The sequence below is a fragment of the Vicugna pacos genome, unplaced genomic scaffold (genome assembly GCF_048564905.1).
Source record: "Vicugna pacos unplaced genomic scaffold, VicPac4 scaffold_113, whole genome shotgun sequence".
NCBI classification, from domain to species: Eukaryota; Metazoa; Chordata; class Mammalia; order Artiodactyla; family Camelidae; genus Vicugna; species Vicugna pacos.
In genome coordinates, this window is record NW_027328793.1 from 977,273 (window position 1) to 1,048,055 (window position 70,783).

Below are 70,783 nucleotides of genomic sequence, written 5' to 3' on the forward strand. Positions count from 1 at the left end.
CATACTAGAGGTGGGGTGCGGTCTGGGTCGGGGTCGGAGGCGGCGACCGGGGATACGGATGCCCCTGGTGAGCCAGAGGATTTTCTCACATGTCCCTAGCTGCCTTGCCTGGTGGTGGCCTCCACTCCATCAAGCTTGCAGGACTCAAGCCTTTGAAGGCAGCCTGTTCCTGGGAGCGGGCGTGGGGAGGTCGGGGGCAGACAAGAGGCGGCAAAGGAGCTAAGGGGGATGCCTCACCGACTTGCTCATTTTCCTCCCATCTGCCCCTCTCCTGACCTCAGGGCAGGATCTACGACCCCAGATGTGCGAGATTTAATTCTCCATGTCAGCCGGGTCGTGGGAGGCTGACGAGGTGAGTTCAGGGTAAACGGACGTCGTGGGGAGCAGACTGCCTTAGATGAGCCGATCAGTTTGCACCCATCTCCACAAAGGCCTGGCCTGGGGGCGGCCTCTCCTGCCCCAGGTTCACAGCATGCTTGTTCGCATGTCAGCCTGGCCCAGGAGGCGGGCGCGGTGCCGTCAAGGGCTGTGGTGAGGAGGCGAGGCTGCCCCACAGAGCCCGTGTATTTGCTCCCATCTCCCCCTTGGTCGGTCCTGCGGTCAGTCTCTGCTATGCTCGGTACAGGAGGTGCACATCTCCGGGTAGTCCTGCTCCCGGAAGGCGGGCGCCGGGTGTTCAGGGGGCGGATGCAGGGGGCGCCGGCTGCCAAGGCAAGCTTGTGGATTTCCACCCAGTGCCCCAACAGCATGCTCTGGGGGCGACCTCTGATGCCTCAGGGTGGCAATTGGCATCCCTCCAGGTCGGTTGAGTCTTGGGAGGTTTCTTCTGTTAGACAGAAAGACAGACAGACAGACAAATAAATAGACAGACAGACAGACTAGACTCTTCCTCCATTTAGAAACACCCATATATCCTAACCTCCTGCTCTTCATCCATTAGATAGGTAGACAGATACATACCTAGTCAGACACACACACAGACACACACACACACAAACACACACACACACAATCTAGCCTCCGCCTGGTCATAAATTATGCAGGTACATAGACACACTAATCTCCTCCTCCATTAGATAATACTTAGACAAACTTAATAGACTTTTTATCTTCCTCCATTAGATACATAGTCAGTGAGGTTGATGGATACACACACAAGCCTCTACCTACACTTGCTAGATTGACACACTGATAGCCAGACACATGGGCCTCCTCCTTCATCTCAATTAGGTATAAGTTCATACATGGATATCTTATATATAGACAGACACACACACACACACATACTAGCCCTCTACTCCTCCATTAGATGCATATATCGACTGATAAACATAGTAGCTTCCTCCCCCTTAACTTACAGATACAAAGATTGACAGACCCGCACGCAAACACGCACACGCACATACACTGCCCTCCCCTGCTTGCTAAAACAGGTAGATGGGTAGACCGACACACTAACCTCCTCCTTCAAAACACAAAAATATAAAAGACGCACTGTCCTACTCCGATGCCTCACCTAGATAGATAGATAGATAGATAGATAGATAGGGAGATACATAGCTAGATATGAAGGCAAGGAGATAGACATGCTAATCATCTTCTCCTCTGTTAGATAAACAGACAGACACACTCATAGACTAGCCTCTCCCATCCTCCAATAGATAGGCAGTCAGGATGCAAGTAAGACACAGACTCACTGGGGTGGGGTGCGGTCCAGGTTGGGGTCGGCAGCAGCAACAGGGAACTAGGATGTCCCTGGAGAGCCAGAGGATTTGCTCCCTTGTCCCTAGCTGCCTTGCCTGGGGGCGGCCTCAGCTCCCCCAGATTCGAGGGACTCAAGCCTTTGAAGTCGGCCTGCCCTCGGGCGAAGGCGTGGTGTGGGCCAGGGAGGATGTTGGGGGCAGAGGAGGGGCAGCACAGCAGCTAAGGGGCATTCCTCGGCGATTTGGTCATTTTCCTCCCATCTCCCCTTCTCCTAGGCTCTGGGCAGCATCTACTCACCACGTTTGCGGGAGTTTAGTGTCCTTGTCATCCAGGCCATGGGATGATGGTGAGGTGAGTTCAGGGGACAGTTACGTAAGCGGGCAGTGGACTGACAAGGATGAGCCAATCAGTTTGCTCCCATATCTACAGGGGCCTGGCCTGGGGGCGGCATCCCCTGCACCAGGTTAACAGCAGGCACGTTTCCAGGTCCACCTGCCACCCGGAGGTGGGCGTTCTGCGGTCAGAGGCTGCAGTGAGGAGGCGGGGCTGCCCCACCCAGCCCGTGTATTTGCTCCCATCTCCTCCATGGCCGGTCCTGGGGTCGGTCTCTGGTACCCTAGGTACAAGAGGTTCAGCTCTCTGTGTTGGCCTGCTACAGGGAGTCAGATGCGGTGTGGTCAGGGGGCAGGGAGTGGGCGGGACGGTGGCGGCTACAGGGAAGTCAGAAGATGGGCGCTCGTGGTGGCCAGGCAAGCCTGTGAATTTCCACCCTGTGGCCCCCTCAGCCTGCTCTGGGGCGCCCTCTGCTTCCTCAGGGTGGCAATTGGCATCCCTCCAGGTCGCTCGAGTCCTGGGAGGGTTCCCCTGTTAGACAGACAGACAGACAGACAGACACACATACAAATAAACAGACAGTCAGACAGACTAGCCTCTTCCTCCACTTAGAAACAGCCATATATCCTAACCTCTTGCTCTTCATCCATTAGATAGGTAGACAGATACATACCTAGTCAGACACACACACACACACACACACACACACACACACTCTAACCTCCACCTGTTCATAAATTACGCAGGTTCATAGACAGACTAATCTCCTCCTCCATTAGATAATACTTACACAATCTTAATAGAATTTTATCTTCCTCCATTAGATACATAGTGAGATTGATGGATACACACACAAGCCTCTACTTACACTTGCTAGATTGACACACTGATAGACAGACACACGGGCCTCCTCCTTCTTCTCGATTAGATATAAGTTCATACATGGATAGCTTATACATAGACAGACACACACACAGACATACTAGCCTTCTCCTCCTCCATTAGATGCATATATCGACTGATAGACACAGTAGCCTCCTCCCGCTTTACTTACAGATACATAGATTGACAGACCAGCATGCAAACACGCACACGCACATACTGCCCCCATCCGCTTGCTCAAATAGGTAGATAGGTAGATAGACACACTAACCTCCTCCTTCAACAGACAAAAAAATAAAAGACACACTAGCCTACTCCTATACCTCACCTTGATAGATAGATAGATCGATAGATAGATCGATAGATCGATCGATAGATAGATAGATAGATAAGTAGAGAGATACATAGATAGATATGAAGGCAAGGAGATAGACATGCTAGTCGTCTTCCCCTTTGTTTCATAAACAGACAGACACACTCGTAGACTAGCCCTTCCCATCCTCCAATGGATGGCAGTCAGGCTGGAAGTCAGACACACAGAATCACTAGGGGCTGATTGCGGTCTGAGTTGGGGTCGGCGGCGGCGACGGGGAACGAGGATGCCACTGGCCAGCAAGAGGATTTGCTCCCTTGTCCGCAGCTGCTTTTCCAGGAGGCGGCCTCCGCTTCCCCAGATTCGCAGGACTCAAGCATTTGAAGCCCGCCTGCCCCCAGGCGAAGGCTTGGTGAGGGCCAGGGAAGAGGTTGGGGGCAGAGGAGGGGCAGCACAGCAGCTCAAAGGAATGCCTCGACGACTTGGTCATTTTGCTCCCATCTCCCCTTCTCCTGGGCTCTGGGCAGCATCTACAACCCAGGTTTCCGGGATTTAAGTCTCCTTGTCAGCCATGTCTGGGATGATGTTCCGGTGATTTCAGGGAACAGTTACGTAAGCAGGCAGTGGACTGACCAGGCTGAACCGATCAGTTTGCTCCCATCTCTACAGGGGCCTGGCCTGGGGGCGGCATCTCCTGCCCCAGGTTCACAGCATGCATGTTTCCAGGTCCACCTGCTCCCCGGAAGTGGGCGTTCTGCGGTCAGAGGCTGCAGTGAGGGTGCAGGTCTGCCCCTCCCAGCCCATATATTTGCTCCCATCTCCTCCTTGGCCGGTCCTGGTGTCGGTCTCTGGTTCCCTAGGTACAAGAGGTTCAGCTCTCTGTGTTGGCCTGCTCCAGGGAGGCGGATGCGGGTTGGTCAGGGGGCGGGGAGGGGGCGGGGCGGTGGCGGCACTGTTTCCTTGGAGAGGAATGTCTGTTCTCTCGTCCCTCCAATGGATTGGCTGGGGCCTCTGCCTCGTCACGTTGTCACCAGGGCTGGCTCTCACTAGGCTAAAGACCTGCCAGTGTCATGGTTTCTAGTGCTGTCTCCACAGTGTGTCCGTCCGCCTGTGTCCTCCCCCGAGAGGTCGAGCACGTCTAACACACACTGGCCACCTGCTGTGCCTCTAGTTGGAACTGCCTGTGTGTGTTGTGTTTGTTTAGAGCACTGGGTTTCGAGAGGTTTTTAGACCCCGTGGATGTATAGCCTTTCTCCAAACTTGGGTTCTGAGGAACACTTCTTGCGGGTCGTGGAGTCTCTTTCCGGCTATATTTCTGGGCTTTTGCTGGTTTCTTGATTTGCTTGGTTTTGTTTTTGCCCCAGGAAGTGCTAAGCATCTCCCTTCTGTCTTGTGACTGTGGTGTCTCAGGGCGAAGTGCAGTGCCTCACCCGAGGTTATGCACAGAGTTACCGAAAGGGCTTAATTGTGTACATGACATCTTTAGCCCACCTGGATTTCCCTTTCAAATATTCAAAATGGTATTTCAAGTGAAAACAAAACAAAACATCACCAGCCCCCGCTAGAGCCATGTGGGCAGGCACGCAAAGCCACCTTTCCTGTGGCTTCATTGACAGGGAACAGCCAGGAGAGGTAAAGACATCCAGAGGGGAAGAGGACTCGGGGCTGTCAGGGGCTCGGTGGTGGGGTGGGGGAGGGGGGTAGTGCATGCTCTGGATCCAGGGTTTTACTTTGAAGAAAGGAATGGTGTGAGCCTGCATGGTAGTGATTGTCGCACGGCATCGTGAAGGCACCTAGTGCTCCTGAATTGCATAATTTCAGAGGGACAAAGTCTGTATTATATTAAAAGAAAGTTAAAAAGGCAAAAGAAAGGATGCCATAACCAATATGAAAAAAACAGAGGCAAGTGAAGAAAAACCAAACACAAATCACTTCAGGGGAATGGAAGTCAAGGTTGGGTGCGGGAGGGGATTCATGGTGGGATTTTGAAGAAGAAGGTGTGGGTGGGCGCAGAGGGGTCTCAGCCCCACGGGCTGGTGATGCCGGAAATGTTTCTCCGTAACCCAGTGGTCCAGCTGCAGTTGCAGCATCTTCAGGACATTCGGAAGCAGTGGGAGCTGCGGGACCTTCAGGACCAGCAGGAGCTGCGGGACCGTCAGGAGCAGCAGGAGCTGCGGGAGCGGCAGGAGCTGCAGGATCTTCAGGAGGAGCATTAGCTCAGGCCACAAGCTGGGGAGGGGATCCTGGGCCATGTGGGTCGGCTCAGTGTGACCATGTGGCCCCTTAGAAGTGGACGAGGCAGGCGGGGTGGTCAGTAAGATTCAAATCATGAGGCTGCTGTTTAAAGCTCAGAGGCCACAGCCAGTCTAATGTTAGGACGCCCCAGCCGTCAGCCTGTGAGGAAGTGATCGGCACTCCCACAACCCACTCCCATGGGCGCTGAATTCACGTCGACCTGAGTGAGATGGACCCTGGGCCTCTGGGCGAGAGTCCAGTCTGGCCGTGTCGGGACCTCAGGTCCGCAGAGCCGTGGGACCCCCTACGAGTGTTGGCAAAGCCATGGAACATGTGGCCAGCTGTCACCGCTGCCGTGGGAAGCCATCAGGGCCTCGGCTGTGCTGAGACAGTGATGTTCCCCTTTGTGAGCAGCACCTCCTCCATCATCAGCAGTTCCTAACCCTACCTGCTTCCTGCGGGCACAGGGGCCCCGTTCGGCCATAACGTTCCTTGGGGTTTCGTCAACAACTTCCTTTTTATTTGTGATTACACTGTATGATACTGCCTTAGTTATTTTTAACCTTGTACAATACTCGTGTCCAAATGTTAGCGCCTTCTTAATAGGAGTCTCTCTAAGTTATTTAGGATGCTCTGTAAATAGTGCACCGCTTGCAGGTGCTGCCTGTTTCCTTCTGACCAAAATGAAGACAGGCATGACCGCCTGTGTGGACAGCCCGCCGTAGCCGGTGTGTGAGGTTCCCAACGCATCACACCCTGCTTGGCGAGTCTGCTGCCCTTTGGAACGACCCCTTCCGTGTGTCCCCTTGAGACCCTTGCATGCCTCCTGTGCCCCAGCCTCAGTAGAGGACAGCCTCGAACTTCCAAATGCTTCCATGTACCCTGACCCTGGGCCAGTCCACTCCAGGGTCTGTGTCCTGCAGGGTGGACCCCCAGACCCAGCCACCCTGAGCCTGCCATGTTTATCTGACTCCAAAGCCACCAGGGCTTCCAATATCTTCTGTCACTTGAAGCAATATCTAATTCTAAACTGTAGAGACAGGTCTGGTCCAAAGCAGATTGGTGATTCAGAGACAAGCCATGTGTACAAGTTTCCCCAGATTGCAGGGCACCGTGGGGGCTGACACCCCCAAACCCTGGCTGATGGGTGGGCTCTGGGCTCAGGCAGGATCCGGCCAGCCTTCAGAGACGCGATGCTCTGTCTGCAGCTGATAGAAATCCTGCACCATCGTCCCAGGAGCGAGCTGGATAGAGTGCTTAGATTCCTGCTTTCACCTCTCTCTCGAGAAGGAAGGGCTGGGTTTGCCTGTCACCATGTCCAGGTTCACCCCCTGGCAGGGGGTGAACCATCTAGGTTCCAGGGTGCGCCCACCCCTCTGCATGGTGTGTTCTGTGATCGCCTGAGTTGGGATCCTGCTGGACTCCCCGCGTGGCCAGCCCTGCCCCTGACCCGCACACATGACTTGTAAGGAAACCGCTGCCTCCGTGTGTGTCGCCCGCGCAGGAAATGCAAGGTCACACTGTGCCCTGTATTGAGTAGCTCTCTTGGGAGGGGTCACAGATCTGCTGGTACACTTGTCATTCTCAGTATGCAGCCCCATTAGTTATGTGTGACTAACTCCCCAGAAACTGACTTATCCTTGGTTTTGTAATGGCTTCGGTGAAAAAAAGAGCAACAAAGCAAAAACCAAAAATCCAAACTCCGTAGAGACCATGAGTTTCAAAATACTTTGGTTTCGTGAAATAAATGAGGGGTGAGCTGTGGCCAGCTGACAGTTGGCGGCCTCAGCAGTGTCCCTGGGCCTGAACATCCCGCCTCCCCTGCTGCGGTTTGCTTTGAAAGTCGAATTTGCACTAGCAGCCTCTCATTTTCATGTAATACTCCAGGTTCCGCTGTGGATGATGGAAGACGTGACGTTTCTCCGTACGGCGCGTTGGGTTTCATCTGGCTTCACAAGTCCTTAGGCTGTGAGGCTGTGGGTGGGTCTAAATCAGGAGGTTCAAGGTCTGCTGGGAGCTGTGTCACCAGGCCCAGAGGTCAGCAGGTAGGACGGGGACCCCCACCTGGGTGTCAGGAGGGCGGTCGTGATGGGTCAGGCTTCCAAGTTGACTTTGGGGTACAGCAAAGAGATTTGAAGAGCTCCGATTCCACAGTACACATCGTCCAGTGACATATGTGGCCAGAAATATCCAGGCCAGGTGCCCAGTGGTTGGCAAAGTGGGCGGTGGGGGGAATAGTGTTGTGAGTTTTCCCAGGATGGACTCAGGAGCTCGAGTGAATCCCGTCCAAGGCAGGGGTAGCTGGCCCCAGGGAGCACTGACAGACAGTTGTCCACCACCGCCCAGTCCCTCAGTGGTGGGAGGGCACCCTTGATTCTGTGTGACCTGATGGGCAAGAGCCACAGGCAGGCCCTGTGCCTGGGAGGGATGCAGTGTGGGCGGGGCAGCTGAACATAGGGATGCATGTAGGAGCGTGGGGTGCAGGGGGCACTCGAGTGGCTGGGACTGGGGTTGGCGTGGCCAGCAGGGCGGCCAGTGAGACCAGCATGGACCATGGGACCAGCCCTAGCAACTGGAATCTGACCTAGATTTTCCCTCTCGTGGTCAGGGGCCGGCACCCCAGACGGGGAGCGCCTGGTGAACTTTCACGTCTGGGAGGCCACAGGATGCTTTGGAAAGGGTTCGGGGAGTTTCCCTTTGTCTCTCCTGTGCGCGCACACATTGTGGAGGCAGGTCCTGTGATGGTGAAGCGGAATTTGTCTCCTCCATCATCTGTTTCATAACAAACCGAATTTCGAGGGTCCTACATTGGGGCTAGACCTCCTTACACGACTTGACATTGTGTTAACGACTCAGACATTTGTATTCCTTAATTACCCTGAAAATATAATCTGTTCCATATCAAATCTGTTCTCTAAGATAAAAAGAAATTATTCTGCCAGAGGTCATGCTTAATGCAAGTGTGTGTGTGGTGTGTGTGTGAATGGCATGGCTTAGGCAAAATTAAAACCACTTATTTGTTCCTGGGATTAAGATGGATGCATATAAAGAACAAATTAATTTGGAACATGAACAAATGACGGCCACACCCAGGGCATTCCCTGACAGACATGACTTGATTTCCCCTATAAATCCTGACCCTGGGAGGAGAGGGGGCAGCAGCTCTGGGACACAGAGGTGGCCTTGACTTCCACCAAGGTCCCAGTTGTGCCTGGGCATCTGTCTCCAACATCTGCTAGAGAGGAAGAAAGTCTCTTTTATTTTTTCCTTTACTGAAGTCCCGCAGCAACAAGGCACTGAATTGGTCCCATTCTCCGTAGTTTGTCCTTTGTTTCATTTTGTTGTGTTTGGGATTTGTGTATACGTGGAGGCCTGAGGGGAGAGATACAGGTGGGTGTTGGTGCAGGGATTCTGGAGGGAAGAGTCGGTAGCCCCTGCCCACCTCCCTCACAGTTACCCAGGGAGCCACTCAAGTTCAGCATCTCTCAGCTAACAGTGACACCAGCAAAGTTGTGCTGGTGTTGTTGGAGCCCTTAGCTAAAGTGCGCACGGAGGTGGCGGTGCCTGGCCGCTGGTACGGAACAGCCAGGCAGGTCCCCAGGCATCGGGTTTGCCTCATCGCCCATCCCCGGATGTGCCCAGGCACAGAGTCACCCTCATTTAGGCCTCATGCTGTGAGATTGGAACAGCACATGGACTGTCAGCTGAGCCCTGCCTGTGCTTTAACAATGGATCTCTAGCAAAGTCATACAGCATTGGCCTGAAAACTCTCTGCCTTATTTTAGCGTACGTTCTATCCTAAAACTGTATCCGGCAGCGCCACCTGCCAGCGCGTCTTAGAAAACACAGACTCTTCCCTCAGTGAGGACACTTGTCCTGTCTCTTTCCGTAAGGCCTCTTTGACATCAGCCAGGGGGAGAACGCGGGCCCCCAGATGCCCTCATACTCCACACGCTTCTCCACTTATGTGGAGCCAACCCAGCCCCCAATGCCTGATCAGAGCCCTCCCGTGTCCCCGTCATGCTGTGCAGCGATGTAGGTGGTCACTGCTCCTTCCTGGGGATGAGAAGACATACAAGAACAGATTTCATTGAAAATGTGCGGGAGGCGAGATGGGGATCGTGATGGTTGGTGAGCAGTTGGCAGCCGCTGGAGCAAGGGTGTCCTGGGCTCCCCCAGGCACTGACTTCTGTGGTTCCAGGCAGATCAGACTTTGGATGGGTTGGATTCCAAAACAGCTGGCAGTCGTTGACTAAGAATTGGCGTTTAAACAGAGAGGAAGTCCCAGACCAACCCCCAGGAGATCTCGCCACCTCTTGGGCTTTTAAAACATGTGCAGGGCCGCCTGCAGGCACAGCCAGGTAGCGTCCAGTCCGCGGGTTCTCACTCCCCGGGGCATGTGCATTGGGCAGTGGGCCCACCAGCAGTCACAACATGTTTCTTGCCTCCCACCAGCAACTCCCACGCCCGCTGAGGCCCGGGCACAAAGCACACGTCTCAGGGGATCACCCCCACGTCCTGGGACTCCTGATGAATAGACCACGATCTCTCCTGCTGGCCTGGAGCACCGGCACTCCCCGCCCAGGCATCAGTCCCATAGAGGCCTGTAGTTCTGCCTTTGGCCCTGGCGAAACCGTGGCTGCACAAGCCCTTTGCATCCAGCATCACATGCCGTGATGTTCCTAATTGTGTGTCACTTCCTTTGGTTTCCAAGACACGCAGCATGAGCAAAGGGATAGGCCCCGGTCACCACGGGTTGTCCGCCGGCTGGCCGCAGAGCGTCCCGCCATGGCGGGTCCTGGCCCCCATGCCTCAGTGGCTCCCGCACCCCTCCTGCAGCGCCCCCACTTGGCCCCGGCACCCTCCCCATCTCTCGTGCACACTGACCGCACACCACCCTGCACACGTGGAGATGATGTAAGGTGATCATGGCCACCTCTTAGCAGCAGATTCCACTCTCATTTAAGGTAAACCCAAAGCCCAATCTTGGGTTCTCTTTACTCACTGAGAAGGGTTTTGGGAACCCTTCAGCCCTTCCGTGTCCCTTCCTGGGCACAGAGTGGCCCGGGTGACACATCCTCCCATCAGTAGAGCTCACTGAGAACACTTCTGAAGACATGGAAACGAGATGTCTGAATCAGGACAACAACTCAATATCACTGGGTAACTTTTCATGACAGATTTGTATAATCAATACGGGTCTATTTTTACGTCCACTGGACACTGTAGAGCACCTTCCAGTCTATTCCAAGATTGTTAAATTGAGACAAGTCATTGAATAATTTGTCCTATTTTTATTTAGAAACAAAGTGAATGGACTGAAATGTTAAATGTGAATGTACATTTCTTAATTGCAACTTTTCTACTGAGTGTTTGCACTATACTTTCTGGAATTGTATTTAACAAAAATAAAGGAAAAAAATTGCTTGACTAAACTCCGTGGCCAATTTAATTGAAAAACAGATCAGTGTGTGCATGTTTTAAAGACACTCCTGTGTGTTTCATGTACCCTGTCATTTTCTACAATGCAGTCACCCTGTCCTCCTTCGGGGCCCTGGCGTGGGGTCTGCTCCCCTTCTGATGAGCAGCCCCATCTCGTGACAGGTGGGAGCAGTGGATGGGCATACTTTGGTGCTCAATTTTTGCACCTAAATGTGAGATTCCAGGGAAGAAGATTTGAATTATTTGTAATTCCTCATGACTAGTCTCTCTAACCAGTGTCTTCCCGCTATTTTAATCTTTTATAAAACAATAGGAAAAAAACTTGCCTGACTGAAATGAAATATGGAAGTTAGGGTCCAGCCTCACTGTTGGTCTGTGCCCCATGCAGACCTAGGGAGTCCTGGGCCCTTTGGGCAGATGGGGATAGCCACCTCCAGGCAGAGGCCTCGGTGAAACAGCACAATCCAGGGCTGCTGGGAACAGCATTTAGTAGAGTGAGTGATGGCTGTCATTGTGATTTAGGGAAAAAAACCCATCCCAGCCCAGAGTGGAGTGTGGGCTTTCATTGTGGCAGATGCTAAATCTCCTGCATCCTCAGAGAAAGTCAGTGGGTGCCTCTGTCCCCCTTGAGAACAGGTTAAGTTGTATCCCTGCCCTGGACCTTCCAAAGCTTCCTGCCTGATGACCCTGTGGGGTGGTGTGAAGCATGGTCAGGAAAGGAGCGCGGTCACCATGGAGACCTGAGAACTGCCAGTGGGGAGCCTGGACCACTGGGAAGCCGTGGACAGAGGGAGGCGCAGGATGAGACCCCAGGAGAACGCACTGGAGGAGAGGTGGGGTGCGCGGGTTCCACGCTCTGGAAGCGCTCAGACTTTTCTCAGGTTCTGTGTCGTGCGGGCGTGTGCGGGAAACCTAGTAACTGAGGGTGTAAGCCTGGGTGTGCTTGAGCTGTGACCGCCACGCGGCAGGCTCCATGGTGCTGCTGGTGAGTAGAAAGTATTCACCGGACACTTGTTAAAAATGGTAGGAAAGAGTTTATTCAAGGCTAGTGCCAAAAGGGAGAGAGATCAGACTCCACTCCAGATACAGCAAAGACAGCTGAGGGTTCTTGGCCACCGGGCAGAGTATGCGGCTCTGTGGATGGAGAGGTACCAAGAGGAGCTTGGTCAGGTATCGAGCACCAGGATTCTTGCTTCAGGGCAGCCAAGGACTTGGACATCACGGGTGGGGGATGAGGAATTTCTAAGAAGAGCCAAGATAAAATGGAACAAGAACAAGAAGTGTACATTGCCCTCCTAGCCCTATAAGGCTTCTTATAAACTTATGGACAGTCATCTGACGGGGTAAAATTGGAGGCCGAGAAACAAACCCAAACAGGTCAATGTGTAGGGCCTTAGCACCTAGAGAGAAGGCCTTGCACATCGGGAGGAGAGGCATGGAAAACTGTCCACCTGGAGAACACTGGCTCACAGAACAAGGGAATCCCCCTGGTGTCCCTTGGACGGTGCACTGGGTCTGGTGTCCCAGCCAGCGGGGCCTTTGAGCACAGGTCGCTGGCGGGGAAGAAAAGCGGGCAGGGGGATCCAGATGAGGGGAGCTGTGTAGCAACTTGCAGCAAGGATGCAGATACCAAAGCTTGGCCTGTCCGACAGGGAGCTCAGGAGGGATTCAGCTGCTGCTCTGGGAGGTGGCAGGAGGTTGGGGGGGATACCCCGACCCTGGCTCCTGAAGCACCCCTCCCTCCCTTCCTACTTGGGTCCCACACAGCAGCCCTCACTCCATCCTGCCTTGGCCTACCTGTGCCCCACATAGACCCCGATGCTTCCCTCCCCATTGCCCAACCTCGAGCCTGCCTGCCTGCCTCCGACCATCCCCAGCATCCCCATCCTCCCTTGACCTACCTGCACCTGGGGCTCCATCCTGCTTCCCTGCTGGGGACTGGCCTTCTTGGATATGTGCATCTCCTGGCAAGCACTGGAGCCCTGAAGTACCTGAAATAATAGTAAGTTAAGGAAAAGAATAAAGTTTAATGATAAAGAAAATTTCTATACTTTTATTCATTAAATAATGTTTTTTACGTTTAGATATACAATATGCATATCTGTGTGCATATCATGAATATATTTTGGGTATTTTTGTAACAAAATTATAAACATTTTATTTCTTTAAAAAATTTAAGCATTCTGGCAAAATGTTAGCATTTAAAAATCTTTCTTTTAAGAAATCAAATAATATACAAATGCTTGAAGTTTCTTTTTCACCTTTCCTTTATCCCATTCCCTTCCTTCCATCCAAAGAGGTAACTTACCTGAAGTCAGTGTTGTTTTACTTTCCCAGCTGTTTTTTTTTTCCGCCAGTCCCGCGGCCAGGCGAGGGTGGGGCTCCAGCGAAAGCATGAGGGACGGGTTCCCCTCCCGATCTCAGAAGATCTCCCAAAACGGCAGCGGCGTGGCCAGCCTGCCCCTGCCTCAGGCGGCCCACGAAGCATTCAAAGCGCCCGCGACGGGGTACCCGGCGCTCGCGATTGGCTGAGCCGGACCAGCGCCCCTGGGCGGGGCCGGCCCCCACCCAACGGCCGCGGGTCCCGCCCCGCTGCTGAGCATGCGCGCAATCCCCACAGGAAAGAGTCTGCGCACACCGCCGCCCGAACTCCGTCTCTCGCCGCGGCTCCATCCTCTGTCCGCGAAGGCTTGTCGGCTCCGCGGGACAGCAAGAGCTGCGGCCGGCAGGGGCTGTGCGGACCCAAGGCGGCTGCGGTGGCGCCGGCCTGTGGAAAATGCCAGCAGGCTGCGCTTCTGTTCGTTGCTCCCCGCTCCCCCACCCCGGAACCCCGTGCGACCGCCGGGGAACAGCCCGCCCACGCAGGGAGTACCGCAGCGAGACGCTTCGGCGGGAACGAGGCCGACGGCCGGCTGTGCCGTTTGCGCCCTTGAGGTGAGTACGGCGACGGCGGCGGGGCACGGGGCGCTGGAAGGAGGGAGGATGCGGTGGTTGCCGCCCCGGGTCCCCGCGTACGGAGGGAGGCCCCCGGGCCTCTGCGGGGCGGGGAGGGCGGTCGCCGGCAGTCTGGGCGCCGGGGGCCACGGCTGAGGGCGCGGGGAGCACCCTGGAGCCCTTGTCGCTCCCCACCATGAGCACCCAGGAGCCCTTGTCGCTCCCCACCCTGAGCACCCCGGAGCCCTTGTCGCTCCCCACCCTGAGCACCGCGGAGCCCTTTTCGTCCCCACACTCAGCAACCCGGAGCCCTTGTCGCTCCCCACCCTGAGCACCACGGAGCCCTGGTCGGTCCCCACGCTGAGCACCCTGGAGCCCTTGTTGCTCCCTATCCCTCCCCTGGCCCCAAAGCTGTGCCCCCTCCGCTTGGGCGCTCTGCTGACGGGCGCGGAAGCCTCCGTGGAGCTCGGGCCGCCGCCAAGCCCGCCCCGCGCCTGGACTCTCAGAGTCGCCCGCGGCCTGCCTGGCCAGAGCGGGCTGGTGCCCTTGCCTCCCGCTCCTGCCCAACTGATCTGACTCCTTTATAATTTGGAAATCTTCCATTCTCACAAGGTAGGTTCTTTTTCCATTATAGGAAATTATAACTCTCCTTTGACAATTTTGTTTTCTGGTACTTTCTTTGACGTGACAAAGGGATGATTTTATCCTTTGGAAAGTCTAAGCCAACCAAATGCATAGTGACATTTAGGTCCAAGGGCAAAACAATCAGTTTCTTCCTATCACCGATTATGCTGTGGACATGAAAAGCATAAAAGTTGCAAAGAGAGGCACCCTTCATTGCAGATCTTTAGGCTGCTTAGCGGCTCGTTTGGCTAGCATAGGAGTTACAGAGAAATAGGAAAGACATCGCCTAATGTGTTCTGAAAGGTGGCTTTTTGTACAACTGTATACTCTGCCCTTCAAATTCTTTCAGGTTGCTTTTATAAAATATAAAATTGAGCATGTAAATATATATATTTATGTATAATATATATTTTGTTGCATATAAATGTGTATATGTTGAATGGAACATGTCTATTATCCATTCAATATATCATCGCAATAAATGACCAGGAGAGAATTAGTTTCTGAAATAAAGATAGCCTATGAGTAGCTTTCTTTCTGGAATAAATGAAATAAGCTTTTCATCCTCAGTATATTTGCTTTGAAAATGGGCGTGACTTCCGCTTGTTCCCAGCTTTGCTGTTCCTTCTACCCCTCTGTGTCTCTCAGCGCCTGTCTTGTCTCTCTCTCTCTTTGTTTCTCTCTCCCTCTGCCTGTCTGTGTTTCAGTCTCTCTGTCTCTTTTCCTGGATGCATGTGCGTATCTGTGTATTTACGTGTTTGTATCATTAGGGCCCAGGGCAGGTCACTTCTGAAAATGTCTTGATGACATACTGATTCTTTTCATGTTGCTGAAGTAAAACTTCTTTGCAAGTTGTGTGAGCACTTTGGTGGGGTCAGCTGTAAGGATCGGCACTACCGGGGAAGGGCTGCTGCGCCTGTGGCCCTTTGATGTGTCCTGCACACTGTTTCCCTGGAGAGGAGTGTCTGTTCTCTCGTCCCTCCGGGGGATCTGCTGGGGCCTCTGCCTCCTCACGTTGTCACCAGGGCTGGCTGTCACCAGGCTAAAGACCTGCCAGCGTCATGGTGACCAGTGCTGTCTCCACAGTGTGTCCATCTGCCTGTGTCCTCCCCCGAGAGGTCAAGCACCTCTAAGGCACACTGGCCATCTGCTGTGCCTCTCGTTGGAACTGCCCGTGTGTGTTGTGTTTGTTTAGAGCACTGGGTTTCGAGAGGTTTTTGGACCCCAGGGATGTGTAGCCTTTCTCCAACGTTGGGTTCTGAGGAACGCATCTTACGGGTCGTGGAGTGTCTTTCTGGCTATATTTCTGGGCTTTTGCTGGTTTCTTGATTTGCTAGGTTTTGTTTTTTCCCCAGGAAGAGCTAAGCATCTCCCTTCTGTCTTGTGGCTTTGGTGTGACAGGGGGAAGAGCAGTACCTCTCCTGAGGTTATGCACAGTTACTGAAAGGGCTTCATTTTGCACATGACATCTTTAGCCCACCTGGATTTCCCTTTCAAATGATCAAAATGCGATTTCAAGTGAAAACAAAAGAAAACATCTCCAGCCCCCACTTAAGCCACAAGGGCAGGCATGCAAAGCCACCTTTCCTGTGGCTTCATTGACAGGGAACACCCAGGAGAGGTAAAGACACCCAGAGGGGAAGAGGACTCTGGGCTGTCAGGGGCTGGGGTGGTGGTGGGGAGTGCGTGCTCTGGATCCAGGGTTTTGCTTTGAAGAAAGGAATGGTGTGAGCCTGCGTGGTAGTGATGGTCGCACGGCATCGTGAAGGCACCTAGTGCTCCTGAATTGCACAAGTTCAGAGGGACAAAGTCTATATTTTATTAAAAGTATCTTAAAAAGGCAAAATAAAGGATGCCATAACCGATATGAAACAAACAGAGGAAAGTGAAGAAAAACGAAACACAAATCACTCCAGGGGAATGGAAGTCTAGGTTGGGTGCTGGAGGGGATTCATAGTGGGATTTTTTAGAAGAAGGTGCAGGTGGGCACAGAGGGGGCTCAGCCCCAGTTGCATTTAAAGAGTAACCCACCTTCCTTTTTTCAGGTCTCTTAAGAAGACGTGGATCGCTTAAAAGGATTGGCAGTTACTGAAAATATGAGAGTCCCTTAGTTTTTGTAGGACCATGGTCGATGCATGGAACACTTAGAGAAGATCATGGAAGTGAATGAACTGACCGATAGGGAACTGAGAGTTCTTATATATTAACTAGCATTCTTGCAAACTTAGCAAAGCTGTACCTCCATGTGTATTAGCAGTTAGGTGCAGTTAGCACCAGCAGATTTATAAAGAAGAATGACTGTTTACATGGGTTTTGTGAAGAATGATCTGCAGTCTTCAGCTGAATACTGAGGTTACGAACAAACCTTGTACTGTTTCCCTAAAATGTTTCTTTGTCTGCAGGGAAGTTACTTGTATCTTCATCTAAATCTCAGAGTCAGATGAAAATACTGCTGATGAGTGTTTTTGATGAATATTGAGGAATATTGGTCAAACTGAGTGAGAAGCTTCTGCCTGAGCAGTCAGCACTGGTCTCAGTGCCCCTGCCTGCGCACCAAGACCAGCTGTGACTAGAGATGGAATTCCACTGTTGCTCAAACTCCAAGGTTCTATTTTATTTAATAAATAATTGTAATTGTTCTCCTTTGAAAAATTAGTTTGTGTTATGCCCCCAAAAGCTATATTTAAGATTTATTATTTCTCTTATATGTTAAGTACTGTTAAAGGGAGGGAAAAGCAATTTGTAAAGTTTTTCCTAGTTTTTTATTTTATACGTTGTTTCACCTTATCAGTTTACAGGAACTAAGTAGAGAATTCCCTTGTTTAGTCCAGTTATCCTTTCACTCTTACCCCTTCAAAATTTTAACTAAGTTTTAGGGTCTTTCCTCCCTGTTCCTTTATACAAATGTTAAGTACAAGTTTCAGGGAAGTTTTTCTACATAAATTCAAATAACTGGGGAAAAGAAAACCTACTTACCTTCTTATTAATGAGCAACAAGCAGGGGATGATTCGTGCAGGAACTGGTGCTGACTGGGTGGCATTCACAGGAAACTTGACTGTGCTCTGAGAAACAGTCTCAGGCATTGCCATTTGATCAGCCAGCCTTGTGATATTGGCTCACAGTGTTTTTACAAAATCTTCATCAAGCCAATAATAACATTTTTTGAACTCCAGAAATGTGAATTCTGCTTTGCTACATTTCTGGCTAAAAAGCTCATACACCCAGCTTTATAATTTATCAGTTTCAATATATACTTGGGCATGTATACCTGGGATCAAGTAGTTTTCAAACAACTTATTTTAATGATCAGAAAGAATACCGATGTTAACACCCCATTCAAAATTGCTGCTGTAATTTCTACCCAAAGTCTGAGAGTTTATCTTTACCTCAATTCAGGCTTAAATATGGTGCTAACGCTGATGGATGCGTACTGCAAAGCCGAGTTCATGTTCATATTAGGAAATGATTTTGGGAACTCTTACAGTAAGACTAGGCTGTGATTTTTCTCTTTCACATATCTAGAAAGGCTTGCCTCAGAAAAGACTGATACACTTCAGCAAACAGGATATACTCTAACTGGCACCTGGTGGTTCATGCACAGCTGTGCATTGGGCCTTTGGCAATAGCAGGTCAGGCCCTTTGGAGCAGGGAAGGTGCCCACACCTGTGCCATGCTGGCTGGAGTGTGGCCTGCATGTCTCTGCAGAGCTAGGGGCACAGTGCCAGACACTGGAAAACCATTCTTGTTCCCTCAACCATTATTTCCTTGTAGCAAAGTCATCCAGCTTCAGCTTCGTGTAGTGTTTTCTGACTTCACCTTTAAACTTATCAAAGGTAATTGTGAAAACGGTGTCTTATTAACATACAAACAGAATAAATAAATAAATAAATAAATAAATAAATACAAACAGAAATGGCAATATTTATCTCCTGTGACTTAAGCCCAAATGCTTATAAACAACATTTATAGGCAGTGACACTGCTCATCTTATGTTATGGTTTAAATAGAAAGGAAACTCACAGCAGCCTTAATTTCCTGTGGGTAGGATTATCTGCACTGCTCCTAGTCCCTGAATTTTCAAATGAATAGATATTCTCTGTTTATGTGATACGAAAAAGGAAAAGTTTTCTTGCCTTACTGCTTTGGTATAAAGACAAAAAGCATGAGCACTATCCAGACCAAAAAAAAAAATGACCTTAAGTCACATTGATCAAGGTATTCCTAAAGTTTGCAATGTACCAAAAATAGTCAAAGACTAGCAGAAATACTTAAAGAGCTCTAAGTTTTAAAATTTGAGATTGAAGATTTAATTAATGTTCATACTTTTTCAAGAAAGAGAATAAAGGTCAGTTTTGTTCCCCAAAATGAAAATTTTAAATAGAAAATCATAACAGCAGTGCTTAGGAAAATAGTTGGAGGTCATATTAGTTTTAATTATAATCATTAATTGCTGTAGGGTATTGATGATTGGGATCTCATGCATTTTGTCCACTGTAATTCTAACGTACAGTTGTATCACATACAAATTTTGATAAACTGGTAGGTTTTCACACCAGACAGATTCAAAGTAAAATTGTTTGCAAACATAAATCCATCGTCTTCATTTCTTTATATTTTCACCTTTGTAAGTGTTTACAGTTTGTTATCATTTGTTTTATATATCTGAGCATTTTGTGTCTAGCTGTAACAGAAATAAAGAGCCCTGAGGTTCTCAAATGAACTATGTGGACATATACGCATGCAAACTTCTGTTTTGCCAGAACAATACTTTTATCGTGGTGTTTCTGGTTTTTTATTGTGGTTATTATTGAAAAGACGATGTTTGTCTTCTAGCATTCTTATTTATAGGAGAGAGAAATATTCAACTTGCCACACTCTACCTTTCCCCTAATTAATTTAGCTTATATTCTCAAGTGGCATAGGGAAAATTCTGTCTTAATTTACTACCCTGTTTATTGAGTCAAGAGTCATGCAGAACCTCTTGAGGGCCAGGATCTGTGCTGAGTGTCAGAGGTCCTTTGATGAGGAAGACAACTGTGAGGAAGAGTGGCACAGACCCGGGTTACAGCACTGCCAGTCCCACACCCGGGAAGTGTCACCAAAAAACTGTAAACCACAGTGAATGGACCTGCTCATGTGTTTGAAGCACAGAGAGAAAGATCACTTGCAAAGTAGTGAATGTTCACAATGTTCTTTCTTTACTATATTTTGCAGGGCGCAGGTTCGGAGCCTGAGCAGCTTTAGCCCAGGGGAAGGAATAGACCGGGAACACAGTGGCTGGGGTTGTCAGAGGCCTGGAGGAAGCCGTTGAGGCTGTCAGCAAGTGCCCAAAAGAGTCAACACTTTATCTTTAATTGTCTTGGTCTTTGAATTCAAACCTTTATGGCACTTGTGAAAGCCTTGTTAGCTGGCTATGATTTCATTCATTTTTGTTCACTCTGATTCCAATGGCTGAAAGAATTAATATCTTGAAACTAATGCCACGATGTGGAATACCAACATTTGTTCACTAGCTTTAAGAATATGTGGAATTTCAAGTACTCAGAGTGAAAAGCATATGCAGAGGAAGCAACAGGGCGACCATCTGCAAGCCAGAGAGATGCCTAGAACAGATCCTCTCCCTTTAGGCCCTCAGGAAAAAAAATCAAACTTGCCAATACCTTGATTTTGAACTTCTAGCCTTCAGAACTGAAAAGAATTGTACCTAAAGAAAGAGGGCAAAGCAAGGAAATCTGATCACTAAGAAGAGACTACTGAATACTCATTTCGCCCCAGCCATCCATTTATCCTCAAAGACAACCAACTTCAGAAGTAACATCAACATGGCTGAGTAAGCCATCCCTCATTTGTGTCCCCCACCCCCAACAATTTGGCATCCACTTACAGACAAAAATGCCTTTGTGGGAGCTTTGTGAGCCAACACCATGTACCAAGCAATCTGGTAGGAATCTCATCCACCTGGGCATTGGGTAATAGACATACAGACCTAGGTCCCTGCTTGGACCCTGCAGTGGTCTGTGAACCAGCTCCAGTCCCACTCAGCTACACTCTGGAAACCCCTGGAAAGTTTTATCTTAGATAGTCACCATGGACAAGAAGGCTTTTGTGAAAGTCTGGGTTTCCAGTGGAGAATTTTCAGCGTGCCATTGAAGCAATAAAATTTAATGAGTTCAGATGCTTTGAAGAGGAGCAGTTTGATTTTACTCTCATCACCCCTCCCCTAAGGTGGCACAGTTCAGTATCAAGAGAGACCTCAACCTGTGATTTCTCCTGGAGGGGAAGGAAAGACTGAGTACCAAGCTTTTTCAACTATATTGGATGCTGCCAAAGAGACCCCTTTTTCTCATCCAGACTACTGAATCATGAGCTGCATGACCAGAGGGTGGAAGTTGCTAGAACAGCAGCAGACAGAACCTTTGGAGGGCATTGAAGGGTCACAGAGCCTACTGTTATGGTCCCATCAAGAAGCTAGCCCCACACCACTGGGGACACTTTACCGGTAGATCTCCTGACTGGCCCATGGAACCAGCAATGCCTCACCTACACAACACCCCCCCACACCCTGTGGCTGGCTCCTCTATGTGCTCCTGACAGCATCGAGAGGAAGCTTTGGCAGCTGGCTAGTGAGCATTGCAAACAAAGCCAGCCTGAATCTACAGGACAGGGAGAGACCACAGCGTAAGCTTTAGCCCCACTTTTTGGGAGGTGGAAGGGAGGGTGTCAGCACCCAGCCTTCTGCATTGCCGAATCAAGAGAAGGCATACCACAAGACAGCAAGAAGTGTGGAGCAGGCTTATCCATAACCGATCTGAGAAAGCCTCAGAATCTCTAGCCGGGCTTACTAAAATTACTTCTCTCCTGAAGCAGTTAGTAAACACTAGAGGAGGTGACTGCTACTTCAGATACAAAGACAACAAAGCAAAACATCAAGGAAATATGACCACAGGATTATGATAATCTTCTAGTAAATGATCCCAAAGTCATGGAGAGCTGTGATTTACCTGATAAAGAATTTAAATAAGTGTTTTTAACGTGTTGATCACCCACTGTGAATTGGGTGCCCCTGAGGAAACCCAACTGTCACCCAGATTTGGATGACCTGGCGATCAACGGAAACTCCGTGAGCTATAGGAATACACAAAGACAATTTGATGAAATCAGGAAAATACATGAACAAAATGAGCAGTTTAACAGAGATATTAAGGACCAGAAATTCTGAAGTAGAAAAATAAAATGAGGTGAAGAATATAATAGCATTCCTATCAGAACTGATCACACAGAATAAAGAATCTATGAGGTAGAAGATGGGAACTTTGAGATTATTCAGTCAGGAAAACAAAAAAGAATGATGAAAGCCTATAAGACCTATGGGATACAATCAAAAGAAACAACTTGCAAAGTATTAGCATTCCAGAGGGAGAAGGGGGCAGAAAGCTTATTTAAAGAAATAATGGCTGAGAAATTCCCAAATCTGAGGACAAATTTGGATATCCAAGTTCATCTATCATTCAAAGAGATCTTCTTCAAAATACGCTGTAATAAAACTATCAGAAATCAAAGACAAAGAATCTTAAAAGCAGCAAGAGAAAAGAAGTTTGTGAATTACAGGGGAACCCCTATACTGTAACTAGCAGACTCCTCAGCAGAAACTTCACAGGCCAGGAGAGAGCAGAATGGTAGTTTCAAAGTGCCGAGAGAAAATGGCCAACCAAGAACATTCTGCCTGACAAAGCTGTCCGTTAGAAATGAAGGAGAGAGAATTTCCCACACAAACAAAAGCTGAGGGAGTCCATCAGCACTAGATTTGCCTTCCAAGAAATGTTTCCAGGCACAATCCTCAAAGGGTATTTTTGGTAAGTTGATTATAGAGTTCTATTAGAAAATACACGAAAATGTTAAAAGCATATATATCCTTAACCCCACAATTGCACAGTATTTACACACATTCATCACATATACATTGTACACCTGTGCAAATATATATGTATAAGGAAATTCACTGCAGTATTGTAGTAAAAATAGAGTAGAAACAACCTTAAAATTCATTAGCAAGGACTAGTTAGATGACATTTATAAAACTAGCCTGTTTAAAAATAAAGTAGACCTGTAATTATTGATGCAGATTCTACATCACTATAGAACAATCTCCAAGATCTATTAAGTAAAAAGCATGTTTCAGGACAGTGTTTTTAGTCTTCTTTTTTTTTTTTAACAGGAATGGTATATGTTTGTACCTGTACACACATGTGTATACTCACTGAATATTTCTGGTGGGCTACACCAGACACTGGGAAGAGTGGTGACATCTGAAGGACTAGGACTCAGGAGTAAGGGACCCATTTTCACTCCATGCTCTTTTTATTTGAATGTTCTCTGCCATATACATATACTGTCTTTAAAATTTTCTTGCCTTTTTGAGTCCATGTTTATTTTAATCAGTGTGAGTGTTAGAATTCTAGGTTTACTCTTAATCATTGCATTTTGAAAATTTTTAAATTTCACATGAAAAAATAAAATGGCATAAAGTCTCCTTCCCACCCATGACTCCAATCCCTGCAGTTCTCCCCAACCAAAGACAACTGCTCTTTTCAGTTTCCTATATAACTTACCAATTTGTGCATACACAGGCAAACAAATATATATTCTCATCCATCCTTTTTCAGAAAACTAGATTGTTACATAAATCTCCATATATTGCTATTTCCACTTAGTTGCATACCTTAGAACCAAAATCACAAGCCACAAAAGGAAAAATAGACTGGGCATTTTTCAAAATTAAGTACTCTTGTTCTTCAAAGGATACCATAAAAAACAGATGACCCACAGAATGGAAGAAAATGTTTGCAAATCTTGTATCTGAAAGGGGCTTGTATATAGAATATATAAAGAACTCTGAAAATGCTATAAATAAATGCTAAAAGAATTCTTCAGGAATTTCTAAAGGAATTTCTTTCAGGAAGCTGAAATGAAAGGATGCTAGTTAGTAACAGTGATAAAAAAATAAGCATATAGCCAAATTTACAATTCTCTAATATTCTAATATGGTGGTGTGCTAATCACATAACCCTGGTGTAAAGGTAAAAGGACAAGAGCATTAAAATAACTATAGCTATACAAATTTTTTAGTGAATACACAATATTAAAAGAGGTAAATTGTGACATAAAAATGTACAAGTGGTAAGAGTTTTCATATGCCATTGAGGTTGTTATCAGCATAAATAGACTGTTACATCTACAACATGTTTTATGTGGAACTCATGATAACCACAGAGCAAAAACCTACAGTAGCTCCACAAAAGATAGAAGGGAATCAAAGCATATCACTATGGGAAATCAGCAGCACACAAAGAAAGGCAGCAAGAGAGGGAGGAAGGAGTAAGAACAACACAACAGCTAGAAGACAATAAAATTGCATTAATTCTTACCTATCAGTAATGACTCAAAATGTAAATAGATTAAGTTCTCCAAACAAAAGACATAGAGTGGCTGGATGGGGGGAAAAAAGCAAGAAAATAAACCAAAGACCCAATTATATGCTACCTATGGAGATTCTTCCAGCTTTAAAGACACACATAAGCCCATGGTGAAGATACGGAAAAAAATATTCCAGGCAAGTAGAAACCAAAGAGAGCAGAGATAACTATACTTAAATCAGACAAAATAGACTTCAAGACTTTAAGCTAAAATTGTACAAGAGACAAAGTGGGTCACATATAACGATAAAGAGGTCAATTCAAGAGAATGTAACAATCAACTGTGTAACAGCGGAGCACCCAAATATATTAAGAAAATACTAATAGATCTGGAGAGAGAAACAGACAACACTACAGTAACAGCTGAGGACTCCCACTATCCCACTTTCAACAATGGATGGGCCATCCAGACAGAAAATCAGTAGGGAAACATTTGAACTACACTTTGGACAAAATTAACCTAACAGACATATATGAAGCAGTCAATCCAACTGCAGCAGAGTACACATTCTTCTGAAGTGCGTACAGAACATCCTCCAGGATGGATCACATGATAGATCACAGAACAAGTATTAAAAACTTTAATAAGACTGAAACCATACTAAGTATCTTTTCTGACCAGAATGGCATCAACTAGAGATGAGTAGTAACAGGAGGAAAACTGGAAAGTACACAAATACGTGAAAATTAAACAACACGCTCCTGAACAACCAATGAGTCAGAAAAGAAATCAAAAGGAAATTTTTTTTTAAAAAATCTTGAAACAAAAATGGAAACACAACATTACCAAAACCATTCATGGGGTGCAGCAAAAAAGTTATGAGGTAAGTTTATAGTGATAAACATTAATAAAAAAGAAGTCTCAAATGAATAAGCTAGCTTTAAATTTTAAAGAAGTAGAAAAAAATAGACTCAGCCCAAAGTTAATAGAAGGAAAGAAATAACAAATAGCAGAGCAGAAATAGAGACCAGAAAAAGCAATACAAAAGGTCAACAAAAGAGCTGGGTTTTTTTTTTTTAAGATAAAATTGATAAACCTTAAGCTAAACTAAGAGAAGAATCAAACTCAGACATGAAAACGATGTTACAACTGGTACCACAGAAATACAAAGGATCATGAGACTACCATGAACAATTATATATACACCAACAAATTGGATAACCTTAAAGAAATGGATTAATTCCTAGAAACATGCAACCTACCAAAACTAATAAGGAAGAAATGGAGCCTCTAACAGACCAATAATGAGTTAGACTGAATCAGTAATTGAAACTCTTAACAAAATCCTAGGGCCAGATGGTTTCCCTGGAGCTTTCTACCAAACAGTTGAAGAAAAATTAATGCCACTCCTCAAACTCTTCCATAAAATTGAAGAGGGAATTTTCCTAAACTCATCCTGAGGCCAGCATTACAGAGAAAACTACAGGCCACTTCTGTGATGAATATATATGCAAAAGTTCTCAAAAAATATTAGCAAACCAATTTAATAACACATTACAAAAATCGTACACCATGAATAAGTGGGGTTTCTCCCAGGAATGCAAGGATGATTTAATATCCACTAATCAGTCAATATGAAATACCACATTAACAAATTGAAGAATGGAAATCATATGGTCATCTCAATAGATGCAGAGAAAGCTTTTGACAAAATCTAACGTCCCTTCATGATAAAAACTCTCAAGTACAGGGTATAGAAGAAAAATACTTCAACATACTAAGGCCATATATGAGAAACCCACAGCCAACATCATACTCGATGTGAAAAGCTGAAATCATTTCCTCTAAGAACAAGACAAAGATGCCCACTTTCACCACTTTTGTTCAACATAGTATTGGAAGCTCTAGCCACATTAATCAGACAAGATAATAAAGAAAATTCAAATTGAAGACGAAGAAAACTGTCACTGTAGATTGCAAATGACATGATACTATATACAGAAAATCTTAAAGATGTCACAAAAAACTTAAAGTTAACACAAAGTTTTAGAATATAAAATTAAAACACAGGAATCTATATACTATACACCAATAAACTATCAAAAAGAGAAATTAAGAAAACAATCCCATTTATAACTGCATGAAAAAGAATAAATCTAAGGATGTAAAAGATGTACTTGGAAAACTATAAGATATTGATGAAAGAAACTGAAGATAACACAACTGCATCAGAAAAATGAAATGTAAGACCCAAAGCCATAAAATTACCAGAGGAAAACATAGGCAGTATGCTCTTTGACATTGGTCTTAGAAATATGTTTTTGGATCTGTCTCCAAGAGAAAAAAAATCATTTGTTTTGTTGATAGTTTCCTTTGCTGTGTAAAAGCTTTTTAGTTTGATGTAGTACCATTTGTTTATTTTTGCTTTTTCTCTCTTTCTATGGGGACAGACGTACTAGCCTTACTGTGATTATTTCACAATGTATGCAAATGTCAAACTGCTACGTCTCACACTTGAAACAAATATTGTACATCAACTAAATTTCTTTCCCTTTTTTTAAGTGAAAGTTCAATGGCAATAATTTCATTATATATCAGAGTTCTTAAGAGCAGCAAATATGTGATGACCTAAGGAGTAAACATCTAAAATTCAGATAAACCAGATATTTGGTTTTCTTGTCTTTTAGAAATTACCTCTATCACATTTACAGTACTTTCCTAGTTAATTACTGTATTAAGTAGCTTGGATTTTACATGTAGACTGACTTTCTTGGATTTAGGGAAACAACAGCCGTCTTTCGTGTTGAAAGATCTAGTCCTGTGAGCTGTTTGAGCACCGGCAAGAATTCTTGAGTGAATTTCTGGGTGCCACTCCAAAACTGTCCACCAGAGGGACCACAGCTCTTCTTTTTCCCTTCCCTTCTAGCTCTTTTCCCTTCTAGTATTTTACTTCAGGCTGGAAGCCCTGGAGATGATTAATCGTGCTGATCGACCCTTGGAGCTACACCCAAACATATGCTCTGATTTTAAGCAGGCATAGCTTTACTAGGAACGAGTTGCCTATCACTCTAAAGAGATAAAGAGGAGGAGTTATGAAGTGTCCTGCAGGCCTGTTCCAAAATCTGTTTCCTCTTCTGTCCAATTTAAATTTCTCCTGAGCAATTTTGAAATAAAATTCCTTAAGATGGGTTGGGCTGAAAAGCAATATACATACTCTGTATAAATATAGAGAGTCTATTCTGTGCTAAAGTATGTATTATTTAGTCTTGAGAGAGATCTTCATTAACATTTTAATGTGTCTGAAACAAGCAATGTGAGATGTGAGCAATTTGAGATTCAGATGTTGTTTATCTTACCACAGCTTCCTAACATAGTTACCCAAGATGGTTCTCAGGAAAACCAGTGTTTTCCTTTTAGAGAAAAAGAGAGAAGGACACATTGAGTAAAGACACTAGATTCTTTGGCCAAAGAGATTTCCCCGCTTAGCAGCTAATAATGGTCTTCAGCCTGGGGTCTGAGCCCTAATGCTCCCCACCCGTGAGGAAACTCATTTAATTAAACGATTTATCATAATGGAGGCTGCGGGGCACTTAGGGGAGCCCATCTTCCGTCGCTGACTGTACAGACACTGTTAGGCACCCCAGAACCAAAAGCACCAAGTGAAGCTTGCCTTGTGTGGTTTGACCCCCAAGAAGCAGGAGAATGCCAGCAGGTGGGGCATCTATCTCTTCTGGGACCTTTCCTCTCCCCCCAGCTCTTCCCTCCCTCCCTCCCTCCCAGGCCACCTGGAGCACCTCCACACAAGGACAAGGCTGCACCCTCTTTCCCTGCTGCTTTCAGCCTGTGAACATCCCTGCTCTCACCAACCGGGATTTCCCATGTTACCAAGCCCAACCTGGCCTCCCAGCCACCCCCATCTGAGATGGAGAGAGTGTCCCCCTCCAGCCTCCACCCAGGGGTGAAGGGAGAAACGGAGACCCCAGGGGGACCCAGACGGCACCTCACCTCTGCCTTCGAAGCTCGTCCTTGCTGCTCTGGGCTGCACTGCACCCTGGCCCGCAGTGGCTGGGGGCCTGCCCCCCTCCCCAGCCCTCTGCTCCGTGCTTTCCTTCAGTCTGTGTGCTGCAGGAGCAACTCCCGGGTCAGCCTGGGCTACTCAGCCTCCAAGCAGTTACCAGTGAGGAGGAGGCCACCAGATATACTCCCAGGACTTCCCTTTTGCTTTAGCTCCACCTGCCACTTGTTTTCCACAGGCCTCTTTTATCTGCTTGATGTGTTTCAGGCCAACAGCACTCCTTATCACAGCAACACCTGAGTCCTTAATGCTCCCCACCCACAATGAGAATCATTTAATTGGTTAATTCATCATGGTGGAGGTGGCAGGGCACTTTTATCACTGGCTACTGTTGGGAGCTGAGCTTGGTAAGCAGACACCATTAAGTGCCTCAGAAACACAGGTGCCAGGTGAAGCCTCCTCGTGCCATTTGACCCTGAACATCAGGGTTGTCCCCCACCCCCACAGGTGGCCTCTTTTATGCCCAACAAACTCCTCCACAATACGGGTCCTCCCACTTTTGGTTTTAGGCACATGGCCTGCTTCTCAGCGGCAGTCAGGTCTCCCTGAAACCCAGCTCCCAGTCAGTCCCTAGCATCTGGCCTCATGTCCGTCTTTATAGTGTTGGTTCACCCCGTGGGGTCTCCTCATGCTTAGCTGGGGGCTGTCACCGGATCTGGGCAGAGATGTGGTCGGGGAACTCCCCAACCCTTCCCTCTCCCAGAGAGGCTTGGCCACCACAGAAGACGATGATGATGGTGCGGAGAAGGAGGATGCACCACACACATTTAATATTTCATTTCGCCTTTAGGATGCTATTACAGAGTAGGTAGACATAGCTCCACTTTTTAGATATGGAAACAGGCTCAGGGAAGGTCAAGTAACTTGCCCCAAGTCACATTAATAGTAAGTTTTAGATGGATTTAAACAGGAGCCTGGGCCTATAACACGTATTCCAGCTGAGCTCTTGGTGCCACTCAGCACCACCCTCCCTCTCATCCCACCAGCACCCTCTGCCTTGCTGGGCTCCAGCTCCTCCTGGGACCATTCCAGGGGTCTGCTCCCCAGGGCCAGACCAGTGCTGGGGGAAGAGCGCCTTGGCTCGAATGCAGATACTGCAGAGAGTGGGAGTGAGTGTGGGCTGGAGCAGGGGAGGAGAGGGGATACGCTTGAGGTGAGAAGCCAGCTTCATGGGTCACCTCCAGGGGCTTCTAGGCTCTCTGGCCTCTCCCTGCCCCTCAGGATCTGCCCTGGTGCCTCCCCTCAGCCCATCTGCTGCCGTTCTTGGCCACAGAGCCTTCCTACGAGAGGTGAGCACAACCCGTTCCACTGGACACGCAGGGCTGAGTCGTTCTCTTGTCTCACCCCACACTGCTGCTTTCTGCTCACGCCACCCCCCGCCATCCCTCCCTAAGCTTCATTTATTCGCTCACTCCTCAAATGCTGTGAGGTGCCAGGTTCTGGAGAGGCAGAGATGACTATAGTTTTTTCCTGAGGACGCTGTCACAAAGTACCACCAACTGGGTGGCCTAAGGCAACAGAAATGTATCATCTCATAGTTCTGGAGGCTAGAAGTCCCAAATCACGGAGTCATCAGGGCCGTGTGCCCTCTGAAACCTGTAAGGAGCATCCTTTCTTGCCTTGTCCTGCTTCTGCTGTTGGAATTCTTGGCTTATAGATGCATCACTCCATTCTCTGCCTCCACCATCATGTGGGTTCCTCCCTGCGTGTTTCTATCTTCTCTTCGTATAAGGACCCCAGTCATACTGGACAAAGGGCCCACTCTACTCCAGTGTGACCTCATCTTAACCAATTACCTCTGCAATGACCCTATTTCCATATTGGGTCACATTCTGAGGTAGAGGGGTTAGGACTTCAACACATTTTGGGGGGGAACATAATTCAATCCATTATACTGGGTAACAGGACCCCTGCCCTCGACAAACCATCCGAGTCATTGTGATGATCATGATCATTATCTTCAAGAGTGGGCCAGAATTCTCCAGCTTCTCTAGATGAGAACAGTCTGGCCTTGTAGTCAGGCCTGAAACCAAGGCATCCTGAGACAATGTGTGTCCTCGTGGAGGGGTGTCCTGGCCTTGATGGGAGCACAGGAGCCCAGGCATAGAAGCCTCTGGAAGGGCAGCTTTCCCTGCGCAGTTCCAATGACCTAGACCTTGTCTTACAGCCACCGGAGCTCAACTGAATCTGCCCACAGGCACTGGCTCTGCTCTGTGCCAGCACTGCTGTGCTCCAGGCTTCACATGTGGTGCCTTAAAACCCGACCTCAGTTCTGCCTCACGATATCCCTGAAATGGTGAAGTCAGCTCAAGGATTACCCCAGACAGATGTGGCTCTAGCTCCACGGAGCTCATTAGGGTCCAGCCATGTACTCCAGTGGTTGCCCTCAGCTGGTCAGGGCAAAGACAGGACTGGAACTCATGCCCTCCTACCACTTAACATTGCCCCCTAGAGCCCACCTCTGGTCCCCGCCCCTCCATGCCCACCACTGCTCCGCTCCTGGCTTCATTGCTTCCTCCAGGACCAGTGTGATGACCTGCACTTTCCTCGCCAGACTCCCTGTGCACTGCTGCTGCAGCCTCTGCTTTGCACAAATCCTGCGGAACAGCCTCCCAGCTCCTTAGCCCACTGACTTTTAAAATCTGGCCTCTGGCTCTGTTTGGTCTTCTTCTCTCAACACATCATAAACTCTTGCCAGAGTGACCTATACGGAACCCTTCCCTCCTCCGCACCCTTGCCCTCAGTACCCCCTGCCCTGAATGCCATCTCCTGCTCACCCCCTGCACCCCCAGTCCTGCCCATTCAAGATTAAGCTTAGGGACACCGCCCCCAGGAAGACCTCAGATTTGCCTCCAGGTGAAAACATACTCTCTTCCTCTAATGACACAGCGCTTTATATCTCTGCCATACAAGTTTTTCTGTGTTTGCTCTCAATTATGAACCTCTCCCCTGAAGAACTTTTAAAAGAAGGCCTTTGGAGTCGGACAGCTGAGTGTTGTAATGTCTTTTATTTATTTATTTATTTTGCTTGGGCTTTTGATTATTTATGCATTTATTTCATTGTGATTACACACAAAAGTTTCAAACACACAAAAGTAGAAAGAAGAGTAAATGGACCCCTGTGTTCCCACCACCCAGCTTCAACAACTATCCACAATTTGTAAATTTAAGTATCCTTTAGATTTTAAGCTCTACTCAATCCTCTTATATTTACTGCTCAGCGGGGAGGGGAAGAGGTAGACTATCCGATTATTCATCTTAAAGCTTCTAGAAAACTTGAGCTTTTAATTCTGTAAGTTTGATGAAAATCCTGCCTCTGGGCTAAAGGCGCACGGGCGGGTGGGGAAGCGCCTCGGAGGCGGGAGCTGGCAGCTACTTCCCTAGCCTGGCTCTTTGCTGGGGAAAGGCTCCATCACTCCGCACGGCTGGGAAGGGAGACTTTCAAAGGTTAAATGTCCCCATCGTTAGCCCAGCGGTGATGCCACGTAAGATGCTACGTCCATTCCTTCCGAGAGCCTGGAGTCCGTCTGCTACCACCTGTCAACTCAAACAAAACAAGTCCCAGGTGTCATCCCTGGGAGATGATGCACGGAGTGTGCTACCTAGTTTCTCCACCAGGGGCAGCTGCGAGGGGCAGGCAGTCTTGGACCCTGACCAAGACTTCGGGTCTTTTTCAGTGAAATGTGTCCTTGTGACAGTCTTTCCTGGGTGGTGGTCCTGATTTCCAAGGGCCCAGCTAGACCAGTGTTCAGTTGAGGATCACAGACTGTTGGGAAGCCACAAAGCTCATATTCCAGTTGAGCAGAACAGACAGAATCTAGGAATAAAATATAAACCACAATAAATCATTTAACATAATTTTAAAATTCTGCTGCTGATTGAGTTCACACCATGTGACCAGAGCTCTCCCTGGAGTTGCGCCCTATGCTCAGACAGTGCGCTAAGAACTTTATAGATGATTTTAACTATTTACAACCCTGGGGGCTTCTATCTTTATTTAACAGAGGAGAAAACTGAGACTCAGCCAGACAAGCAGAGTGTGCAGGGCCAGCTGCTCGGACATGGCAAAGCCGGGACTCAGTGGCCGGGTCCGCTGGCTCCAAACCCTGGGCTTGTGGCCACAGAGCAGTGACCTCACTCCTGGGGTCCTCGGGTGATTTGTGCCCCTACTCTGCATCTGCACTGTCTGCGTCCAGCTCAGGCTTAGCGGAAGCAGTGAGCAGACTCCAAAACCGAGCGTGGTGGCAATCGTGGGATGTGGGCACTGGATGGCCTGGCTCCCATCAGCTTTGCCACTCCTGGTTGATGGCCCTCGACTCTTACCTCCTCCGTGCCTCAGTTTCCTCATCTGTAAAAGGAATCCATGACCGATAACAGTACCAACTTTACTGGACTCTTCTGAGGAATAAAGCACTTCAAAATATAAAGTGCTTACAGGGAACTATAGCTTGTAATAACCTATACTGGAAAAGAATCTGAAAAAAATGTATATATACACATAACTGAATCACTTTGCTATACACTTGAAACTAACACAACATTGTAAATAAACTATAGTTCAAATGCAAAAAAAGTGTAAAGTGCTTAAAGGAGCTATGAAGAGAGGACAAGGATCATGTGAGAATGGGAGCCAGTGTAAGATGAGTGAGTGGTGTTGCAGCCATTAATTCCTTTGCTCCGAAAGCAAACTCCATGGTGGCCTCAGGTGAGGTGCACTTACCTCCCATCCACAGGTGGCGGGGACGTCAGCCAGGCTGGGTGACGACACAGACTCTGACAGCCCAGGTGTCTGGGCTCTCGAGTGGGACGAGGTATCTGCACTGGAGGAGAACTCCAACCATCAGGCCCAGAGAAACACAAAGAAGACAGTGACATCCCTCTGGCTTTGGCAGAACGCAGCCCTCTACCAAGGACCCCACTTGTTTTGCTCCCCCTGACATCCCCAGAGCAGCTGTGAGGGAGTCACAGCATGGACCCCGTTATTTGAGGCTCAGGAGGGCTAAGTCTGTTACAGGGCAGGGCTGGGGCAGCAGGACTGAGCTACATGGCTGCGGGCCTCTGATGGGCTCCTGCATAAAGGGCTGGGCTCTCCCATCACAGGGTCTCCTGCGGGGCAGCGCGCAGGAGACAAAGGTTCCATTGGGGCAGGGGGAAAGGGGCAGCTGGGGGCTCTCAAGGCTTCCCTAGCACTTAATTCCCCATGCCCCACCTCCTTCCAGAAACCCAGCTCAGCATCAGGGGACACGCCTTGGCTTCTCTGACAAAGTGGTTCCACAGTTGGGCCTCTTCCTGGACAATCCTGACAGCAGGAGAAGGAAGGAAAGAATGGGGAGGGGAGAATCGGAGAGAGATGCTGTATTTGGGGAGAGGAAGTGGTAGAAAACTCTGGAGAAGGGCAGGGGCTTAGAAACAATCTGAAGGCCAAGCAGAAAAATTCCATACAATGGAACATTATTCAGCAATAACAAGAAGTGAGCTCTCAGGTCCTGGAAAGACACAAAAGCAACTTAAAGGGAGGTTGTTACGTGAAAAAGCGTCTGAAAAGGCTACGTATGTATGCTTCCAACTACATGACATTCTGGAAAAGGCAAAATTAGGGAGACGTAGAAAGATCACTGGTTGCCGGGGGAGGGGGAGAGATGAACAGGTGGAACACAGGGGATTTTTAGATCAGAGAAACTATTCTGCATGCTCTGTAAGGTGGACGGATGTCAACATGCTTCTGTCAGAACCCACATGGAGTACAAAGAGCGAGCCCTCGTGTAAACTACAGGCTTCGTTAATAATATACCGATATTAATTCATCAACGGTTAACACATGTATCACATTAATGCAAGACATTAGTAATAGGGGAAACTGTACAGGGCTTGGGGGGCTACTTTCTGCTCAAGTTTTCCATAAACCTAAAACTACTCTTAAAAATAAAGTCTATTAATTAAAGACAATGACAACAAAACAAAACAAAACACAAACAAAAGATCCAAAAAGAAAACTCAAGAGGGCTGGGCCCAGAGCAAGACCAGCGGCCCCTTGTGGCCAGGCTCCCCGAGCCGGCCCTGGATGTCAGAAGCAAAGAGGCCGAGCCCACCCTGCCTGTGAGGTGTGGCCACTGTAATGCAGCTCCCCAGCCTCTGGCTCAAACCAAATGAGCCAGAGGTCATTCAACTGAATTTCTTTTACCTCTTCACAGTTGAGGAGCCTTTTCTTCCCCCAGTTTTGGGGCAGAAATCTGGCTGCAAGGACTCGAGGCAGCTGGCTGCTGAATGCAGGTGGAGGTTTTAGCTTTAGATGAGTCAGCTCAGCAGGGAAGCACCCTTTCCAACCTGCCATGACTTTTCACTCTAACTCAGCTGCTTTGGGTCAAGGCTCAGCCCTCACAGGTTCAGTGCCTCCAGGTGCCACTCACCCTCCCACTGGAGAGACACTCCCTCAGAGTGGGCGTGGCTGACACCCAGGTACACCTGGAGCCCCCAGAAAGGACTTCCTTCTTATGCCAATGACCAGTGGTGCTCCTTGGAGCCAGGTGGCCCCAAAGGTGGCCTTTGGTGGAAAACAGGCCATCACGTCCCTGGGTTCCCACAGCGTGATGCTGGTGGTCCATGCCGTGTTCAGTGCTGGAGGAGGGCTAAGCCCTCAGAGTCCGTGGTAAACTGCAAGGAGCCGGGTCACGGCTCACATGTTCACTCTCTGTGTTGATTCTCTCTGACACACTACTTCTGGCAGCACAGGGTTGACCCATAGGCATGCGCTTTGGACTGAGCGTGGATCTTGTCTATTTACTTACTAGTTGAGTGACCTTCATGTGAAGCTCCCTCAGCCTCAGTTTCCTCGGCTGTGAAATGGGCATCATCATCTTGGTCTCACAGGGACCTCAGTGAGAACCCAACGCAAGGAAGGGAAGGGTGCCTGGTGGCAGTTAACACGTGCTCCCGGCCCCCAACACCCACCGACAAAGAAGGACCCTCCCTCCCCCAGTGTTCCCAGGCTCCCTGTGGGTCCAGAATCAACAGCTATTCCTCAGAAGCAGCAGAGGGAGGCTCTGGGCTAGAGGCTGGGAGGGCGGGGACACGGAAAGGGGGTGGAGTGGGGAGGGACGGAGGGAGGGAAAGAGTAAAGGACATCGTTCTGATGGAATTGTCCCCCAGCACAAGGGAACCTGCACTGGATCTGGAGGCACAAATGTAATAACACACATAACAGACGGTCTGACCAAAAGTCAGAAGATGCGCGCTCTGGGAGGCAGGAGATGATTTGAGATTACACAGAGGTCTCAGGGGGTCTACGCGGCTGTGACAGACACCTGTGCAAGGTCTCAGGCGGGGATGAAAAGGAAGCAGGCTCCTGGGGACTGAGGTTGGGGGGTTGCACTGTGTTCGGGACCCCTCAGGCCACAGCCCACCAGGGGCATCCAAAGGGAGCACAAAACACACACGGCAGGGGAACTGTCCCCGGGCTCTCACTGCAGCCAGGCTGGTTCATCTCTGTTTATTTTTTCAAAACAAAACTAAAAGCCACCACTCAAAATGTTTGAGAAGACTGCTCAAGTTAAAAGCTTTATGTGATCTGCAGCCAGAACATCGCAGACTGGTGGGCAGAGAGGAGAGCTCCCGGCAGCCCTCGGGCAGGTCCCGGCGGCCCGGCATCTCCCACTCCCTGCTGCTCGGCCGCCGCAGCTGCTCCTCTCCGGGCTGCGGTCCAGGCAGCGGTCCAGGCAGCGGGCGTGGCCAGCCGGTGGGCTGAGATTGGCGGCAACCGCAGATGGCACACATTTCCGTTCTCTGCTGGGCTTCTGATCTGACCATCCAGCACTTCAAGGGCCCAGCGTGCTCCCGCCCCTGCCAGAGGTCCAAACACATCCGCCAAGACGGCAAGCGGGTCCAGGCCCGGGCGCGGACGTGGTCAGAATGAAGATGAAAAGACAGTTCCTGGCGCTCTGCATCTTCACCGGGGAGGGGGAGCTCCTGGCCTCCGGGGTCCAAGGGTGGAAACCCGGTTCATTGTCATCACTGCTCGTGCTTAATGTTGGCTTCACTTCGCTCCAGGGTGACCCCGCTGCTGTTCCGGGCGCCTTCCTTCCTGTTCCAGTCCTTCTCCGTGTAAAACTCCGCCAGCACGGGGCAGTGTTCGGAAGCCACTCCGCCCCAGGACCAGTCATCTGGAATCCAAGGGTTCGTGAGGCCCTCTCTCACGACAGCCCAGTGACCTGAGGCAGAGGGAAAAGAAACCAGAGGTCAGGATATAGGGGATGGGGGATGTGAGGGCGGGGTGTCGCAGGCTGGCAAGTGGCTGCACACCTGGGCTCCCTGATGAGACTCAGCCTGGCTTGTCTGTGCAAATGCGCTGTCTCAGCCCATTTGATTTTCTCAGCAAGTGAGGGTTTACCACGGTAAGCACTGAAACTACCCCTAAAAAGCTTAACAGCAAGGGGGCAGACGAAATGATTTCTAACTTCCCTACAGCCCAGTGTTCTCAGGCTCCCCAGCTCCCGTGGTGAGAGCACTGCCTTCCGCTAGCGCCTCCTTGCAGCCCCAGTCTCTGTCTTGCCAGCAGGCCATTCTTACAAACTGCATCTCACCTAGTTTGATGACTGTCACTCCTCTTGAGACCCACTTTCTTCATCCTCTGGATCCTCCCATGACACAGTCCAACAGGAAACCGGTGCCCAGGATGGGAAATTCTAGTCTTGAGGATCTAAGTCTCAGCTGCATGTCGGGGTCTCACAGTGGGACCCCAGCATTAGTACTTAAAACATTCTTAAATGTCTCGCTGAAGTATACTCTGCATCCATTGGCATTAGTGAAGCTTCCAGGCAGGACTGAGAACAACTGTTCTTGTCTTTCATCAAAAGACCCTACCATTGCGACTATATTTCTGTTTTCTGATCCAAAGTCTGCTCAGCAAGTGACTGCTATGGGGGGGGACTGCTTTTCAGCACTGAGATCACCCACCACACCCTGGTCCTGGAGGAGTCCTGTTTAAAGCACTTCTCCCATCCTGTCAACTCACCCCTAACCACTGCTCCTCAGGGCATGGACGGTGAGTCAGTAAACCTCAGGCCACAACACAGCGGCTGAACATGATAGGTCTGGAGAGGTGTTTGCTGAATGACTAAGTGTCCTTAAAATTAGGCTACATTATCAGCTCATCTTGGAATCTGGGGATGCTGCCCAGGATACACTGGCGTTGTCCCTGTGGTACATCAGTGAATGCCTTTTAATTATTTTTCACACCCCTTCACTCTTAAATGTGACTCTATTTGAATGATAATGACACAGTCACCTAAATGATAACCCAGTAAATGCCTGGGAAGGCAACTCCTGGCTCTTGCTCAAACCAAGTGATCCGGAACTGTCAGCTCAGACAGGTGCATTCTACTCCATTTCGGAGCAGGAGGAAGGACGAGTGACTTGTGTTTACCTGTGAAAACCTTCTTCAAGGTTTTACTGATCCAGATGTTGTCCAGAGTCTTTGAACCTTGAGGATTCTTGGTGCTGATGTTGGTGAAGTTGCGTGCGGGGATCAGGGGGCAGAATTCTTCTTTCCTCAGAATATCATAGTCAGTGCTGTCTGGCCCCTGGCCGAAGTCCCCTAAAACGATCACGTCTTTTTCTCCTGGAAGTGAAAGAAAGAAAATCAGGAGTTTAAGAGGAGGTGAGAAATGAACCCAACACTGACCACAGCCCATTTAAGTGGGATCGTGGCTGTCTGATTTGACTCTTAAGGTTAGGACTACAGCATGGTTCTTATTCTCCCAGTGTTTCCAAACTCCTTGTGCCAACCCCCTCCCAAACTTAAGAACAGATTAGTGACACATCTGGAAATGGGGGTCAGTGTGATGGAGAGATCACCCCTGCTCCAACCCATGGGCTCCAAATCTCACAGCACAAAAAGGCCTAAGGGTCCTGCTCAGGTATTTAACAAAAGCTCAACAAACATTTATCGAGCACAGAGGGAAGATCTTGGGAACACAGGGAGAAGACAGCCATCCACAAGGCAAGGAGAGAGGCCTCAGAAGAAACCAAATCTGCCCACACCTTGACCATGGACTTTCCGGCCTCCAGAACTGCGAGAAAGTAACCTCCTTTTGTTTAAGCCACCTGGACCGTGGTATTTTGTGACTGCAGCCTGAGCACACTAACACAGGGCCAAAGTGGAAAGCTTTTCCCTTTAAAGTATCTTCAATATTTCTCTCATAGTTTGATTTACTAGAGTGAGTGGGATAGTGATGAAGTACTTTCCAAAGTGAGCAGAGAGGACAGTGGGCCCGAGCGAGCCTCCCTGGGATTCGTATGGACGGCCTGACCGTCATGGCCTGTCTCCAAGGTCCCTTCAGGGGAGCCACGTTATCACAGGGAGCGGCATTTCTGTCTCATCTTGCAAGGGAAGCTTTAAGGAAAGCAGTTCATAAACGAAGGCCAAATGCATCTGAGACTCAGCAAATCTTTTTCCTGGACATGAACATGCTTCAGTAACAATGGCTGGAGGGAAAGAAATCTAAAGTGGAAGGACACACGCCACCAGCAGAGGGCTCTTGCTCACTGCACGTGACGCCCTCCACCGAGGGGCGGGCGGAACAGAAGGAAAGTGGAGGGAAGCCTTCCCTGCAGCCACTTGTGTGGCCCACAGAGATTTAACCCCTCATGCTAGATCCTAACAAGAGCAGGGTGAGCCCAATCACGTGGTCTTGAGAAATTGGTGCCTCCTTCCAAATAGCAAAACTAACTTGAGAATAACATTAATAACATCTCATCCGTGGCCAGTGTTAATGACCATTCACCGAGCCCTCACTGTGCACTGGACCCTCTGTGCAGGTACGAGGCTGAGGCTCCGAGAGGTGGAAAGGCTTGCCCAGGGTCACCGAGCCAGCACTCAAATCCAGGGCTCTTAGCAAAGAGCAAGGATGGAAAAGCCCCGTGTGCCTGGAACAGTGCCTGCTGCCCGGCAGATGCTTGATAGACACGTGTGGAAGAAACAGTGAACAAGGCGAGGGGGAAAAAAGTGAGGGGAAAACCTCAAAATTAGGGTGCAGTGCAATTTTGAAAGGAAAGAAGGAAAAGGTGCTGCATTTATCGACTATCAAGGAAAACTGAAGTTAAGAAAGTCTGAGGCAGGAGGTTCCCATGTGGCAGGGAGGTTTTCACTGGGGTGCAGATCTGAAGAAGTGTGAGCCATATGAGACACTTCTGAAGCCAGGGGAGATGCAGGTGTCGAGGGTCAATGAGCCGAGCTCTGTGTAACTTTAGGGATGAAAATAACAGCTCTTTTTGAACAGGCACGTCTAGGCTTTTTCTTTCGGTTAAATCAGTTGGGTGATAACATGGCGACAGTCCTTGCCTGAGAGTCCCCAGATGTGTGGAGACCGGAATTCTCCTAGAAGGCTGTCCACCGGGGTGGGTGCCTTAATCATCTTGGTTGCTGGGAGTGAGGGGAGAATGCTCGGGGCTGATTTGCTCCAAGTCTCAGGATTTATAAAATGCCAGTGAAAACAGCAGAAGCCGGTCCCCACGGGGGGAAGGAAGGTCCCCCCCAGATGTCAAGGATGACTGCACCCTGTGTCCCTTTTGCTGAGTTCACAGAGAAGGCCCCCTGGCGGGTGTGAAAGCAGAGAATTCCATCAGAGGATGGGCACACCCAAGCTGACGTCAACCTGGGTGCACATTCCAGACAAAGGCAGAAAAGCCCAGAGTTTACTAATCAAGTCGGCTCTGTTTGCTCTGATAGAAAGAAGCCCGTGGAATATAGGCTTAGTCTTTGTTTTAGCTGAAACGCCTCTGCTCATCGATGCACCCGTGTTGCCCCCCGGGCAGGCTGCAGCACTTCCTGAATCCTGGGTCTGCCGCGTCACCAGTTAACAATGAACTGGACCTTAGTTACACACAGGGGGACACAGAAACATGAGTCACTGTCCATACATGGGTGTGTCAAGGCCAAGCCAGGCTGTGGGTCGATCGATAGTCCCCTGGCAGTTTGGAACATAACCTGCCTAGGTTTGCTAACAAAAACCTTACCAGTCCCTGGATATCAGGGAGGGGAAAAAAAAAACCAAAACAGAGAGAGACTAAGGTTATCAGAGAAGCTAGAGGCTGGCATCTTTCCTTTCTGCTTCCACGAAAAGGAAAACCTTGAGACTGAAAAGAAGAGAAACATGCATGGATCTGAAAAGCTATCAAGTCAGCCTTTTTAGGCTGGAGACTGCAGGTGAACAATTCCCACATAGTTGCTCCTTGGATGAAATATCTCAGCTTAAACATCTTTCTGATACTATCTTAGCCTGAAGACTCATAATTTAAGGAGAATGCTGGTCACAGCACATCCTGGTTCAAAATGTAACTTGCATATCAATGTTTACAGCAGCCCTAAGATGGAAACAGCCCTAGTGTCCATTGACCAATAAACAGAATAGTATTTGGTCTTAAAAAGAAAGGAAATTCTGACACATAGTATGAACCATGAAGATGTAACATTAAGTGAAATAAGCCAGAAACAAAAGGACAAATTTTGTAAGATTCCGCTCACAGGAGATACCCAGAGTGGTCAAATTCATAGAAACAGCAAGTTGAATGGAGATGCTCAGGGACCCAGAGAAGGAGGTATGGGGACTTTATGTTTAATGGGTGCAGTTTCAGTTTGGGGAGACGAAAAAATTCTAGAGATGGATGGTGGTGATGGTTGTAAAACAATGTAAATATGCTTAATATAACTGACCTGAAGGCTTAAAAATGGTTAAGATGGTAAGTTTCATGTTATACGTATTTTACCACAATAAGAAGTCTTTTCAAAATGTAACTTTGTAGTCTGACTGAATTATTTTTATAGCCAAATCTTCATAAGCCCATTGTGAGGGGCCAACTTAACAAGGAAAAAAATGCTGAGCAAGCTAGAGAACACTGGTTAAGACTCTAGTTTATGGAAGAGAATTCCAGCCTCCAGCTGTGAACCCTCATCTAGAGAAGCTTTGAAAAAACCAAGCGCAGTCACACACGTCCCTATCTTTACGGCCATGTCAAGTTTTCTTTCTGGTAAACCATGCACAGAAAACCTTCTGTGTTATTGGCGGCAGAACCCAGAAAACAGACAGCCCACCTTTCTTCTAAAGTTCAGCTCTTTTCTATGTTTTCGTAAACCCATTGGCTTTTTTTTTTTTTTGAGTCAATTCATGTTAGCTGAGTGCCTACTATGTGCTGGGCACTTCCTCAGAAGGTCACCAAGCCCCCTGAGCACCCTATCAGGTCACCACTGTCCGTCCCCCGCTAGACGGAGCTTGAAGGGGTGGTAACTTTTTCTGTCCTACAGAAAGAGCTGAGGTTAAAATTCAGCTTTCCCGTCAGCTTCAAGGCTCCTTCGGTAAGGTCTGCATCCCACCGGAGAGAAAAATGCAACTCACTGCTCGACCAGACTTTCCCACCCTTGTCATCAACTTTTCCTCCTTCACAAGAAGAGCACGTGCAGATGTGCAGGCAGCGCACCCAGGGCAGTTGACCCACAGTGAGCTGTCACCGGGGAGGGTGTCATCACTGAATCCTTTCCATCAAACAGAGGCTGAAGAGCCGCAAAGCTGACACCATGGAACCCGTGTGCTAGACTCACGAAGAAAAGCTGTCAGCATGTCCAGGGCAGCTGGGCTCCCTGAGATGCAGGGAGTGTGGTGGTTTCCTGGGCTTTGCTGCCTTCTGGCCAGATGGCCAGATGAAGGGATCGGACGGAGGGGCACACAGAGGCAACCCCTTCTACAACTCCTGCCCTGCAGAAGTGGGAGCTGAGAAAGACAGCCTCCTACCTTTCAGGGTTTCCTGCAAGGTCTGCACGAAGCTGGCCTAGCGGTGGTTGTCGCTGTGATTCCTGCTCGGGTTCTCGCTCCCTGGGAACGTCAGGGCTGCCAGGTGAAGGTTCACAAGGATCAAGTCGTTACTTCCCACCTGGGCAAGAGGAAAGGACACATCAAGGACAGGCGCGATGCTCTTACTTCCCGCTTTATCTGACTCACACACAGCTTCACGCCCAGCGCTGAGCACAGAGGCTGGCGCACCCTGGGAGATGGGCACCGGAAGGGTTTTCCGACCCCCTGCAGGACAGAGACCTATCTTGTTCTATCAGTGCACCCCGACATCGTACCTGCTCCTCCTGGGCCTGGAAAATTGGGCACATCTGGAAATGGCAAATTTTTGCTTTTTGCTTTTTCTCTTCTAAGCAACTAACACGGGGGAAGTGGGGGTCTAGCGACTGGTTGTTACCAAAGACCTGGGGCTCTTAGGCAAAGGGCCAGACCTCCATCCCCTGCCAGGACCCACTGCTGGGACCCTCCTCCTTCCCCACTGCCCACCCCTACATGTTCTTCTCCCACCAGAGACCACTGTGCCCTGATGCGCGCTGTCACCCGATTTCAGACATGTCGAGAACGACAGCCGGCCGGACCCTAGCAGCGCAGGCTATGCCTGTGCCGCGTCCCCAGGGGTGGCCGTGGTGCACAGGTGCAGAAGCGCGAAGTGCGGGCGGTCCTCGAGCACCGCAGCGTTGCTCAGCTGCTCAGAGTTCAGCAACCTGCCCTTCCGTCTGTCATGGCAACAAAGAGTAAGCGCTGCCAAGCAGCAGCAGGGTGCAGGAAGTGGAGGCTGCCAGTTCTGCCTTACAGATGTGCCAGCACCACCGCCCAGCCTGGAGGGTGGAGGGCTCTCTCTGCAGCTGTGGCTCTGACCGTGGGGGAACCACCTCAAGGCTGTGGGCAGGAAAACCCAGTGTGGAGAGGTGAGCCGCATCTCTGCTCCTACCACTTGTCTGGCCCGCGACATGCCATGAAGTGCGGCAGGCTGCGCGTCTGTCGAGGCGATCGCTTCACTTGGACGCCTTGGCCAATATTTCGTGACCTGACAGCATTTTTCATTGGCCATTAAAAACAGCCTGCCTCTTAGCGTCACTGGCTGGTTCTGCCTGTTGCCTTGCTTGGCCAAAACCATTACAGCCACTTTACAGAGAAAAGGGATCCAGTGTGGAGGCAAGACTGGTATTAACGGTGACACCTGGCTGAATTCCACATCAGCACCATAAGCACAACCCACAGACACCCCAGGGGTGTGCGTGTGTGTGTGTGTGTGCACGCGCACACGGAACACCAGTGCCTCTACAGCTATGGGCCTGAGGGGGACAGTCCTGGGCTGGACCCCAACCAAAGCCATCACAGCCCCAGCACTGGCTGCCCCAGCCCGGCGCTGCCAGAAACTGTGCTGGGGTCTGCAGCAATTCGCAGGCTACGGAACCTCTCTGGAGCGTGTGGTGGGTGGGCGGGGTGGGCAGCAGGTGGCTTGCTAAGTGCTATGGCCAGGGACCGCTGCCTGATCCTGTGACTTCACAGGGATAAGGCCAACTGCTGACTTGCTGATCTGTTTTGACTGCTGGCTTCTTCTTGCTCCTGCTGCCCAGCTTCTGACTGCTTGCTGTTTATTAATATTTCCCAGGGATGTCTGGGGAAATTAGAGAGAGAGCACAGATCTGGCTGCTTGCTGCTCTGGACTCTGGTGAGACAGGGCTTGTCTGGAGGTGTCAGTCATAGGGCTTCCCTGGCTCCACTGCCCAGAAGCTCCTTCTGAGCCCCTTTCAAGCCCAAATGACCCCTTCAGAGTCCCCCCTCTCCCTGGTAAGAGAGAGGGTCCTCAGAGAAGTCCAGTTGCCCTCTAATCCAGTGAGTCCCAAATGCCCAGCCTCGTTAACCCCTGTGCAGGGAAGACTGAAGAAGCATTGAAGCTTGAAACCCAGACATTGTGTGTGTCTGGGGCAGGGTCCAGGAACCCCTGATCTTAAGAATCTCTCCGGGTGATTCCGAGGTGGGTCAGGTTTGGGCAGCAGCCCCCTGACCTTCCCGCCCGCATGTCAACGTGACCAGAGCTACAGATCCTCCAGATCCCTCTCATTCTTGCTCTGGACGTGGTCCCCAGCCAAGGGAGCCCCAGGAGGGTGTGCTGCCCCAGCCCAGAGAGAAGAAAACCAAGGCAAAAGATGAGCTTCTCCAGCTCACAGTTCAGAAAGGGCCTTTTTCCCTTTTTTCAGACGGAGTGGCTCTTCACGGCGACATGAGCGGTACCTTGAACCTCGCAAGGTACGGGCTGGGACCCACGGGCTTCCCGTGCCCGTTGCCAGGCGAGCTCTCCTGCCAGGCGGCGTCTCTCAGCTCCACCCCGGCTGCTGTGTCCCACAGGAATCCCGCAAACCCGGGCCCCTGCAGGAGAAGACGAGGGTTAGTGTGTGTAGGGGGTCTATCTGGTGGCAGGGCTCAGCCCTGAGCGGAGGAAGAGGCAGGTGAGCCCAGGAGGAGACGATGGGGAGCAGCAAGCTCTGCTCTGGGTCCTGAGATTACATGCCCAGGGGCTGCTTCCGAGACAAAAGCACACCCAAAGCCACAGCGTGTGCCTCCTTGTCCCCCCACCCAATTTCCCAGACCGGCAATTTCAGGGAGCTTCACATACTGCCAGGGGTGCCTGGGCTCTTCTCTTTTTGAGGGGATGGGGCGGGAATGGGGACCCAGATTAGGCATGGAGTTATCTTTTTAATCATCACACCCCATGAAGTAGCTGCTCACACTCCCATCTGTCAGATGAAGACAGCTGCTCAGAGAGGTTAAGTAACTTCTTTAAAACCCCATAGCTGGTAAGTGGCAATGCTGAGGATCAAATACGAGAATCCAAAGGGTGGTTTTGCTTACAACAGCTGGGATCTGGCACCTAGCAGAAATTCAATAAACATGTGCTAGATGAACAGAGGTCAGGAGTAACAGTCTCAGTGGTTTGGAACCGGTCAAGGGTCCTCTTCAGGTGGATGGGGCCCCATGTGGGGGTCTGAAGCCCCAGGGCAGTGCGCTGCGAGGGCCAGTGAGTGGGGCAGACAGACAGGGTGGTGTGAGCAGGGTCAAGGTCTCTGGCCATCAGAGGGACCACTCTGAATCTGCCTGCTTCCTGCTGCTGCCACCGGGTGCCTTGTGGAAAGAGGAAAGTCTCCCCCTACCGCCAGTCCGGCTGCTGGGGGCTCTGTGCAGGGGTCGGGTATCAGCAGTGTCACCCGGTGGGGGCAGCGATGCTCGTTGCGAAAGGAGAAGTGACTGCATATCCTGAGTGGGCTCTGGCCGAGTCGCCAGCTTCAGCTTAGTCCCGGCCGCACGTGTGTGGCAGAGGAGGGAAGGGAGGAACAGCGTTCTGCCTGCTGTGCGCCTTTCTATTTTAAAATGATCGACCTGCCCACCCACTCGTGGGGGCACTAGTTTAACAATGAGAAGACCTGGGTCTCAGAACCGCCTGAGCCACTTAGCGGTGGGATCTCTGGGGAGCTGCTGTGTTTTTCTAAACCTGTTTTCTCAGGTGTAGAGTGAAGGAAATATGATTTGCCCTGTTTGGATCAGAGGGTGATACACCCTTCCCCCCAATTTACTGTTTCCCAAGCGGTGGTGCCAGAGTAACCTTAAGTACCACTAAGGTCACCCTCTGCTGTAAAACCCAGGGGCCCTCCGGGTGGGCACCTCCCTGTTCATCACTGCCTTGCACGCCTGCTCGCCTATGTTCCCAGCATGACTGGGCCTTCCTGGCCTTGTATTGCTGCTTCTTCCACTACTGGTTCCTCACATCCTTCTGGGAGCTTTTCCCAAGCCCCCAGCTCAGGTGGGCCCTTATCCAGAAGAGCTGCCCTCAACATGGCGTGGTGGGAGGAGAGGGGGCATTAGAGTCAGAGAGCGCTAGCTGGGTCGGGGCCTGAACCCCACCTCGCATCAGCTGGATGACTTCTGGGCAAATCATTTTGTCTCACTAGACCTCAGTGTTCTCATGTGTGGACCGCCCCTCCACCAGGGGGTGAGGCTGGAGACCAAGGAGGAGGCACCTGGACGTCCCTTCAGACACTGGAGAAACGGCAGCTGCTGCCACACTCTCTCCTGCTGCTCCGCGGTCCAGGTGGCACATTTGTGACTTGCACACTGTTTGTTACATCCAGACAGTGTTTAAAATAATTTTAAAATGATCTGCCCACATTTAAAATTCAGGAAATTTCACATTAAAATCCAGATATTGGCACCTTTTGAGAAACCAGGAGATTTGTCCACTGGCCCACAACTCTCCATGGCAACCTGAGACAGGCACCCGCTCCCTGCCCAGCACCACCGGGCCTGTCTGCCACCCGTGCCTGTTAATCAAGCATTCAATGCACGTTATCTTTCTAAATCCTACAGCCATCCTGTGAGTGAAGAGAGGGCTAGTTGCTCCCGTTTTACAGATGAAGGACTTGAAGCTGCGAGGTTTAAGAGGCTTGAACTTGGGCCTCCCTGCTGTTCTCCAACAGCCCTGACACCCTACCTGGAGTCCGGTTACCCGGCCTGTCCCCACCACAGGCTCTGTCAGGCTCAGGTTCGGATCCCCGGACATGCAATGAATGAAAACAAGCTGGGCTGGGTGGCTGGGTCTGTTTTTGTCACCATATAGATCTGGCTTGTAACACAGTGCCTGGCATGCAGTCGCCTTTCTAACGATTTGTTGAATATGAATGAATAAAAAGCGTTAAATGCGCTGTTAAGAGCCTTGTGAACCTACCTATGTGTGAAGTGCTATTAAAAAAAAGGAAAGGGGCATTATTGTTATTTTCATGTGGACTGAGAAGGGACAGCTGTGGGCTTGAGTGGTAAAGACCAGATACATTCCAGTTTGACAGTATTTCCAGCCTCCTGTGAATGCACGCTGGCTCCCACCTACAGCAACCATTTACACACTCCAAAAGCCAGAGAAATAGAACATAGGTCACACTTTAAGGTGTAGCTAAAAAGAGAGCTTACTGTCAATAAATGACTGGATACTTTTAATCCAGTAAACATTTATCAGTTAAAAGCCTCAAATCTCAACATCACTCAGCTAAGCACCATTCATGTGTGTTTACCAGCATACTAGGAATACTAGAGAGAAAAAAATATAGCATCTGCATTTATAGAAAAATTATATGATGATACATTTTTTCCACTCATAATTAGCCGGGTTTTTTTTTTAAATCTACAACTCCACTGATACTGAACATTTCAAGTGAATAAAAACCGATCTTGAATATGATATGCCAGAGTGAAAATCTATATATACAGAGATTTACCCAAACCCAGATGGGTGATCCTACTGAAAGAACATGCAAAATTAAAATCGGCTGAAAATTCCCACAGACCATTTCCACGTGCACAGTTCCTCCCACTGAAAGCCAAGAGTGCACACGCAATTAAGTGGGTCTGAAGTTTTCAGTCAATGAACATGGGCTCGCCACAAACTTGGCAGCGGCTGGAACCGTGGAGAAGGGATTATGAGCACAAAGGACAGAAATACCCTACTTGTGGCCTTGGTTCCAGACAGGATTTCTCCTCTCCTCCCAACACCCAAACTCCCATTTCCGCTGGGCGGCAGTCCCTTCCCGATCCAAACAGGAAACGAGAACCAGGGCATTTTGAAATGAATGGCAAAGAGCTAAAAAGTGGGCAGAAATACAAAATCACACCAAGGATGTTGGCAAAGGAAACATTTAAATGTCTAGGGTTGGGAGGAAAAGAAAATGGGAAGAAAATCCAAGTTCTGCAGATGAGGATACCTTCTGGAGCTGAGTCGAGGGCGTCTCTGAAACAATGAACTTCCAGCATCCTCGGGGCCCCTTCTACTTGCGGATGTTGGGCAGGATTGGCTGGTTGAGCTCCGTACAGAACTGTGAAGACAGAGCACAGGTTGGTGTGTGTTCTCACAGCAGGCAGAGCCAGTAAACCTCGATCCTGACTCATCAGAGTCTCATCAGATTCCATCCCCGTGTTCTCAAAAACCAGGGTCTGCAAAGACCCAGACGACAAAACAGGTACCACAAATTAAACAAACTGTCCACCTATGAAAGACACAATTATCACCTGGGGACACTCAGTTCACAGCAATCGACTCTCTTTGCAGCATTTTACCGCAAATAGTTCAAAACAAGTTGTCAGAATCCATTTAATTCTTGTAACACTAGGGGTTTCAAGGTTCCACGAGGGTCTACATCAGTATCAGATGCAGAGGAAAAAAGATGAATACATGGTGTCTTGTCTTCCCACCATGGAGCTTAGAGGTGCAAAAACTGCCCCCAGAATTTAGTTGATAATAGTGAAATAACTTGCATGATGAAAAATGGTAACTAGACAATGTGATCATTTCATAATGTATAAAAATATCAAACCACTATGTGGTATATCTGCGACAAATACAATATTGTAAGTCAATTATGCCTCAACTGAAGAAAAACCAGCTGACCCCTAGCTTCACCATGAGCCACCATACTGTCCACCTTGGTTTTGCTCTGAGAAGAGACGCCTCCTGTCGTGATGGTTCCTACGCCCCACGTGTGTCTACAGGGTGAGATTCTTTCCGCTTGTGCGTGTGCCACCAATATGGAACCAGAAGGCGACTTTATCGTCAAGGAAAACTAAAACTGCACAGGCAAAGTAAAATGAGGAGTTGAAAAACTATGGGCTTGAAAGTGTGTGGACCAGTTCCTCTAATTCACGCCTCACATGCAACCCCGCCGCTTGGGGATGGCTACTTTGAGGGGTCCTCGAATTTTTCAGATACGGGCTCAGTTTTTGAGATGCCCTGACATCTGGTACTGCCCCTTCCCAGTGACACCCTCCTGTCCCTTTGCTTCATGCACCTCGGAGCACCCCACTCCTCTCTGTCTCTGCCCGGCACTCCAAGCGAGTCTCTTGGCTTCCTTCTGGGGCATCACTGCTCTTTCTTTAATGAGCCAGCCTTACCTAATCTTACTCAGCCCCACGGCTTCAGCTTACACCTCTACCCCAAAGGCCCTCAAATCTATACCTGCAGCTCAGATTTCCCTCATGAGTTGTGAATTGCATTTCAACTTCCTTTTTAACATTCCCATCTGGAGGTCTCTATAGAAGTGAAAACCCAGCAGCAGGTCCCAAAGGAACATGCCATTCCTCTGCCCCACCCCATGCCCATCCTGGTTCCTGGCATTTGCATCCTTCCGGCTGCTCTGACTCTTGCCTCTCCTCCTGTGTCCCATCTTGCATCCAGCCCCGCCCATCATCACGTGTGTCTGGAGCACCCTCTTTCTTCTTCCAGTCCCACTGCTGTGGCCTGTTTCAGAGCCCCATCTCCTCTCACCTGGGTCACTTTTAAGAAGTCTCCCTGCCTCTGTTACCTGGTCACCTTCCACCTGTCCGCTGGGTCAGTTGTGACGGCTGCACTGATGCCCCACCCCTCGAAGTGTGGTCCTGGGCCCAGGAGCATCAGCATCACCTGGGAACTTGTTAGAAAAGTTCTGGCCCCATCCTAGACCTACTGGATCAGAAACTCTAGGGTGAGGCCCAGTGATCTGTGTTTTAACAAGCCCTCCAGGTAATCCTGATGCCTGCTAATGTCTGAGAACCACTGTAGCTGCTACCTCCTCCCAAAGCATCTGCCCCAGATTTGGGGCAGCCCCTTCCTGGAAGGCCTCAGCTGCAGAGAGCAGCACTTGTGCCCCTCCTGAGGCGCTCACATCCAGTGGCCGAGAGATGGCAGGATCTAACGGTCTGCTCTTTGCTCTCCTGTTGCTTATGCTGTAAGAGGGAAGATGAGGCATAAGCAAGTACTCAGCCAGTCATTTCTGTGGCAACTGCTATGGAGAAAATGAGACCGGGCAAGGGTGGAGCGTGCTGGGAGGCTGCTCCAGATACACGCTGCTCTAGGAGTTAAGCTGCCTTTACAGTTAGATGTTAAGTGCCTGCCTCTCGCCAACAGTGGTTGCCATAAGGGAAGGGACTGTACCCGAGTCACCTTCATGCAGCCCACCTGGCACAGCGCATGGCGCCCAGTGACGCTCTGAAAGCATCTCCTGGTGAACCAGGAGACTCCAGGGAAGACCACCGTCCTCAAATCCACGTGTGATAAATGAGAGGAGGGACTGCTCCTTGAAGCTAATTATCTAACATTGCCTCAATTTTAACCTGACTTTGAGTTTGCCTGGGAAGTGTTCTCTCTGGGATTTGCTCATCGGTGACTGTTGTCCACTCCCCTTTCAACACTGCCCAGAGGCCGTGGACAGTGTTATTCCCGAGGGACGCTTCACCCCAGATGAACCCCCATGGCCAGATGGTCCTGGCTGGTAACTATCCCTGGGAGAGAAATGAACCACTTTGGAAAATGCAAGAGGAATTTATCAACTCTGACTTTAGGGATCCAGCGAGGAAATGTACTTACAAATGGTCCAATTTCCTGCTGGGGAATCATTTGCTCAGTAGAGTAATCATTAGAGCTGAATCCAAGAATCGTTAAAAGTGAGAGCAGCTCTCCACTGCCCATCTGGTGCCTCGCTGCTCTCCACGCAGGGGGTCCCAAGCCTGGCTGCTCGCCCGAGTCTCCTAGGATGTACCCCAGGAAGCTCTATTTTTAAACATCCCCCCCAGGTGATCAGCCAACCAGCCACATTACAGAGCCTCAGCCTCTCGGGGCCCGCTGTGCTAGGAAGAGCCATCTGCAGGCAGCCGGAAATCTCATCTCTCCTAACCCTCGCAGGACCTTCAGACATCTGGAGACAGATGAACCTCTCGTTCACGCCGCAAACCCCAGTGCAGCGTAAACATGCCCACTCCTGGCAAAGCCACTGTGATCGGCAGGGTGAGAACCGGGAAGAGGGGGCACAGGCTGGCATGTTTCCCACGTGCACCACTCCTACAGACAGGCTTTGGGGACTCACGTGGTGCTAGTCCAAGTGTGCTCATCGGTATCCCCTGGGATCTGAACATGCTATTGAATTAGAATCCCCAGCGAGGAGCCTGGAAATCTGTGCTTTAACAGCCCCTCCAGGCGACTCTGACTCGAGATGCAAGTTGGTGTTACTGATGAAGGAAAGACGTTCTCCATTTTCTTTGCTTTATACCTGAAAGACGCTCTGCACAGGGAAACTCTGGGAGATAAGGAACCATAACTCCTGAACCCTGAGGTATGTAAGGTATTTTGTAAGGTCCTTGATGACCTCTCTGGGCCCACAGAGTAGATCGTCCCTTTCCCTGCCCTCTTCTTCAGTATTTCTCATGTTATTGGGGACAATTAACAATATAAGGGACCAGGGAGAAGACTGCTGATGGCCGAAAGCCCCCTATGCCTAAACTTTCATGATCGGCGTCAGGTAAGGGGCAGGTATTCTCTTCTATTTCTAGGGCTGAAAAAAGACTTGCCAGCTTGTTGACATAGCTGTCTGTTTGTACCTACAGTTCGCAGCAAACCTAAGGATGGGAGCATCTTTTGGGTCCTTGCTACTCAGAGTGTGGGCCGTGGACCAGTATGTTAGAAGTGCAAGCTCTCAGGCCCAGCTCAGACCTCCTGCACTGGGATCTGTATTTTCCCAAGCTCCCGGAGGTGGGGAGGGTTCATGAGCTCAGCCAGCTCTGAGAAGCCTGCTCCAGAGCCTTCCCGTTTTACACACCGCCCCTGGCCCCCCACAGCGCTCACTCTACCAGTTCTTCACGAGTACAGCCTGGAAAGGTTATGCCCCAAAATGAGTTCACATTCAAGATTACATGGCTGATAAAAGAGTTAAGAGGTAGGGTCTGAACTGAGGTCTGTCTCCTGATGCTCCACCTCCAGGCCCGGACAGGACAGGTGGGGCAGGTCGGGCAGGTGGGGCAGGTGGGGCAGGGGCAGGCTGCAGGGGGTGGGGCCAGCCCACCTTTAGCGAATCCTTAGATCCTTTCTCCCCAAAATTTCAAAGGAAAACAAAAGCTTCCTGCGAGAGCCCTCCACATCTGAATTCTGCCTCACGGGTCTTTTTTTTCTTTTCTTTTCAGAACAGCTGGTTCTCAAATTGTCTGCTTCGCCCACATACCAGAAGGAAGACATATTACTCGTAAGTAAAAGTGGCTCACCATGGCCAAAAGGATCCTGCTGCAGCCCTGCCTCTAAGATCCTTTCCCAGGGCCCAGGGGTCTGCGGGATGGTGGGGCAGGGATTCCTCCGCCCCTTGGAGGCTCACTGGGCAACTATCATTTCCTCATATTGAAAGAAAGAGGTGGGCTTGTTTCTTTGGAGCCTTGGTAGTCTCCTCAGAGGGCCACCTCCAGGGGCTGGAAGAAGAGGAGCACGGAGGAGCTCGGGACCCTGGGCCTGTCATCTGACATCCTGGGTCTCAGTCTCCCCACGTGTAAAGTGCAAGGATACGAGGAGAGGACCCCGCCAGAGGCTCTTCTGAGTCCTGCAACTGCCTGATGCTAGGACACGAGGAGGAGAGGGTGGAGAACAGGGAAAGGTGGGAGCATGCGGGCAAAGAAGTGTAAAAATGGCAGAGAAAACACGGGATTCTCATAAGCATTAAAACTCCTTCTTCCCTCTTTCTGTGATAATCGCCACGTGAACTCCACGAAGAAGTGGGTTGCGATGACTGGGTTAACGTTCCAAAGGCTTTCTCCCAAACAGGAAGAGGACAGTCCACTCTGCCAAAACATAGCATCAGTTGTTTTCCTTAACGTGCCCTACGCCCCATGGGAAGATCCTTTGCTAAACTGCCAAAATATAACTTACTTACTAACAGGTAGTCATTCCAGTAGGTTCAGTTTGGGTAAATCCAGCAACAGTAAGAAAACATAGGTGGCCAATAATCTATGACCAGGTTAGCTCCTGAATGCTCTGAAAAACCGAGACCCAGAAGCAGGAGGAAGGGGAGGAAAGGGGACGAATGTTTCCTAAGTGCCAACTATTTGGCACTTTTCACATATTATCACCTTTAATCCTAATGCCAACCAAGGGAGGCAGTTAATAATTCTCTCATTTGACACGTGGGGAAAGCACAGTTCAGAAAGGGAACACAGCAAGGTCACTCACTGCCGGCCAGTGGGCCGGGCAGGATGAAACCTGGGGTAGCCAAGCCTAATGCTCAAATGCACGTAGGAGAGAAGGCCCCGGAAACGCATGTTAAACCAACGCACCCCACGTGACAATGCACACCCACGCATCCCAGATTTGGGGTTCCCTGGAGCTAAAAGCTGCACGGCCACCATGCTGCTAATGTCAGCTTCCCAATGTGCCAGGCTGCATGGCCTGGGGACACTGCTCTCCCAGGGAGGTCAGCACATCAGGCTGCCGCCTTCCTTCTGGTAGGGTCAGGCACCAGCAGGACACACAGCCAAGCATTCAGAGCTTCCTAGGGCAGCCCCTGCTCTAATGGCTCATGGCCGTCCCTCTCCGTCTGTCGGGAGAAGCAATGGACTCACGGCCCTTTTGTCACTCCGCCCGCGAGCCCCGCTAGGTCAGCTCCATGTACATGCTCTTTCACAGGGACCCGAAAGGACTCTGGAGGACTGTTCGTCCTTGTTTACACATTCTTACCACGCTGAGGAAGATACAAAGCAAACAAGGAGGCATTTCCTCAGCCTCCACAACCAGCTGATCGTTAGCAGCTTTCTCAGAGCCCAGGGAAGTGACACCCACATGCACTCCTGTCAACAGAGCGGCTGCTGGTTCTGCTGGCCTCTCCTCTGTGCTCCCAGAAGTTACTCAGCACACGTTTCCTGACTGAGATAGTTAAACATAAGCAGGGCCAGGACGGAGGTGGGGGGCGGCCTTGTCAGGGCAATTAGATTTCTTTGCAAGGGCGATTATAAAATGGAGAGTAAGGAGTTGAAGGTTTTGTGGAGCTGGAAGCCAGGTTAGAACAGGGAGGGAGAGGCACAGGGCCCAGGACCCTCGCGTGGGGGTTCCACACTCCTGTGCTGCCACCGTCCTCATCATCCCTTATTTCTGCCCTTCAGGGACACTTCCAGAGGCTCTTCTCCAAATGTCTCCAGATGCTAAGACTCTTAATCCTCGTCTGTAACACGGGGACAGAAATCACTCCCGCCTCTCTCGTTTGGTATGTCTGAAGCAGGGAGCACATGGCCCGGCGCCCAGCAAGCCTTCTGTGTTCCTGCAGTTGTCCCATTGACTGGGCCACACCCACAGGACAGAGCCAGGGACAAAGGCTCCCCGCCTTCAACAATTCCTCAAACACGCCAGATGAGGAAGTGGGCAGGAGCAGGGTTGCGGCCAAACGCCATCAAGTTGCGTGCTGGAAGGGAGAGCCCCCTAAAAGTGCAGAGACGGACAGACAGACGGGACACCGTAGTGTAATGGTCTCTGTGAAGAAGGGAATGGGTTCATCCAATCATTCAATAAAAACTTAATAAGCACTGACCACATGGTCATCCTGGACTAAGTTCTAGAGCTATAACAATGAGCAAAAGAGACTTGCCCCCTGAGCTTCCCTGCCCACTGAGCTTACAGTCTGGGGAAGAAGGGTGTTGGGGTGGCAGTGTAGGCATAGTTCTTTTTTGTTTTTAATTATAGCAAAAGTACTTTTATTGAGGTCATTCTAGTGCCAGGTACTTAACACATATGAATTTATTTCATTCCCACAACATTCATCTAAGGTAAGTGTTATTATGATCTTCATTTGATGCATGAGGAAACAGAGGCACAGAGAGGTTAATTAACTTGCCCAAGATCACACAGCCAGTAAGGGACAGAGCCAGCATTTGAACCCTGATAGTCTGGCTCCAGAACCCATGCTCTGCATACAGCTGCCTTCTGTCTCTGTAGTCACAGTTATTAATGAAATAATCTTCCAAATGTAAAATTGCAACTGGAATTTGTGCTACAAAGGAACAGTTAGGAGCCTGTGGGCATCCAAGATGGTAGGGGTGGGGTGGGGTGAGTCTGACTTAGGGAAGGCTTCCCTGAAGAGCTGAGGTGTGAGTTTAGAACTCTGGGGTGAGAAGGTGTTAATCAGGCAAAGAGGAGAGGAGCATTCCAGGCAACAGGGGAGCATGTGCAAAGGGCCCGTGGTGGAGCCCGGCATGGAGAGTCTGTAGGACAGAAAGGTCAGTGTGGCTCCGGCAGAGATAGTGAGGGGCAGAATGGTGAGATGAGCTTAAAGGAACAGTTAGAGACCTGGCTATGCTGGGCCCTGTGGGCCTGAAAGGAGTTTGTGCCTTATCCTGTGAGCAACCTCAAAAATCAATGAAGGGCATAAACGCCAGGTCTGCATTTTGAAAAGGCTACAGGGCTACAGCATAGAGTGCAGACTAGGGAAGAGCCAGACCAGCCAGCCAGGGCACCAGAGATGAGGGAGGCTCGACTAAAGGGAGAGCGGTGGACAGGTGAGAGAGACAATCAGGAAATAAGCACACCGTGGCTCAGAAGAATTGAAAACACACTCAAATGCCAGTACGTGAACGTTCACAGCAGCACTATTCCCAAGGGCTGAAAGATGGAAACAATTCAAATGTCTGTCGATTAATGAGTGGATAAATAGAATGCGCTATATCCGGACGCTAGAACAGTATCGAACCACAAAGGAAAGCCGAACTCATACCCACGACATCACTGACAGGCCTCGGAAACATCAGGCTGAGCAGAAAAGCCAGACACAAAAGGCCACAGATTGGATGATTCTATCTACATAAAACATCCAGAATGGGCAGGTCCACAGGGACAAAAAGCAGCATGGTGGTCACCAGGCACCAGGGGGAGGGAGGGACGCGGCGTGACCGCGTAACAGGTACCAGAAACTAGAAGGAGGCAGCGGCTGCACAACACGGTGAAGGTACTAAATGCCACTGAATTACTCACTTTAAGATGGACTCTGAAATAGTCAGTTTTATGGTATAGAATTCACATCAATAATTTTCAAAGTGACTTGGGCAAAGGGTGAGATGGTTTAAGGTAAAGCAGAGGAACCACTCTTTTCATTCGACAAGCACCAGGCGCTATTCAGGGAGACAGCTGTGAAGCCGGGCTGCTGCTCACGGAGCCCGGGATGAGCTCGGGAGCAGGGAGGCCGCCTCTGGGTGGGGTTTATTCCAGCCTCCTCTCCACACGGTTACCATGCACCTGGGAGAGATGCACACAGCCTGGTCATTCTTGGAACACAGATTCTTTGAAGCTCGAAAAAAGAGACAGTTTAAGGCCAAATAAAATACTTCATCCCAAATTAGGCACTAATCTTGTGAGTAATGATTGAAACTAATTATTCTAAGTGGAAGCAGGTCTGAAAATAGCACAGAGTTTTGGAGGATTTTGTGGCTATTTTAGAAGAGCGTAGGAAGTTGCAGGTGGGGTGAAGTACCCCAAGTCAGAGCGGAGACCCTGGGATGGCCACGCCATGACCTGCACCAAGTGTGCCACTCCATAGATTCTGTCGTTTTTACGTCAATGGAGACACATGCCAACCATGAAGGCTGAGAATGCAGAGTTTCATCTGGTACCTCCTACTGAAATGCTGAACCAAGAATTCAACAGGAAATGTCAACCATACATGTTACATCATTTCACTTGTAAGCAAAAAGGCATCTGCCCTAACGTGATGGTAACATTTCCTAAGTCAAACCATGCTGACTTAGCCGACCACTGTTCTTCCTTTCCTAGAGTCTTCTTCCCTCTTTGATACTTTTCAGGTGAATAGGCTCAAGGAATGAGTAAGATGGGTATAGACAGAGGAAAGACTGACTCTAAACCCTGACATATCATCCCACAGTCCAACTGATTAATAAGAGCACTTTTACCCAAGAGCAACAGCCAGGGCAGGGGTGGGGAGAGAAGAAGCCAACACAAAAGGGTGGGAAACGATTATGCAGGTACTTAAATCCAAAGAAATAATGAAGGAGCAGAACAAAGCTGGCAGTTTATCCCTACCTTCCCACGTGAACACCCACATATTTTTTAAAACCCCAGAGATGTATTTTCTCGGTCCAGAAACACTGAAGACTAGTTCATTCTTAGACTCACTCTGGACAGCGAGGCTCCAGCACCTCCCACACGTGTTTCTGTGAAGAACCCAGGGTTATCGAGGAACTGTCACATTCAACAGAATTCGGATTCATGGACCCTCAGGGAAATTGCTCTGGTTGCCCTTTTTCTTCTAAAACGTCGGCCTCCAGCTATTCTAAATGGTGTTGATGCAGCCTGCCTGTATCAACCAAAAAGCAGCATCTTCAGCAGCAATAACCATAAAGACTTCAAAGCTGCGGGTGAAAGGATTACAGATTCATGACTTGCTTCATTTGCATTATGCCAAATCCTAGGCTTTAAAGCCTGTGTATTCCCTATTTTATTTCAGGGCAAACCACACAGATTTGATTGTTCTTTCCAAGAGACCTGTGATTTCTCACTCACAGTTTATGGCAGCAACAACCACAGGTGGCAATTCACGAAACAGCATTTTCATTTTGGAGAATGTCCTGAGACTCACTGGTTCTCAATTTTCTGTGCTAACAGGAGACATGGAAAGCCAAATTCCCAAAGTATCTTTCAGTCGATCTCCCTCCCCATCACATATTCGGCCAGAGACAAATTAAAATAGCTAAACTGCCTGATGTTAGTTTGGCAGGCTTCTCAGGCTTCCTCCAAATTACTGGGAGTGAGTGGAGTGAAAGAAAACAGGACAGAGAGGAATGTCACAAAGATCAAGTTGTACACCAGGCCAGGGCCACGTGGACGCCGGGACAGTGTCCTGCAGGCACGAGGATAACTCCACATTGATGAGCCATGACCATGGCGTGACCACGGCGTGACCATGGCATACAAGTCACTAGAATCCTCACCACGTGCCAGCACCACGGCTGGCTCTTCACAAATGTTACACGGTGTGACCCACAGAATGGCTCTAGAGGGAGGCATCATCCTTGCTTAAGAAATGAGAAATGTAGGGTTGGAGTGGTTAAGATCACCCATAGGGCAAACGGCAGAGCCAGGAACCAAATCCACATCCATAACCCCATTATACCACTTGGCTTCCACCTGAAGCAATTACAAGGACACAGAGGGGGAGAAGGAACAGCGGAGCTGGGACAGAGCGGAAGTCACGCCCATTTTCACACGTCACTCTGCATGTCACAACCAGGTCCCAATGTCCATCCACCCTGCAGGGGAGGGTGTGGTGGGGGCTCACACGAGGAAACGTGACCAGAAGGCATAAAAGCAGAGAGCATTGTGGGGCAGCCCACCCGAGGGGCCGAGATGAGACACTGGGCCTGAATCTAAACATGACACAGTGACCCAGGAGGTGGTATGCCAGCGAGAACGAAGTCACAGTTATGTTCAGTTTCTCCCCACCCCCCGCCCCGACAGGGAGCTGGGAAGCAGGTGGCAAGGGGAGTGACTTTCTCCGGACCCCAGGGCAGACCCCACCCAGGCTGTGTGGGGTGTGCTCTGCGCTCCGCCAGCCCTCTCTGGGGCCCTCCCTTTGCTGAGTCTGCGCGCGAGCTCCCTGTGATGCCAGCCCGCGGGACTGACAGGTGAGGCAGGTGTTTGTGCCTCTGGAGACACGATGGCTTCCCCGGGAAGGAGGGGCCAGGATGATCCCCACTGTGCCGACGGGGGACTGGGGAGACCCTGAGAGGCAGGCAGCTCGTCCAGGGTGACAGCACTGCGGACGACGGCGGGCCGGGTCCGAACCCAGCTGCATCCTCAGAGCTTGGCGCCCTGGCTGCATCCAGGCCTCCGCAGGGTCCTGGGCAGGGGGGCCGAGTTGGCGTCACTGTGTGCGGACACGGCATGGGCTGGGAGGTGAGCAGTCAGCAGCCCAGAGAGGCCCCTGGGGAGCTCTACGGAAGGAGGAAGCTTGGGGAAGGGGATCCCAGGAAGTGACCTCACTTCCCTGGCAACCGAACCCAACAGAACTTAGACCCGAGGTCACCGGGCACCCACTCTGTCGAGAAGCCCCTACTCGGCTCACCCGCTTGGTGAACTCAGCTCAACTCAGTCACCCATGTTCTGCTGCGTCCCAACACCCCGAGGCCGCGGTGCCCGGAAGGCCCGCAGCCAGGGGCTGGGCCAGCGGTGCCGGCGCTGGCTCAGCTCTCACCCCAGGCGCCTCTGGCCTTTTGGCCACAGGGACCCAAAGGTAACCCAGGGAGGCCCGGGGCAGGCCCGACCAGCCCAGGCCACCACTCAGGCCCCACCCGGGTATAGCCCCACATCCCCTTCCCTTTACTGGTGGGGGTGGGCAGTCACGTTGGGCTGGGGTGGGGGGGGCCTGCCTCAAGCACGAGCAGGTCAGAGGCCTGGGGGGCCTGTCACGTCCGCACCCCGGGTCCCAGCTGGCGGGCTGGGCTGTGGCCAGCCGGGCAGGGACCTGCCGCACGAGTCCAAGCCCGTGCCCTCTGGCTGTGTCTCTTCCCTCCCGGGTGGCCGTCTCAGCTGACCAAGGTCCCAGTCTGATCGGGCAGAAGCGGGAGTGGTCCTGGCCGGGCAGGGCTCTGAGACCTCCGGGCCGGGCTCTGAGACCTCCGGGCCGGGCCCGCTGCCGCTCACTGTCATTGCAGAGCCGGACACTGCAGGAGCCGCTGGATCAGGACACTCACGCCGCCTCCCCGAGCGAGGGGCCGCTGCACGCTTCTCAGGGCCAGCACCAGCTCCGGGTGAGTCTGCACACGGAGGGGTCCCCGCCACCACGACGGCCTCCTCCCCAGAAACCGCCCAGGCGGCACGCCAGGGTCCTGCCCGCGGCTGACAGGCAGCTCAGCAGACCCGGCTCTGACCTGGAGCAGCTCCCTGCGAGTCAGGTGGAGGACCAGGAGCCCACCGAGGCACAGCCCCAAGGTGAGAAGGGCGGGGCTGGTGAACGTGTGCAGCTGAGGGAGGGCCGAGGGCTGGGCCACACAGGGAGGCGTCCCCAGAGGCTGCTGCTGGCACCAGAGCAAACATTGCTCTCAGACCACCTGCCTACAAGAGTTCAGTCACAAAACACATCCTGTGGGCACTTGCTGGGTGGGAGCTGTCCGCAAAGCTCTGGGAAGATGTCCGCCCTTGAAGAGGCCCACGGAAAGGGAGGCACGTGGCTCAAGTTTTCCTCTCTCAAAGCACGAGCGAGCGCATCCACGAGACTGAAAGCTCTCTCCACTTCCAACAGTCACAGATCCAGAGCAGGCGCGGGCAGGGGAAGATGCCACAGACCAAAACCAGGACCATCAGGATCCAGCAGGAGACCCCGAGCTCCCTCCTGCTGCTCCTGCAGCTTCTGCAGCTCCGGCAGCTAACGCTGCTCCTGAAGATCCTGCAGCTCCTGCAGCTCCTTCCGCTCAGGCAGCTCCCACTGCTCCTGACGATCCTGCAGCTCCTGCTATTCCTCAAGGTCCCGCAGCTCCTGCTGCTCCTCAAGGTCCCACAGCTCCCGCTGCTTCCAAAGGTCCTGAAGATGCTGCACCTGCAGCTGGACCGCTGGGCCACGGACAGCCAGTTCAGGCGTCAGCAGCCCCTGGGGCTGAGCCCCCTCTGCGCCCACCCGCACCTTCTTCTTCAAAATCCCACCGTGAATCCCCTCCCGCACCCGACCTTGACTTCCATTCCCCTGAAGTGATTTGTGTTTGGTTTTTCTTCACTTGCCTCTGTTTCTTTCATATCGGTTATGGCATCCTTTATCTTGCCTTTTTAAGTTTCTTTTAATAAAATATAGACTTTGTCCCTCTGAAATTCTGCAATTCAGGAGCACTAGGTACCTTCACGATGCCGTGCGAGCATCACTGCATTGCAGGCTCACACCATTCCTTTCTTCAAAGTAAAAACTTGGATCCACAGCACGCACTGCCCCCCACGCCCTCACCCCCCAGCCCCTGACAGCCCCGAGTCCTCTTCCCCTCTGGGTGTCTTTACCTCTCCTGGGTGTTCCCTTTCAATGAAGCCACAGGAAAGCTGGCTTTGCGTGCCTGCCCACGTGGCTTAAGCGTGCGCTGCTGATGTTTTCTTTTGTTTTCACTTGAAATCGCATTTTGATTATTGGAAAGGGAAATCCAGGTGGGCTAAAGATGTCATGTGCAAAATGAAGCCCTTTCGGTAACTCTCTGCATAACCTCGGGGGAGGCGCTGCTCTTCCCCCTGGGACGCCACAGCCACAAGACAGAAGGGAGATGCTTAGCTCTTCCTGGGGCAAAAACAAAAGCACACAAACCAAGAAACCAGCAAAAGCCCAGAAATATACCCGGAAAGAGACTCCACGACCCGCGAGGTCCCAAGCTTGGAGAAAGGCTACACATCCCCGGGGTCCAAAAACCTCTCGAAACCCAGCGCTCTAAACAAACAAAACACACACGCAGATCCAAGGAGAGGCACAGCAGGTGGCCAGTGTGCGTTAGACGTGCTCGACCTCTCGGGGGAGGACACAGGCAGACGGATACACTGTGGAGACAGCACTGGTCACCATGACGCTGGCAGGGCTTTAGCCTGGTGACAGCCAGCCCTGGTGACAACGTGAGGAGGCAGAGGCCCCAGCAGATCCCCCGGATGGATGAGAGAACAGACACACCTCTCTATTGAAACAGTGTGCAGGACGCATCAAAGGGCCACAGGCGCAGCAGCCCTTCCCCGGCAGTGCCGATCCTTACAGCTGACCCCAAAAAGTGCTCGCACAACTTGCAAAGAAGGTTTTTACTTCAGCAACATGAAAACAATCAGTATGTCATCAAGGCATTTTCAGAAGTGACCTACCCCGGGCCCTAACATTACAAACCCAGAAATACACAGGAACGCATGTAAATGTACACGCACATGCATCCAGGGAAAGGGACAGAGAGACTGACACACAAACAGGCAGAGGGAGAGAGAAACAGAGAGAGAGAGAGACAAGACAGGCGCTGAGAGACACAGAGGGGGAGAAGGAACAGCGGAGCTGGGAACGAGCGGAAGTCACGCCCATTTCCACACGTCACTCTGCATGTCACAACCAGGTCCCAATGTCCATCCACCCTGCAGGGGAGGGTGTGGTGGGGGCTCACACGAGGAAACGTGACCAGAAGGCATAAAAGCAGAGAGCATTGTGGGGCAGCCCACCCGAGGGGCCGAGATGAGACACTGGGCCTGAATCTAAACATGACACAGTGACCCAGGAGGTGGTATGCCAGCGAGAACGAAGTCACAGTTATGTTCAGTTTCTCCCCACCCCCCGCCCCGACAGGGAGCTGGGAAGCAGGTGGCAAGGGGAGTGACTTTCTCCGGACCCCAGGGCAGACCCCACCCAGGCTGTGTGGGGTGTGCTCTGCGCTCCGCCAGCCCTCTCTGGGGCCCTCCCTTTGCTGACTCAGCGCGAGCTCCCTGTGATGCCAGACCGAGGGAATGACAGCTGAGGCAGGTGTTTGTGCCTCTGGAGACACGGTGGCTTCCCCGGGAAGGAGGGGCCAGGATGATCCCCACTGTGCCGACGGGGGACTGGGGAGACCCTGAGAGGCAGGCAGCTCGTCCAGGGTGACAGCACTGCAGACGACGGCGGGCCGGGTCCGAACCCAGCTGCGTCCTCAGAGCTGGCGCCCTGGCTGCATCCAGGCCTCCGCAGGGTCATGGGCAGGGGGGCCAAGTTGGCGTCACTGTGTGCGGACAAGGCATGGGCTGGGAGGTGAGCAGTCAGCAGCCCAGAGAGGCCCTTGGGGAGCTCTACGGAAGGAGGAAGCTTGGGGAAGAGGATCCCAGGAAGTGACCTCACTTCCCTGGCAACCGAACCCAACAGAACTTAGACCCGAGGTCACCGGGCACCCACTCTGTCGAGAAGCCCCTACTCGGCTCACCCGCTTGGTCAACTCAGCTCAACTCAGTCACCCATGTTCTGCTGCGTCCCAACACCCCGAGGCCGCGGTGCCCGGAAGGCCCGCAGCCAGGGGCTGGGCCAGCGGTGCCGGCGCTGGCTCAGCTCTCACCCCAGGCGCCTCTGGCCTTTTGGCCACAGGGACCCAAAGGTAACCCAGGGAGGCCCGGGGCAGGCCCGACCAGCCCAGGCCACCACTCAGACCCCACCCGGGTATAGCCCCACATCCCCTTCCCTTTGCTGGTGCAGGTGGGCAGTCACGTTGGGCTGGGGTGGGGGGCCTGCCTCAAGCCCGAGCAGGTCAGAGGCCTGGGGGGCCTGTCACGTCCGCAACCCGGGTCCCAGCTGGCGGGCTGGGCTGTGGCCAGACGGGCAGGGACCTGCCGCACGGTTCCAAGCCCGTGCCCTCTGGCTGTGTCTCTTCCCTCCCGGGTGGCCGTCTCAGCTGACCAAGGTCCCAGTCTGATCTGGCAGCAGAGGGTCGAGCGGGCAGAAGCGGGAGTGGTCCTGGCCGGGCAGGGCTCTGAGACCTCCGGGCCAGGCCCGCTGCCGCTCACTGTCATTGCAGAGCCGGACACTGCAGGAGCCGCTGGATCAGGACACCCACGCCGCCTCCACGAGCGAGGGGCCGCTGCACGCTTCTCAGGGCCAGCACCAGCTCTGGGTGACTCTGCACACGGAGGGGTCCCCGCCACCACGACGGCCTCCTCCCCAGAAAACGCCCAGGCGGCACGCCAGGGTCCTGCCCGCGGCTGACAGGCAGCTCAGCAGACCCGGCTCTGACCTGGAGCAGCTCCCTGCGAGTCAGGTGGAGGACCAGGAGCCCACCGAGGCACAGCCCCAAGGTGAGAAGGGCGGGGCTGGTGAAACTGCGCACCTCAGGGAGGGCCGAGGGCTGGGCCACACAGGGAGGCGTCCCCAGAGGCTGCTGCTGGCACCACAGCAAACATTGCTCTCAGACCACCTGCCTACAAGAGTTCAGTCACAAAACACATCCTGTGGGCACTTGCTGGGTGGGAGCTGTCCGCAAAGCTCTGGGAAGATGTCCGCCCTTGAAGAGGCCCACGGAAAGGGAGGCACGTGGCTCAAGTTTTCCTCTCTCAAAGCACGAGCGTGCACATCCACGAGACTGAAAGCTCTCTCAACTTCCAACAGTCACAGATCCAGAGCAGGCGTGGGCAGGGGAAGATGCCACAGACCAAAACCAGGACCATCAGGATCCAGCAGGAGACGTCGAGCTCCCTTCTGCTGCTCCTGCAGCTTCTGCAGCTCCAGCAGCTAACGCTGCTCCTGAAGATCCTGCAGCTCCTTCCGCTCCAGCAGCTCCTACTGCTCCTGACGATCCTGCAGCTCCTGCTGCTCCTCAAGGTCCCGCAGCTCCTGCTGCTCCTCAAGGTCCCGCAGCTCCCGCTGCTTCCAAAGGTCCTGAAGATGCTGCACCTGCAGCTGGACCGCTGGGCCACGGAGAGCCAGTTCAGGCGTCAGCAGACCCTGGGGATGAGCCCCCTCTGCGCCCACCCGCACCTTCTTCTTCAAAATCCCACCGTGAATCCCCTCCCGCACCCGACCTTGACTTCCATTCCCCTGAAGTGATTTGTGTTTGGTTTTTCTTCACTTGCCTCTGTTTCTTTCATATCGGTTATGGCATCCTTTATCTTGCCTTTTTAAGTTTCTTTTAATAAAATATAGACTTTGTCCCTCTGAAATTCTGCAATTCAGGAGCACTAGGTGCCTTCACGATGCCGTGCGAGCATCACTGCCATGCAGGCTCACACCATTCCTTTCTTCAAAGTAAAAACTTGGATCGACAGCACGCACTGCCCCCCACGCCCTCACCCCCCAGCCCCTGACAGCCCCGAGTCCTCTTCCCCTCTGGGTGTCTTTACCTCTCCTGGGTGTTCCCTGTCAATGAAGCCACAGGAAAGCTGGCTTTGCGTGCCTGACCATGTGGCTTAAGCGGGGGCTGGTGATGTTTTCTTTTGTTTTCACTTGAAATCGCATTTTGATTATTTGAAAGGGAAATCCAGGTGGGCTAAAGATGTCATGTGCAAAATGAAGCCCTTTCGGTAACACTGTGCATAAGCTCGGGGGAGGCGTTGCTATTCCCCCGGGACAGCACAGCCACAAGACAGAAGGGAGATGCTTAGCTCTTCCTGGGCCAAAAACAAAAGCACACAAACCAAGACACCAGCAAAAGCCCAGAAATATACCCGGAAAGAGACTCCATGACCCGCGAGGTCCCAAGCTTGGAGAAAAGCTACACATCCCCGGGGTCCAAAAACCTCTCGAAACCCAGCGCTCTAAACAAACAAAACACACACGCAGATCCAAGGAGAGGCACAGCAGGTGGCCAGTGTGCGTTAGACGTGCTCGACCTCTCGGGGGAGGACACAGGCAGACGGATACACTGTGGAGACAGCACTGGTCACCATGACGCTGGCAGGGCTTTAGCCTGGTGACAGCCAGCCCTGGTGACAACGTGAGGAGGCAGAGGCCCCAGCAGATCCCCCGGATGGATGAGAGAACAGACACACCTCTCCAGGGAAACAGTGTGCAGGACGCATCAAAGGGCCACAGGCGCAGCAGCCCTTCCCCGGCAGTGCCGATCCTTACAGCTGACCCCAAAAAGTGCTCGCACAACTTGCAAAGAAGGTTTTTACTTCAGCAACATGAAAACAATCAGTATGTCATCAAGGCATTTTCAGAAGTGACCTACCCCGGGCCCTAACATTACAAACCCAGAAATACACAGGTACGCATGTAAATGTACACGCACATGCATCCAAGGAAAGGGACAGAGAGACTGACACACAGACAGGCAGAGGGAGAGAGAAACAGAGAGAGAGAGAGACAAGACAGGCGCTGAGAGACACAGAGGGGGAGAAGGAACAGCGGAGCTGGGAACGAGCGGAAGTCACGCCCATTTCCACACGTCACTCTGCATGTCACAACCAGGTCCCAATGTCCATCCACCCTGCAGGGGAGGGTGTGGTGGGGGCTCACACGAGGAAACGTGACCAGAAGGCATAAAAGCAGAGAGCATTGTGGGGCAGCCCACCCGAGGGGCCGAGATGAGACACTGGGCCTGAATCTAAACATGACACAGTGACCCAGGAGGTGGTATGCCAGCGAGAACGAAGTCACAGTTATGTTCAGTTTCTCCCCACCCCCCGCCCCGACAGGAAGTTGGGAAGCAGGTGGCAAGGGGAGTGACTTTCTCCGGACCCCAGGGCAGACCCAACCAGGCTGTGTGGGGTGTGCTCTGCGCTCCGCCAGCCCTCTCTGGGGCCCTCCCTTTGCTGAGTCTGCGCGCGAGCTCCCTGTGATGCCAGCCCACGGGACTGACAGGTGAGGCAGGTGTTTGTGCCTCTGGAGACACGATGGCTTCCCCGGGAAGGAGGGGCCAGGATTATCCCCACTGTGCCGACGGGGGACTGGGGAGACCCTGAGAGGCAGGCAGCTCGTCCAGGGTGACAGCACTGCGGACGACGGCGGGCCGGGTCCGAACCCAGCTGCGTCCTCAGAGCTGGCGCCCTGGCTGCATCCAGGCCTCCGCAGGGTCGTGGGCAGGGGGGCCGAGTTGGCGTCACTGTGTGCGGACACGGCATGGGCTGGGAGGTGAGCAGTCAGCAGCCCAGAGAGGCCCTTGGGGAGCTCTACGGAAGGAGGAAGCTTGGGGAAGGGGATCCCAGGAAGTGACCTCACTTCCCTGGCAACCAAACCCAACAGAACTTAGACCCGAGGTCACCGGGCACCCACTCTGTCGAGAAGCCCCTACTCGGCTCACCCGCTTGGTGAACTCAGCTCAACTCAGTCACCCATGTTCTGCTGCGTCCCAACACCCCGAGGCCGCGGTGCCCGGAAGGCCCGCAGCCAGGGGCTGGGCCAGCGGTGCCGGCGCAGGCTCAGCTCTCACCCCAGGCGCCTCTGGCCTTTTGGCCACAGGGACCCAAAGGTAACCCAGGGAGTCCCGGGGCAGGCCCGACCAGCCCAGGCCACCACTCAGACCCCACCCGGGTATAGCCCCACATCCCCTTCCCTTTGCTGGTGGAGGTGGGCAGTCACGTTGGGCTGGGGTGGGGGGGCATGCCTCAAGCACGAGCAGGTCAGAGGCCTGGGGGGCCTGTCACGTCCGCACCCCGGGTCCCAGCTGGCGGGCTGGGCTGTGGCCAGCCGGGCAGGGACCTGCCGCACGAGTCCAAGCCCTTGCCCTCTGGCTGTGTCTCTTCCCTCCCGGGTGGCCGTCTCAGCTGACCAAGGTCCCTGTCTGATTTGGCAGCAGAGGGTCGAGCGGGCAGAAGCGGGAGTGGTCCTGGCCGGGCAGGGCTCTGAGACCTCCGGGCCGGGCCCGCTGCCGCTCACTGTCATTGCAGAGCCGGACACTGCAGGAGCCGCTGGATCAGGACACCCACGCCGCCTCCCCGAGCGAGGGGCCGCTGTACGCTTCTCAGGGCGAGCACCAGCTCCGGGTGAGTCTGCACACGGAGGGGTCCCCGCCACCACGACGGCCTCCTCCCCAGAAACCGCCCAGGCGGCACGCCAGGGTCCTGCCCGCGGCTGACAGGCAGCTCAGCAGACCCGGCTCTGACCTGGAGCAGCTCCCTGCGAGTCAGGTGGAGGACCAGGAGCCCACCGAGGCACAGCCCCAAGGTGAGAAGGGCGGGGCTGGTGAACGTGTGCAGCTGAGGGAGGGCCGAGGGCTGGGCCACACAGGGAGGCGTCCCCAGAGGCTGCTGCTGGCACCACAGCAAACATTGCTCTCAGACCACCTGCCTACAAGAGTTCAGTCACAAAACACATCCTGTGGGCACTTGCTGGGTGGGAGCTGTCCGCAAAGCTCTGGGAAGATGTCCGCCCTTGAAGAGGCCCACGGAAAGGGAGGCACGTGGCTCAAGTTTTCCTCTCTCAAAGCACGAGCGAGCGCATCCACGAGACTGAAAGCTCTCTCCACTTCCAACAGTCACAGATCCAGAGCAGGCGCGGGCAGGGGAAGATGCCACAGATCAAAACCAGGACCATCAGGATCCAGCAGGAGACCCCGAGCTCCCTCCTGCTGCTCCTGCAGCTTCTGCAGCTCCAGCAGCTAACGCTGCTCCTGAAGATCCTGCAGCTCCTGCAGCTCCTTCCGCTCCAGCAGCTCCCACTGCTCCTGACGATCCTGCAGCTCCTGCTATTCCTCAAGGTCCCGCAGCTCCTGCTGCTCCTCAAAGTCCCGCAGCTCCCGCTGCTTGCAAAGGTCCTGAAGATGCTGCACCTGCAGCTGGACCGCTGGGCCACGGACAGCCAGTTCAGGCGTCAGCAGCCCCTGGGGCTGAGCCCCCTCTGCGCCCACCCGCACCTTCTTCTTCAAAATCCCACCGTGAATCCCCTCCCGCACCCGACCTTGACTTCCATTCCCCTGAAGTGATTTGTGTTTGGTTTTTCTTCACTTGCCTCTGTTTCTTTCATATCGGTTATGGCATCCTTTATCTTGCCTTTTTAAGTTTCTTTTAATAAAATATAGACTTTGTCCCTCTGAAATTCTGCAATTCAGGAGCACCAGGTGCCTTCACGATGCCGTGCGAGCATCACTGCATTGCAGGCTCACACCATTCCTTTCTTCAAAGTAAAAACTTGGATCCACAGCACGCACTGCCCCCCACGCCCTCACCCCCCAGCCCCTGACAGCCCCGAGTCCTCTTCCCCTCTGGGTGTCTTTACCTCTCCTCGGTGTTCCCTGTCAATGAAGCCACAGGAAAGCTGGCTTTGCGTGCCTGCCCACGTGGCTTAAGCGGGGGCTGGTGATGTTTTCTTTTGTTTTCACTTGAAATCGCATTTTGATTATTGGAAAGGGAAATCCAGGTGGGCTAAAGATGTCATGTGCAAAATGAAGCCCTTTCGGTAACTTTCTGCATAACCTCGGGGGAGGCGCTGCTCTTCCCCCTGGGACGCCACAGCCACAAGACAGAAGGGAGATGCTTAGCTCTTCCTGGGGCAAAAACAAAAGCACACAAACCAAGAAACCAGCTAAAGCCCAGAAATATACCCGGAAAGAGACTCCACGACCCTCGAGGTCCCAAGCTTGGAGAAAGGCTACACATCCCCGGGGTCCAAAAACCTCTCGAAACCCAGCGCTCTAAACAAACAAAACACACACGCAGATCCAAGGAGAGGCACAGCAGGTGGCCAGTGTGCGTTAGACGTGCTCGACCTCTCGGGGGAGGACACAGGCAGACGGATACACTGTGGAGACAGCACTGGTCACCATGACGCTGGCAGGGCTTTAGCCTGGTGACAGCCAGCCCTGGTGACAACGTGAGGAGGCAGAGGCCCCAGCAGATCCCCCGGATGGATGAGAGAACAGACACACCTCTCCAGGGAAACAGTGTGCAGGACGCATCAAAGGGCCACAGGCGCAGCAGCCCTTCCCCGGCAGTGCCGATCCTTACAGCTGACCCCACCAAAGTGCTCGCACAACTTGCAAAGAAGGTTTTTACTTCAGCAACATGAAAACAATCAGTATGTCATCAAGGCATTTTCAGAAGTGACCTGCCCCGGGCCCTAACATTACAAACCCAGAAATACACAGGTACGCACGTAAATGTACACTCACATGCATCCAGGAAAAGGGACAGAGAGACTGACACACAGACAGGCGGAGGGAGAGAGAAACAGAGAGAGAGAGAGACAAGACAGGCGCTGAGAGACACAGAGGGGGAGAAGGAACAGCGGAGCTGGGAACGAGCGGAAGTCACGCCCATTTTCACACGTCACTCTGCATGTCACAACCAGGTCCCAATGGCCATCCACCCTGCAGGGGAGGGTGTGGTGGGGGCTCACACGAGGAAACGTGACCAGAAGGCATAAAAGCAGAGAGCATTGTGGGGCAGCCCACCCGAGGGGCCGAGATGAGACACTGGGCCTGAATCTAAACATGACACAGTGACCCAGGAGGTGGTATGCCAGCGAGAACCAAGTCACAGTTATGTTCAGTTTCTCCCCACCCCCCGCCCCGACAGGGAGCTGGGAAGCAGGTGGCAAGGGGAGTGACTTTCTCCGGACCCCAGGGCAGACCCCACCCAGGCTGTGTGGGGTGTGCTCTGCGCTCCGCCAGCCCTCTCTGGGGCCCTCCCTTTGCTGAGTCTGCGCGCGAGCTCCCTGTGATGCCAGCCCGCGGGACTGACAGGTGAGGCAGGTGTTTGTGCCTCTGGAGATACGATGGCTTCGCCGGGAAGGAGGGGCCAGGATGATCCCCACTGTGCCGACGGGGGACTGGGGAGACCCTGAGAGGCAGGCAGCTCGTCCAGAGTGACAGCACTGCGGACGACGGCGGGCCGGGTCCGAACCCAGCTGCGTCCTCAGAGCTGGCGCCCTGGCTGCATCCAGGCCTCCGCAGGGTCCTGGGCAGGGGGGCCGAGTTGGCGTCACTGTCTGCGGACACGGTATGGGCTGGGAGGTGAGCAGTCAGCAGCCCAGAGAGGCCCCTGGGGAGCTCTACGGAAGGAGGAAGCTTGGGGAAGGGGATCCCAGGAAGTGACCTCACTTCCCTGGCAACCGAACCCAACAGAACTTAGACCCGAGGTCACCGGGCACCCACTCTGTCGAGAAGCCCCTACTCGGCTCACCCGCTTGGTGAACTCAGCTCAACTCAGTCACCCATGTTCTGCTGTGTCCCAACACCCCGAGGCCGCGGTGCCCGGAAGGCCCGCAGCCAGGGGCTGCGCGAGCGGTGCCGGCGCTGGCTCAGCTCTCACCCCAGGCGCCTCTGGCCTTTTGGCCACAGGGACCCAAAGGTAACCCAGGGAGGCCCGGGGCAGGCCCGACCAGCCCAGGCCACCACTCAGACCCCACCCGGGTATAGCCCCACATCCCCTTCCCTTTGCTGGTGGAGGTGGGCAGTCACGTTGGGCTGGGGTGGGGGGGGCCTGCCTCAAGCACGAGCAGGTCAGAGGCCTGGGGGGCCTGTCACGTCCGCACCCCGGGTCCCAGCTGGCGGGCTGGGCTGTGGCCAGCCGGGCAGGGACCTGCCGCAGCAGTCCAAGCCCGTGCCCTCTGGCTGTGTCTCTTCCCTCCCGGGTGGCCGTCTCAGCTGAACAAGGTCCCAGTCTGATCGGGCAGCAGAGGGTCGAGCGGGCAGAAGCGGGAGTGGTCCTGGCCGGGCAGGGCTCTGAGACCTCCGGGCCGGGCTCTGAGACCTCCGGGCCGGGCTCTGAGACCTCCGGGCCGGGCCCGCTGCCGCTCACTGTCATTGCAGAGCCGGACACTGCAGGAGCCGCTGGATCAGGACACCCA

At 51.6% G+C, this 70,783-nt stretch overlaps 4 long non-coding RNA genes across 6 annotated transcripts; 1 reads left to right on the plus strand and 3 right to left on the minus strand.

The window, feature by feature from the left end:
* Nucleotides 1-11,928: 11,928 nt before the first annotated feature.
* LOC140694957 (uncharacterized) lies at nt 11,929-28,177 on the minus strand. The gene is made up of 4 exons (XR_012070612.1): nt 27,888-28,177; nt 13,218-13,676; nt 12,811-12,900; nt 11,929-12,151 (listed from the first exon to the last, which is right to left on the minus strand). It is a non-coding gene; the product is annotated as an uncharacterized lncRNA (long non-coding RNA).
* On the plus strand, nt 13,763-22,886 carry LOC140694958 (uncharacterized). Of its 3 annotated transcripts, none has more exons than XR_012070614.1 (3): nt 13,763-13,843; nt 16,513-17,072; nt 19,683-22,886. It is a non-coding gene; the product is annotated as an uncharacterized lncRNA (long non-coding RNA). The 3 variants fall into 3 exon arrangements; XR_012070615.1 differs by lacking the exon at nt 13,763-13,843 and having other exon boundaries at nt 13,889-17,072; nt 19,683-22,321; nt 22,684-22,886; XR_012070613.1 differs by lacking the exon at nt 13,763-13,843 and having other exon boundaries at nt 13,889-17,072.
* Nucleotides 28,178-30,946: 2,769 nt separating the features above from the next.
* On the minus strand, nt 30,947-32,910 carry LOC140694945 (uncharacterized). The gene is made up of 2 exons (XR_012070599.1): nt 32,678-32,910; nt 30,947-31,774 (listed from the first exon to the last, which is right to left on the minus strand). It is a non-coding gene; the product is annotated as an uncharacterized lncRNA (long non-coding RNA).
* A 2,508-nt stretch (nt 32,911-35,418) lies between these two features.
* LOC116281359 (uncharacterized) lies at nt 35,419-41,862 on the minus strand. Its single transcript, XR_004190808.2, has 3 exons — nt 41,736-41,862; nt 37,376-37,570; nt 35,419-36,161 (listed from the first exon to the last, which is right to left on the minus strand). It is a non-coding gene; the product is annotated as an uncharacterized lncRNA (long non-coding RNA).
* Between the last annotated feature and the right edge of the window lie 28,921 nt (nt 41,863-70,783).